This window comes from Lucilia cuprina, chromosome 5 (assembly GCF_022045245.1).
Source record: "Lucilia cuprina isolate Lc7/37 chromosome 5, ASM2204524v1, whole genome shotgun sequence".
Taxonomy (NCBI): domain Eukaryota; kingdom Metazoa; phylum Arthropoda; class Insecta; order Diptera; family Calliphoridae; genus Lucilia; species Lucilia cuprina.
In genome coordinates, this window is record NC_060953.1 from 12,008,886 (window position 1) to 12,080,974 (window position 72,089).

Here is a 72,089-nt window from a genome sequence, read left to right on the forward strand (position 1 = left end):
TCAACTTTTCTATAGAAATGTGGATCAGATTGTGATCAACTTTTTTATAGAAATGTGGATCACAATGTGATAAACTTATCTGTAGGAATGTAGATCACATTATGATCAACTTTTCTATAGAAATGTGGATCACATTGTGATCAACTTTTCTTTAGAAATGTGGATCACATTGAGATCAAGTTTTCTTACAAATGTGGATCACATTACGATCAACTTTTCTTACAAATGAGGATCACATTATGATCAACTTTTCTTTGGAAATGTGAATCACATTGTGATCAACTTCTCATAGAAATGTGGATCACATTGTGATCAACTTTTCATAGAAATGTGAATCACATTGTGATCATTTTCATTTAAAATTTTTCAAAAGAAAATATTTCGTTTTTATTTTAGAATCTTGAAATATGTTTATATTACTTAAGAATGTAAACATAGTTTTAAATCTTTGGATACTTTAACAAGTTGACGATGTTAAATTTTAAAGCTTTAAAAAAAGCTTTTTTTTCTCACAAAAATCTTAACAATTTTATAATAATTCTAAACACAAAGAACATTTTAAGTTAAAAATCTTTGACAAAATGTTTTAAACAGTTTTTTTAAGAAACCCCCTAATAAGTTAATTATAAGCTTAAAATTTTCTTTAGTTTAAAGAAATTTTTATAAAATTGTTAAGATTTTTTAAGGTTTAATAAACCTTTTAAAAGGTTTAGTGTTTTTGGTGGTGTAGGGAGGGGGGGGGGGTGTTTTAGTTTGGGTTGAAATAACACCAAATGATTAGAGAATTTTTTTATGAAATTAAAAACTACATATAAAATTCATTGTACTTTTGTTGTTTTGTGGCTTAAAAGGAAGACATTTTTTTTTTGTTTTGGGAGGAGGGAGTGTGAGTGAATTAAGATGTTATAAAATTAAGAAAAAAAAGTATTTTTTAACAAAAATTCTCTAATCATTTGATTTTTTTTTTTGAAATCAAACAAAAGCATTAAGTTTTTGTTTTTTTTTTTTTTGAAAATATTGATCTGATTTTTTAAGGAAAATGTTTATCATCAACTGATCAATTGTTTTAAAGAAAATATTAATCACTATTTGATAAAATTTTCTAAAATAAATACAAATTTAATTAAAAGATTAAGTTTCAGTTAAAATTATAATGAATTTAGTTTTTTCTTTTAATGATTTATTTTTTTAAAAAGTTTTGAAATTTTTTTTAGATTTACTTTATTTTGAAAACTGATCAATTGTTTATCATCAACTGATCAATTGTTTTAAAGAAAATATTAATCACTATTTGATAAAATTTTCTAAAATAAATACAAATTTAATTAAAAGATTAAGTTTCAGTTAAAATTATAATGAATTTAGTTTTTTCTTTTAATGATTTATTTTTTTAAAAAGTTTTGAAATTTTTTTTAGATTTACTTTATTTTGAAAACGATTTTAAAGAAAATACAATCTGCTTTTAATTTCTTGTTATTTTTAAAGTAAATTTCAACTAAAATTAAAAAAAAAATGTTTAAATCTCTCCAAGAAATAAAAAATTTGAACAAAAAGTTTTAAATTAGAATATTTTTAAAAAATAGAAAGATTTTTTTTACAATTTTGATAAAAATCCAAAAACTTTTTATAAAAACTATAAAACAAAAGATTTTTCTTTAAAAACTAATTCCAAAACAAAGAAAATTATAATTTTATTTAAAATTTATTGTCACCGATCTAGATGTTGCCCAAGAACTGTAATAAAATTCCTTTAAAATCGTTTTATCTTTCGTAATTTTCTGTTATTGTCTTTTTCTTTAATACTTTTCTTTTAACTTGTTCTTAATCTCAAAATTAACTTTGTTTTTAAATGAAACTAATTGCTTTTGTTTGGCTTTTTTCACTTAATATTCTTAAACTTTCTTAAAAGATTTCTTTTAAAAAAAGTAGTTCCTTTAAAAAAGTTTAAAGTTTGTATACAAAAATTAAACATTTTCAATAAAGAGTTTTTCTGGTTAAAAAAAAAGAAGAGAAATTTGTTCACATTTTGATCAACTTTTCTATGGAAAAAGATCACTTTGTGGTGAACTTTTCTATGGAAATTTTGTTCAGAATGTTATCAGCTTTTCAATTTTTATTTAGAAAAATTTATCACAATATGATGAACTTTTCTATAACATTTCGTTTAACTTCTCTATAGAAACATTAATCACATTTTGATCAGCTTTTCTTTCGAAAAGATCACTTTGTGATGAACTTTTCTATGAAAAAGATCACTTTGTGATCATTTTTTCTTTAGAGATATTGATAACATTGTGTTCAACTTTCTTTAAAAATATCGATCACATTGTGATCAACAAGTTCTTAGAAATATTGATCGCATTGTTATCAACTTTTCCTAGAACAATTGATCACATTTCGATCAACTTCTCTATAGAAATATTAATCACATTTTGTTAAACATTTCTATAGAAACTTGATCACGTTTCGATCACTTTGTGACGAACTTTTTATGAAAATATTGTTCGCAAAGTGATCAACTTTTCTTTAGTAATATCGATCACATTGTGATCAACATTTTTTGAGAAATATTAGTCCCAGTGTGATCAATTTTTCTATAGAAACATTGATCACATTTCATTAAACTTCTCTATAGAAACATTGATCACATTTCGATCAACTTTTCTATAGAAAAGATCACATTGTGATCATATTTTCTTTAGAAGTATTGATCACATTATGATCATCTTTTCTTTAGAAACATTGATCACATTTTGTTAATCTTTTCTGTAGAAACTTTGATCACGTTTCGATCGCTTTCTTTAAATCGCTTTCTTTAAAAATATCAATCACTTTGTGATTAACTTTTCGTTAGAAATATCGATCACATTGTGATCAACTTTCCTTTAGAAACACTGATCACATTCCGATCAGCTTCTCTATAGAAACATTGAAACATTTCTATAGAAAAGATCACATTATGATCATCTTTTCTTTAGAAATATTGATCACATTCTTTAGAAATATTGATCTCATTTTCGTTAAACTTTTCTATAGAAACTTGATCACGTTTCGATCACTTTGTGATGAACTTTTTCTAAAGAAATATTGATCAGATTGTGATCAACATTCGTTAGAAATATTGATCACAATGTGATCAACTTTTCCTAGAACCATTGATCACATTTCAATCAACTTTTCTATAGAAACAATGATCACATTGAGATAATATTTTCTTTAGAAATATTGATCACATTGTAATCATCTTTTCTTTAGAAATATTGATCACATTGTGATCATCTTTTCTTTAGAAATATTGATCCCATTTTCTATAGAAACTTGATTACGTTTCGATCACTTTGTGATGAATTTTTCTATGAAAATATTGTTCTTAAGGTGATCAAATATTGATCACATTGTGATCAACTTTTCTATAAAACATTAGTGACATTTCGTTAATCTTTTCTATAGAAACTTTGAGCATGTTTTATTGTTCGTAAGATGATTAACTTTTCTGTGGAAATATCGATCACATTTTGATCAACTTTTCTGTAGAAATATCGATTACATTGTGATCAACTTTTCTATAGAGTGACGATCACCTTTCTGTAGAAATGACGATCACATTGTGATTAACTTTTTTGTAGAAATGACGATTACATTGAGATCAACTTTTCTTTAGAAATGACAATGACTTTGAGATCAACTTTTCTTTAGAAATGACGATCATTTTGAGATCAACTTTTCTTTAGAAATATAGATGACATTGTGATGAACTTTTTTTTAGAAAATTTTAAGGTTTTAGTTTGAAAAATTTATGTTCTTTTTAAAAGCTTTTAAATTTTCTCTCTTTTTTTTAAGTAAAATTTCTAAAAATAAAATGTTTAATTTGTTACTTTTTTATACAAAAATATGTATAAAGTTTAAATTAAAAAGAAAATTAAAAAAAATTTTAAAATTAAATCACAACAAAAAAAGAAATAAAATAATAAAATTATAATTAAAATAAAATAAAAACAACTCCAAAATTATAAATTTAAAAAAAATTAGACTGAAAGGATTAAAAAAAAACAATAAAATTTAAAATAAAAAAACACTTAAAAAATTCTTTAACTTCTTGGATAAGTAAGTTTCTTTTGTTTTTCTTTATAAGCAAATAGTTTTGTATTTGTTGTTTTGAGCAAAATTTCATTAATAAATAAGAAATTAAAATTAAAAAAAATCCATGATTATGTTAAAAGGAAATAAACAAAATTTTGACAAAAAATTAAGTAAAAAAACAAAAAAAAAGATAAAATCAAAAGGAATGAAAAGGAAAAGACAAGGAAAGTTATAGATAAAATTTAAAGAAAGAAAGAGAAAGAAAGAGATGAAAAGGCAAAGATGTTTAAAGCTTAAAAAAATAGATTTATATTGAAATAAAAAGAGTTGAGGAAGAGTGAGTGGTTTGCTTTAGCTTAAGAAAGTGAAATTTTAAAAATATAAACAAAAAAACAAGAATTCAAAATATTCTTTTAAGAAAATGAAAAAAAAAAATAATAAATTTATAAAAAGAAGAAGAGTCTACCACTCACGGCTTAAAATAAAAAAAAAATATTTAATATTTATAGAAGAAAATAAAAATAATAATTCACCTCATTATTTATATACAAATATAAATAAAACAATTTATTCTCAACAAACCCCGAACGAAAAAAAAACAAGTATTTTGTTGTTTGAGCAAACAACAAACACCAAACGCATTCAACATTTTTGCTGTATAGAGGGGGGAGGGGACGGGGTCGGTTTGTTGTTGTAGATGTTGTCCTTCTTCTGTTTAACAAAAAACATTTGCTATAAAATTTTTGGTAAATGTAAAATTAGTCCATGAATTAAAACTGGGTGTAAATTGTAAAGCTGAGGCTTGTCTTTGTGGTGGCTGTGGATGCTGTTGTTGCTGCTGCTGCTGATGCTGTTGTGTTGGTTGATGAGATGTTGATCTCTTTAAAATACGTAAATTTGTACCCGAAGCCATACGTTGTAGTTGTGGCAATTGCATTTGACCATTGGCCATTAAATCTGTGCTTTCTCTTTTAATGGTAGCGGAAGTTGAGGTGGAAGAGACCTCGGGAAAATGCAATGATACTGATGAGGGTCTGGGTTTAAGTTGTAATTGTTGCGGTTGCTTTTGTTGTTGATGTTGCTGTTTACCTGCTTGGCAAAGTTTTTGTTTAGTTTTAGTTTGAGGTGTTAATGTAGTCACTGCTACATTTGCTGCTGCTACAGTTGCTGTTGTTGTTGTTGTATTGGCTGCAGCTGCTGCCAAAGCTAATAAATCATTGCCACTTAGTGGTGGAGGTGTGGGAGTTTTATATCCTCCGGTTGTCATATTATTATTGTTATTATTATTACAGTTAAAACTATTATTTACATTCATTTTTGTATTATTATTGTTGTGGTTTTTGTTGCTGTTGTTGTTGCTATTATTATGATGGTTGTTGTTGTTGCTGTTATTATTCATATTATAATTTTGCATATTTGTATTGGTAACAATTAATGATTGTTGTTTTTGTATACGTTGTTGCTGTTTATTATTATTGTTGCCATTGGTTTTTTGCTGCTGCTGCTGTTGTTGTTGCTGCTGCATACACATTTTATCACTTTGGGATTTAGCCCTTTGACGTCCATTATTATTGGCATTTTGTTGTTGTTTTTGAGCCTTAGCTAGAGCAGCTTTCATTTGCTGTTTCTCTTTGCGTATTAAGTCAAATGAACTTACAATCTGTTAAAGATAACAACAAAAAAAGTAATACATTTTTATGCTAAAAAGTGTTTCCTTAAACTGGAAAATTATGAACTATAATTCCCCTGGAGTTTATTCCCTTTTGCATGCTTAATGCATATGAGAGGGAACAAAATCCTCGGGAACTTATTTTTCAGAATAAACCTAAAAGCTTTCTTTATTTAAATTTATTGGTGTAAAATTGTAATTTTTTAAAAGAAATAAAATTGTAAGCAAAATTTTCAAGTGAAAAAAGCTTTTTTGTCAAAAATCCTTTTATGAAAAGCTTTTTAGTCAAAAATCCTTTTATGAAAAGCTTTTCATTTAAAAAAGTTTTTTTAGTGAAAAAGCTTTTACTGAAAAAAGCTTTTCACTGAAAAAAGCTTTTTACTGATAAAAGCTCTTTTCATTTTCAGTGTAAGAGCTTATTAGTGTAAAAAGCTTTCTTAGTGTAAAAAGCTTTTTTAGTGTAAAAAGCTTTTTAGTGTAAAAAGCTTTTTTAGTGTAAAAAGCTTTTTAGTGTAAGAGCTTTTAAGTGTAAAAAAACTTTTTGATTTAAAAAACGCTTCTTATTCTAAAAGGCTTTTTAGTGTTAAAAGCTATTTAGTGAAAAAAGCTTTATAAAGTGAAAAACTTTTAAGTAAAAAAAAGAATAGTGAAAAAATCTATTTAGTGAAAAAAGCTTTTTTAATGTAAAGAGCTTTTTAGTGTAAAAGCTTTTTTGGTTAAAAAAGACTTCTTAGTCTAAAAAAAGGCTTTTTAGTGTAAAACGATATACAGTGGAAAAGGCTTTTTAATGTGAAAAACTTTTAAGTAAAAACAGCTTTTAAGTGTAAAAAGCTTTTTAGTAAAAAAGCTAAGGTTTTTCAAAAAAAGTTAAAAGTTTAAATTAAGCTTTTACTGAAAATGGTTTTGAAACGCTTTTTTGAAAAACTTTTTAATAATAATGCTTTAATTAAAAAAACTTTAATGGAAAAATTTTTAATAATAATGTTTTTTGAAAGCTCTTAATAAAAAGTTCTTTTTCGGTGAAAATAAAAGTGTAATAAGGTTTTGAGAATAATTTGTTTCTTAAATTAAAAAAAGCTTTTATTAGAAAATTTATTCTTTTCAAAATAAAGCTTTTATTTTAAAATAAGATTTACATTCTTTTTATGAAAAAAAGCTTTTTTGAGGAAAGCTTTAAAAAAAGTTTTTTTTCAAATAAAGCTTTTAATGAAAAGTTTTTTTCTTCAAAGTAATGGTTTAGTTTTAGGGGTAAAAACATGTTTTAAATAAAGAGACAAATAAAGCTTTTAATTAAAAATTATTTTTAAAATAAAGCTTTTACTTTAAATTAAGAAAATAAAGCTTTTACTTTAAATTTAGATTTAAAATTAAAAAAAATAATAATAAAAAAACTTTTTTTGAGAAAAGCTTTTAATAAAAAAGAGTTTTTTTCGAATAAAGCTTTTAATGAATAGTTTTTTTTCAAAATAATAGTTTAGTTTTAGGGATAAAAAGATATTTTAAATAAAAAAGACAAATAAAGCTTTTAATGAAAAATTATTTTCAAAATAAAGCTTTTTCTTTAAAATAAGATTTAAATTAATTTTGTATAAATTTTATTCTAATGGAAAAAAGCTTTTTTCTTCAAAGTAAAAGTTGGGGAGTAAAAACATATTTTAAATAAAGGTACAAAAAAACTAGTTTTTCGTGAGCTTTTCAAAAGCTTTTGTTCATTTTTAGAAAGTTTTCTTAATTAAAAATTTTAAATATTTGTTAAAAAAACACACACCTTTTCTCCATTTTGCTGTAAATTATTTGTTTGACTTTGGCTATGGAACAATTGACGTTTTGATGATGATGATGACGATGTATTGTTACCACAATTAATGCTGTTGTTGTTATTGTTATTGCAATTATTATTTGTATTGTTGTTGGAAACATTGCTGCCAGCAGCAACAATTTTTGAATGACGTTTTTGATTATTTGTATTATTATTACCACCACTATTTGCAGTGGTCGTTGTAGTTGTTGATGATGATAATGTTGTTGAACCACAATTATTGTTATTATTGTTGTTGTTATTATTATTTGTCGTCTTAGAATTACTTTGATTATTAGTATTATTAAAATTATTTAATTTAATACCATCCAAATCACCCATTGATTTATGGCGTTGTCTTTTAGAACGATTTGAATTCGAATTTGAACAATTTGCATTTGTATTATTAACACAGGAAGATGCAGATAATGCTACTGCTGCTGTTGCTGTTGTCACAGTTGTTGCTGTTGTTGTTGTTGTTGTTGTTGCATTAACACCATTATTAGCAGTATTATTTAAGGCATTTAAATCATCATTAAAATTATTTGAATTATTACGTTTTTGTTGCTGTTGTTGTTTCTTACAACTGGATTTCAATTGACCAGCACCAGTACCAACATTCATCATATTACCGGTGGTCAAGGGTGATGTGGATGTTGGTGAACCACCACCTGAGTATTTACGTCGTGTCTCGACACCATTACGTTTATCGTTGACCCACTTTTTGAGACGTTTAACGAATGGCATGATCATGAAAAAGGAATTGGCATTTATGCCCAATTTAGGTTTTGATATGGCATCATTTTTATTGACAGGCAACGAATCAATGGGAAACCAATCACAGCATTTTATCTCATTACGAGTGCGTGGTGAGAATTTCGTTTCTAACGAAACATCACGTACAATATATAAACGAGTGTATTGATAATTGATAACAGCCTCAATATAATCATTTGGTACAATTAATTCAGTGATATCATAACCGGTTTCTTCATAAACCTTTAAAAGGAAAATAGAGAAGTAGAGAAGTTTAATAAGAAATTTATAAGTTTAATGTATTGCTTTACCTCTCTTGTGGCACAATGTACCGGATCTTCGTTTTCATTGACTTTTCCTTTGGGAAAACCCCATGAACTTTTGGCAAAATATGATTGCACTAGAAGGCAATAATTGAGATCCTCAGATATTAAAATGGCTCCATAGGTGGGCACGGATAATTTGTAATTTTTCCAATCTTCCAAAATTTTATCTATAGATGATAAATGGTGGCGTAGGAATGGGATGTGCTAAACAAATTTTAAAGAAAAACAAATTAGAAATATAAAAAAACTCTTATGTTTACTAAACAAAATCATTGCCAAGTCTATAGTCTAATTTGTAGTCTAATCTAGTTTATAGTCGTGGATAAAGTCCAGTTGTTGTTGTAACAGCTAAAACTATACAATAATATAGTTGGGGGGTTCTACATCAATGTCCAAGTCTAAAAATTGGGATACTTCAACTAGATGCCTCCATAAATCCATTGGACAGAGTGAAGTAGGGTTGGCTGAGCAGTTGAATATGTGGTGGGTATCATGACGACCCTGACCACATGCAGGACATTCGTTGGGGACGGCACGGTCTATACATGACCAGTAGGTCATCCCGATCTTAGTTGTGCCAGAACTACTCTTGTTTTCTTCCGTGTCTGCTATAGGCGGTGGACGACCTTTAAGTAAGACATTCATGCGGTATCCTGCGACCGCGGAATTTATAGCGTCTCTATGAATGTCGTTCAAAGCTGCCGAATACGAGGACTGATCCCGCACATATCTGCATATGTGCTCCTCGTATATATGAAGATCCTGACATGCCTCGGGTATATGGAATAACTTCTCCGATGACATACCAGGAGGAACTGTTTATTCAACATGACATTGTGTTACTTGACTGGAAGAACCTTCGTTTCCTAGAGCAGGTGATGTTCCGAGGTAATTTGCAAGCAGCCCGTTACAGTCCTTATGGCGGCATTTTGGCAGCTTTGAATGTTTCTCCACTGGGCATCACTTAGCGAAGGTTACCACACTGGAGCATCATAGTTAACCACTGACCGACTAATCACTACCGGCTAGCGCTTTAATATCGTTTTATATGAAGCCAACAGTGTTTCTTTATCCATATCCCAAGTTCTTCCGGCTAGCGCTTTGAGGAACTTGTTTCTACTTCGCAATTTGTGCGTGATTGCAGTAGCGTGAGCTGAGGAAGTACAGAGGCTATCAAATGTGACCCACAATATTTTTGGATGGTGCATGGTCGGAATATGGACTCCATCGACCATGATGCCAAAGTTTAGGTTTACCTTCTTCGTCCAGGTGGTAAAAAGTGTTGTTGTCGTGGAGATAACCATTCACCAGAACGCATAATTCATCAATGTTGTGGTCCGTCGCTATGATTGTACAGTCATCCGCATATGAAATCACTTCCACGCAATGTGGAGGTGCGGAGCTTAGAGAGGTAGAAGTTAAACAAAAGTGGCGATAGTACTCCACCTTGAGGTACGCCTTTTTTAACTCTTCGGCGTTTAGAGCGTCTGTCTCTAAACTCCACGAACGACTGACGGCCACTCAGATAATTTACGATTCATTCCTTCGTGTTGTTGGGCATTGTGGATTGCAGGATATCGTCGAAGAGTGTGGCGTGACTGACAGTGTCTAAGGCCTTCGATAGGTCAAGAGCCACTAGGACCGTCCTTTCACAGGGCCTCTGCTGATTTAAACCTGGTGAGATCTGAGTGGCAATGCCGGTTAATGCTGTGGTGGTGCTGTGCATATCGCGACTGGTGATAGGAGGGAAATCGGTCGGTATGATCAATCTATCCAATCTATTGTCTAGTCTGTAATCTAGTCTATTATCAACATTTTAGTTTAGTCTTGTCAATAGTCTGGTAATTAAGTCTACAGTTTAATCTAGTATATAGTCTATATTCTTGCCTTTAGTCTGTTGTTGTCAGACTATAGTCTGATCTATACTTAATTTTAAAGTCTAGTCTAATATGTATGTAGTCAATAAACTAGTTTATAGTCTAGTCTAGTGCATTCTATAGTTTATACCGTATATAGTGCATATTCCAGTCCATAGTATTGTATATAGTTCAGTCAACAGTCTAGTTAATAGTACGGAAAATAGTATAGTCTTATCTGTAGCCTAGTCAATAGTCTAGTGTATAGTATAATCTATAGTCTAGTCTATAACCTAGTCTATAATGTAGTCTAAAGTCTAGTATATAGTCTAGTCTATACTATAGTTCAGTCTAGTCTATAGTATAGTCTAGCATATAATCTATTTCTAGTCTACAGTCTAGTCTATAGTCTAATCTATAGTCTAGTCTGTAGTCTAGTCTATAGCCAATCTATAGTCTAGTTTATAGTCTAGTTTATAGTCTAGTCTTTAGTTTAGTCTCTAGTCTACAGTATAGTCTAAAGTCTAGCCTACAACCTAGTCTATGGCCTAGTCTACAGTCTAGTTTATAGTCTACACTATAGTCTAGCATATAATCTAGGCAATAGCCTAGCCTATAGTCTCTTTTATAGTATTGTCTAAATTCTAGTCTACAGTCTACTCTTTTTGAAAACAATACCCCCTGCATTACATTTTATTTTCTTTTTATTTCATTTTACTCGTCCAATTTAATGGACTTAATGATAAACTAAAGGAAAATTAAAAAAAGAAAAAAAACATATAAATAAAATACAAAAAACATAAACTCACCTCAAATAATTGTAGAGCAAATTGTTTAATACCACATGGTTGTAATTTTTTCTCCTCTTCCGATGCGCAAAAGAAATCCAAATAGAACCAATGAGCTAGCTCAATTTGAAAGCATATACGTATTAGATTACTTAGTTCCATATCGGGAACATTAATTATAAAACGACTGGCCAGATCATCAAGTATATCGGACGGAATTCGAAAATTATTTTTATTGCTGTTGCCATTACCACCATTGTTATTGTTGTTATTATTAGTGTTTATATTTGCATTGTTATTGCCACCGTTACCTACAGACGTATGTTGTTGTTGTTGTGCTGCTGTTGTTGTTGCTGTACTAGCTGATATTTGCTGTTGCTGTGTTGAAACATTTTGTTGTTTCTTATTTGTTTTTATAGATAAGGCTTCTAATAAAGCTACAGTAGGATCTTTTGCACTAGAGGTGTTGTTGTTGTTGTTTGTCTGATGATGATTCGTTGATAAAGAATTATTATGTTGATTGGTATTATTGTGTTTGTTATGAGAGGATACTGTTGCAACAGTTGCTAGTGCTGTTGTTGTTGTTTGTTGCTGTAATGTTTGATTGACAGCAGTTGCTCCAAACTCTGTATTAATTGTTGATATAGTTGTAGCTGTTAAAGCTTGTAGACCGGCTGCTGTAAATGTAAATACATTTTTATGTTCTTGTATTTGTTGTAAATGTGGTGTTTGTATTGTTGTTATTGTTGTTGAAGTATTTGAATTTGACAACGACGTTGTTGATGATAATGATGATGATGACGATGCAATTGCTGATGTTGAAATAAAACCATGTTGTGGCTGTTGTTGTGGTGTTTTATGATGTTTATTATTGATATTGTTTTTATTATTATTATTATTGTGATTCAAAGTTAAATGATTATTATTTTTATTGATATTGATATTATTTTTACTAGTATTATTATTATTGTTGTTGTTGTTATTATTATTGATATTTAGTGCATTTTTAAGCGTAATTGATGCTAGGAGCGCTAATCCATTTTGTGAGGCTATAGCTGTAAAATAGAAAATTTGAAATAAGTTGTGAATTTTGATTTGAATTGGTATATTTTCATTTCGTTAAAATATATAGTAAATGTATATTTTTTAGCTAGATCTCTAACAAAGAAATATTTTCTTTTTTATCTTTGTTTGTCAGCTATAATAGAAATCGGTTTTGATGAATCATCTGAAGGTTGTATGACTAATAAACATATAGTTTTCAGAAAAGATTACAATTTTGAATGAAATTACCTTTAGCTTTTGGTTATGATTCATTTTAGGCATCTAAATACTTTTATAGAATTATCTATTAAAATATTTCGTAGCATAATATTGGGATTTTATATTATTTTCATGATTTGTGGTTTTCGAGATATGAAGGAAAAATTGATAAAATAGCGCCAAAATTAGTTATTAGTTTATTGCTTTTCATGAAACCATAAATATTGCTAAATGAGCTCTCTTAAGAAGAATCTTTGAAGTAACATTAAGCATAGAAAATCGACCATCAAAATGGTCTGAATAAAATAATAGCCTAGACACGAATAACGTAGGAACTAAAGTAGAACTTAACTATGTACATAGATCTGAACAAGGGCTGAACTAGAACTGGACTAGAACCAAACTAGAACGGAACAGAACAGATATAAACTAGAACTGAACTAGAACTAGAACTAAAGTAGCACTGAACTAGAACTGAACTAGAACAAAACTAAAACAGGACTAGAACAGAACTAGAACTGAATTAGAACTGAACTAGAACTGAACTAGAACTGAACTAGAACTGAACTAGAACAGAACTAGAACTGAACTAGAACTGAACTAGAACTGAACTAGAACTGAACTAGAACTGAACTAGAACTGAACTAGAACTGAACTAGAACTGAACTAGAACTGAACTAGAACTGAACAAGAACTGTACTAGAACTGAACTAGAACTGAACAAGAACTGTACTAGAACTGAACTAGTACCGAACTAGAACTGAACTAGAACTGAACTAGAACTGAACTAGAACTGAACTAGAACTGAACTAGAACTGAACTAGAATTGAACTAGAACTGAACTAGAACTGAACTAGAACTGAACTAGAACTGAACTAGTACCGAACTAGAACTGAACTAGAACTGAACTAGAACTGAACTAGAACTGAACTAGAATTGAACTAGAATTGAACTAGAATTGAAGTAGAACTGAACTAGAACTGAACTAGAATTGAACTAGAATTGAACTAGAACTGAACTAAAACTGAACTAGAACTGAACTAGAACTGAACTAGAACTGAACTAGAACTGAACTAGAACTGAACTAGAACTGAACTAGAACTGAACTAGAACTGAACTAGAACTGAACTAGAACTGAACTAGAACTGAACTAGAACTGAACTAGAACTGAACTAGAACTGAACTAGAACTGAACTAGAACTGAACTAGAACTGAACTAGAACTGAACTAGAACTGAACTAGAACTGAACTAGAACTGAACTAGAACTGAACTAGAACTGAACTAGAACTAAGTTAGAACTGAACTAGAACTAAACTAAAACTGAACTAGAACTGATCTAGAACTGAACTAGAACTGAACTAGAATTGAACTAGAACTGAACAAGAACTGACCTGGAAATGAACTAGAACTGAAGTAGGACTCAACTAGAACTAAACTAGAACTGACCTCAAACTGAACTAGAAATGAACCAGAACTGAACTAGAAATAAACTAAACTAGAAATGATCTAAAACTGAACTAGAACTAAACTAGAACTGAACTAGAACTGAAATAGAACTCAACTAGAACTGATCTAGAAGTGAAGTAGACTAGACTAGAACTAGAATTGAACTAAAAATAATCTAATAGGTATTTAACTTGAGATATGACAGAACTAGAACTGAAATAGAACTGAACTGAACCGGAACTAGAGGGGAACAGGAACTAAAGTGTAACAAAACTAGAACTGAAATAATTACAAAAGATTTTAACTAGAAGTATTGTAACATATGATTTCATTAAAGATGGACTAGGGAAATAAATATACCCCCTAGTAAGCGTGAACACACAATATTCTTAGGTAGAAAGTCTTTCAGAGAAAAATCTGTTTAGTACCTATACAATTACATACCTACATATGTATATAAGTATTAAAAACCCTTCACAAGACAACAATAATACGGTGGTAAATGTTTTACAGTTTATAAAGCGTTTTGCAATTTAGAAATCTTTAATAAAATCAATGTAACTTTATAAAATAAGTATTTACCATTTTCATGTTTGAAACCTCCTGGTGTGTCTGAATTTAAGGCAATTTCCATTTTTGTTAACTTCTCCAGTCAATTTTCTCCTTCTTTGATAATGATTTTTTTACGTTATTATACACTATTCGTTTTTTTGTTATAATTATCACAATTTTACAAAAAAAAATTAAAAGTTTTATTGATTTCTTCAACACAAATTGTTTTTCTGTTTTGTCTGTTTCAAGTTTTAAAATTTAGTGAATTTTTTCTTATTGATTTCATTTAAAAATTTGCAATTTTAAAGGATAATAATAACTTTTCTTTAACATGAAGTTAAAACTGCGTTTTAATTTTAAAATTTCTTTTAATATACAAATTCGTTAGGGTTTTTCATTTATATTTTATTATTTGCTTCCTTTTTTTCTCTGGGAAACTTCTTCTCTGTTGGTATTGTATATGAATGAAATGTAATAATAAAAAAAAAGTTGGAGAATTTCTCAAAATAAAAGAAAGCCAACAGCAGTCTTGTTATTGTAGTGGTGAGTTTAATAAAATTTTTAGTAGATGGAGAGCACGAAAACAAAAAACGCAATAAAACATAAGCAAAAAATAAAACTGGAAAAAAACAACACAAAATCTTTGATATATGCACACACGCACGCACTAGTTGTTTTTGTTGTTGTTATTATTATTATTATTATTACTGTGCTGTGGTGGGATTTATTGCTATGTTATCGTTATTATAGCTGTGTTTGTTGTCACTGTTTTACTTGTTGTTTTTGTTGTTATTCTGCTAGTTCTTGTTGCTTTAACTGCTTTTGTCTTGCTGTTGTTGTTTAGTGGAAAAATTAAAGATGGCTGCTTGAAAACAAGATTTTGTTTTTTACTCAATTGTTTTTCTATAAAACTAAACCGATTTTTTAAACTATTTCTAACAAATTTTTTATTTGTTTTTCTAATTGTTTGTAGTTTTTGTTGTTTATTACAAAGAGCAGCCATTCACAAACAAAATAATTGTTTGTGTTTATTCTTTAAACAAAAGCAAAAAATGTTAAGTTATAAAAAGTACTAAATATTTTTTTAGCACTTTTTGTTATTATTTTTTGTGTTATTTACCACTACACTTTATATTAAAGTCTGTGTGTGTGTGTTTTTTTAGTCCATCGCATACACAAGCAATTTTTTATTTTGCTTTGTATGAACTTTCTAAAAAAATTTTCCGTAGTTTTTTCTTTAGTTGTTTTCGAGTTTAAAATCACAAATTTTCAAGTTTATTTTTGTTGTATTATATTATTTACACTGTATTTTATTAAAATTCACTAATTTTCTTGTAAAATTCTTGCTTTTTCCTTGGGAAATTGCTTATTTTCACACTCCTTTATAAATTCATTGATCTTAATTGCTGCGTTGTCGATAATAGACTGAAGTTGGTCGCAGTTGATGGGGTTGTCGAGTTGTTGTACTTGTGAAAAATTGCAACACTTTTTACAGGGTTGATGAAGAAGTATGGTGAAATTTGGAAATTTAATAAATGTTAAGTAAGAAACTATATATTAAAGTAAGAAACTATATATTTTCAAATCAGTAATTAAATTTGCAATAACTAGCTAACTAACTAACTGACTAAATAACTAACTAAGTAACTAACTAACTAACTAACTAACTACCTACCTACCTAACTAACTAACTAACTAACTAACTAACTAACTAACTAACTAACTAACTAACTAACTAAATAACTAACTAACTAACTGATTAACTGACTAACTAACTAAAATACTAACTAAGTTACTGACTAAGTTACTAACTAAGTAACTAACTAACTAACTACCTAACTAACTAACTAACTAACTAACTAACTAACTAACTAACTAACTAACTAACTAACTAACTAACTACCTATCTAACTAGCTAACTAACTAACTAACTAACGACAATTTTCAGTTTTCACATTTCTTACATAGAAAAAATAATTTTCAAAATTTTCTCTTTCTAAAGAACACATTTGAAGATTTAACTTAAATTTTTAAAAAAAAGTGTGTACATATTAGATTATATTACTTTTATTGAAAATTTAATTTTTTTTTAATTTTCACTTTTTATAAAAGAATTGAAAATTCTTGAAATTATAAATAAAAATGGTTATTAAATTTTTTACACAAATTTTACAAGATTAATAAAAATTTTTTAATATTTTATAATCGTTGTTGTACGTTTGTATCGTAGTATATCGTAACCTGTTTTTTTTATTATTAATGTGTTTTTGTTTCAAAAAAGTTTATTTGAAAAATGTTTATGAAATACAACACTACAACGATATGGCATTGATTGTGAACTAAACAATTATATTTTAATATAAAATTTTCAAAATTTTATCTTTTTACAGAAAATAATTTAAATATTTTATTTTTATAGAAAATATTCTATACATTTTCTTACGATAGAATATTTTAAAAATTTTTCATTTTTTAAAAATTATATATTTATCGCAAATATGTTTCAACAAATTTTATTTAAAAATGTTTTTGACACAACAACGATATGGCATCGATTGTGAACTGAACAAGTATCTTTTAATAGAACATTTTCAAAATTTTATCTTTTTACAGAAAATAATTGAAATACTTTATTTTTTTATTCGATACATTTTCTTTCGATAGAATATTTTCAAAAATTTTTAAGGATATATATTAATAGAAAATATGTTTCAAAAAAATTTTTAATTAAAAAATGTTTATGACATAACAACGATACGAAATTGATTCTGAACTGAAAAATTATCTTTTATTAGAAAATTTTCGAAATTTGATCTTTTTAACGTAAATATTTGAAATTTTATATTTAAATAAAAAATAATCGATATATTTACTTTTGATAGAATATATTCGTTATATTTTCTTTCTATTTTTAATTTTTTTATATTTATACAAATCTAGTAGATTTCATTTAAAATCTTTTCAGGAAGATTTCATTTTTCGAACATTTCTTGAAATTGAGCTTGATGTGAAAAATAAGAAGGAAAAATTGGATGTTTATTAACATTTTATTTATAATAAAAAATTAGATATTTAAATATAATATTACCTTCTATTTTAAAGAAACTTTTCATTCATGTTTTTCAATTTATAAAATTTTGTTGACAAATAATTTTTTTTGTTTTTTGTTTTTCTCTTTTAGTATAATTTCGGAAAAACAGAGTTGCATCGCTAAAAACTATTAGATTTTGAGTAGTTTTTAACGAAATCTAGTTACGAAGTAAATTTTATTTTGTATGGGAAATCTAGTAAAAATCAACTAGATTTGGCTCGAAATCTCATAAGTACTAGATTTCGTGGATGTGTAAATGGGGTATTAGACTGTTATTTTGAGTTCACAGCTACTACTTTATATTTTCAAAGAAAAATACGTTATTTTTTCGAATGCCACAAAGGATAATATCCTGTGATATCCATCGAAAACACTTTTTCTATTTATCATCAAAAATTATCGATATACGTCAAAATAAAGTGTGTGGTAAAGTCAAATCCATAAAAAGTCAAGCGGTTTAGATTTGTGCGTGAAAGGTTTAAAGAATATATTCAGACTTTTACTTTTAATATATTATTCTATAAAATTTAACATTTTTACATAAAGTTCTCTTAGAATTTTCAAAAAAAGTGTTGTTCTTCATAAAAAATATAAGAATTTTGTTTGTTGTAATATATATATTTTTTATATCATTTTCTGTTTTTTGAAAGAAAATTTACAAAATTTTCCTTTTTACAGAATGTTTTTTAAGAAAAATATTAAATTTAAAAAAAATCTATTAATATTTGTTGATAACTGAATAGTTTCTTAAACACACCTCTACATTTAATACTATTTCCATAGAAATAATTTCTTAATACTTTTTTAAGCAACACTGTAACATCGTTTGTTTACTTTCCCCTCCATCTGTTATTATATCAAAGAAATAGAAACAAAAGCAGCAGATGATAAAATTAGTACAACATCATACATAGACAAAAAATTTATACACAAATTTGCATAAAAAATATTTTGTAATAATAAATAAATTAAAGCAACAACAATAATTTAACGTTTTTTTAACAAAAAAAAAAAGAGCAACGATTTGAAATGAATGAAAAAAAATATTAAAAACAAAATTATGTTTAAAGAAAAAAGAGAAAAATGAAATTTTTACATAAGAAAAATGGCAAAAAATGCAAAAAGATTTTAAGTGAAAAAGTTTAAATGAATTGAAATAGAAATAAAGTGAAAATTTTAAATATAATTAAAGGAAAATAATAAAAGAAATGTTTAAATTAATAATATATTAATAAATTTTTAAACAATGTAATTAAGTTAAAGTAATACCAGTTCCTTGTTTTCTATTACAAAAAAAAAGCAAAAAAAAAAAATAATTAATTAGCTAAGCAAAAAAATACAAACGTAATAATAATAATATGTGGTAATCTTATATTAATTATACATATTGTAACAACTTATACTATTTATGGTGTTAAATTTTATCCAGCTGCTGGTCAAGAGGTCTAGACCTCTTTCCCTCTACTGTTGCGTTTTGTATTTACAAATTTGTCCAAAAAAAGGTAATTGTCCATAAAATCTAGATATTAAGGCGTTAATTGTTGTCATAATTACCCTAGTATTGTAATTTATTTATAGTTATCGAGTTGTTAAACTAATTTTATTTAATTTGTCTGTTATTTATGAATATTTTATGTCAGATTGTTGTTGCTATTAAAATCGATAAATTTTGTACAATAATTTGTTGTTGTCCGTCAATTTGTTTGTTTATTTTTATAGAAACTTTTTAAACGCTACACTTTAAGGAAGAAGAATAGCAAAGTTCTCAGATTTAGTTTCCACTAAATCATTTCCTTCCATTCAGCTTTCATCCAGAAGTCTGTCTATATAAACTTTAATAATAATGATTTTTTTAAATAATTTCTATACGTATTACACTATCTCAGGGATTAGCACCTCATATTGGTCGATTTTGGTATAACTTATCATTTAGTTAAAAATTGCTTTAATATTTTCTTTATTATTACTTTTCCCAATTTTTTATCAATATTCCAAAATATCACCCCTTGTTTCGTAAGCATTGACACCTTCATTGAGAAATGTCATAAATTTTACTATACATTTAACGGTGTACCATCAAAAATTGTGACGTTATTACTTTTCTTGTTGTTTTTCGTTACACCCACACACTTAGGTAAATGTTTATCTTCATGCAGGTGGTCGATGTGGTGTTTGTCTTTACTAAAATTTATTATTAGTTCATGGGAAAAAAATAAGGCGGAAGAAATATTTTTCGGATTTATTTTAATTGCACATAATATAATATGTATGATCATTATAGAAATTTCATTGACCATCTAAATCTTGTACAGTTCTAGTTTAGATCTAGTTCAGTTTTTGTTCAGTTCTATTTCTGTTTTAATTTAGTTCTAGTTCAGTTCTAGTTCAGCTCTAGTTCAGTTCTAATTCAGTTCAAGTTCAGTTGTAGTTCCGTTCTAGTTCCGTTCTAGTTCAGTTCTAGTTCAGTTCTAGTTCAGTTCTAGTTCCTTTCTAGTTGAGTTCTAGTTGAGTTCTAGTTCAGTTCTAGTTCAGTTCTAGTTCAGTTCAAGATCAGTTCTAGTTCAGTTCTAGTTCAGTTCTAGTTCAGTTCTAGTTCAGTTCTAGTTCAGTTCTAGTTCAGTTCTAGTTCAGTTCTAGTTCAGTTCTAGTTCAGTTCTAGTTCAGTTCAGATCTAGTTCAGTTCAGGTTCAGTTTAAGTTCAGTTCTATTTTAGTTCTAGTTCAGTTCTAGTTGAGTTCTAGTTGAGTTCTAGTTGAGTTCTAGTTCAGTTCTAGTTCAGTTCTAGTTCAGTTCTAGTTCAGTTCTAGTTCAGTTCTAGTTCAGTTCTAGTTCAGTTCCAGTTCAGTTCTAGTTCAGTTCTAGTTCAGTTCTAGTTTAGTTATATATCAGTTCTAGTTCAGTTCTAGTTCTAGTTCTAATTCATTTCTAGTTCAGTTCTAGTGCAGCTCCAATTCATTTCTAGTTCAGTTCTAGTTCAGTTCTAGTGCAGCTCCAATTCAGTTCTAGTTCAGTTCTGGTTCAGTTCTAGTTTAGTTCTAGTTTGGTTTTTGTTTAGTTTTAATTTAGATCTTGTACATTTCTAGTTCAGTTTTAGTTCAGTTCTATTTCAGTTCTATTTTAGTTCTATTTCAGTTTTAGTTCAGTTCTAGTTCAGTCCTAATTCTGGTATAGAGCGTCTAAAGTCAAACGATTTAAGTAAAATTATTGTCATAACCAAAATTGGACTTTTAAAGTTATAGTCAAGCAGATCTTCAGTTAAACTTTATAATTACGTTTATTTTTTTTACCTAAGGAACACCCCTAATCTTTGTTCACATTTATTCGATATGTCAGAAGTTACTTGTATTTGTAATACAGTTTGTGTTCGAGTACAGTGTGTCCTTTTATTATTAAGATACATATTACTTGCTGCACTTTCTTGTTGCTGTCGTTTTAGTTTATTTTATTCCTTTCCATTCCATTATTCGCTATTGCTCGTCTGTATGCATGTGTAGACATGCTTTTGGCTTGCCCTAAAGTTTTAGCAGTCAGTCGGTTGTTGTATACTCAGTTATACGTCAGTCGTTATCCTTGTAACGGTATTATTTGCTTGTTGTTTATTCGGTATTTTAATTTATAGTTTAAACATTTTTGTTGTCGTTCTTGTTGGTTGATAGAAATGCGTGGCAGTTGTTATTAAAAAATTCATTCATTTTTGAATGATTAATAGAGTGTGAGAACTTTAAGAAAACGAATCACAAAAACAGTTTCATTATAATGTAAAAGAAACTTTTATGAAAAAAAAAAAACTTAAATAAAAAGTTTAAAAGTTCAAGCCTAAAACATGAATCCGTAGAGAGTTTAGCTAAAGGTGTGCAAGTTTCAAATGTATAATAAGTATAAATGAAATTCAAAAAAAGTTTTATTTGTTTTGTGTGATATCATAATGAAATTAAATGTTTCTCTTGTTGTTGTAAAAAAAAGTTTTAGCAAAATTGTGTAGGAGCGTTGAAATAAATATTTATTTTATAAATTGATATGTTTAGAATATTTGTGTTAAGTTTAATTTGAAGGGTTTAGAAAAAGATATAAAAGAAATTATTTCAATATGAATTGTATTGATTGTATGTTATAAAAATAACACATTAAAAATGTTTATTTTAAGAATAATTTATTTGTCATTAAAAATGTCAAACAATAAAATTGAAAGTGTCCTTAGACAAAACTTTAAGAATTATAGTTAAATTACTGTAATTTTCCAAAACTCGTTAGACATTAGTAATTGATAGTTTCATCTACTGAAACTTTTCTTTCATTTAGGTTTTAGTTTAGTTCCAGTTCAGTTCTAGTTCAGTTCTAGTTCAGTTCTAGTTCAGTTCTAGTTCAGTTCTAGTTCAGTTCTAGTTCAGTTCTAGTTCAGTTCTAGTTCAGTTCTAGTTCAGTTCTAGTTCAGTTCTAGTTCAGTTCTAGTTCAGTTCTAGTTCAGTTCTAGTTCAGTTCTAGTTCAGTTCTAGTTCAGTTCTAGTTCAGTTCTAGTTCAGTTCTAGTTCAGTTCTAGTTCAGTTCTAGTTCAGTTCTAGTTCAGTTCTAGTTCAGTTCTAGTTCAGTTCTAGTTCAGTTCTAGTTTAGTTCTAGTTCTGTTCTAGTTCTGTTCTAGATCTGTTCAAGTTGTAGTTCAGTCGAAGTTCAGTTCAAGTTCAGTTTAAGTTCAGTTCTAATTCTAGTTCAGTTCTAGTTCATTCATAGTTCAGTTCAAGTTCAGTTTAAGTTCAGTTCAAGCTCAGTTCTAGTTCAGTTTAAGTTCAGTTCTGGTTCAGTACTCGTTCAGTTCTAGTTCTGTTCTATTTCAGTTCTAGTTCTGTTCTTGTTCAGTTTTAGTTCAGTTCTAGTTCAGTTCTAGTTGCTTTTGGCTTGCCCTAAAGTTTTAGCAGTCAGTCGGTTGTTGTATACTCAGTTATACGTCAGTCGTTATCCTTGTAACGGTATTATTTGCTTGTTGTTTATTCGGTATTTTAATTTATAGTTTAAACATTTTTGTTGTCGTTCTTGTTGGTTGATAGAAATGCGTGGCAGTTGTTATTAAAAAATTCATTCATTTTTGAATGATTAATAGAGTGTGAGAACTTTAAGAAAACGAATCACAAAAACAGTTTCATTATAATGTAAAAGAAACTTTTATGAAAAAAAAAAAAACTTAAATAAAAAGTTTAAAAGTTCAAGCCTAAAACATGAATCCGTAGAGAGTTTAGCTAAAGGTGTGCAAGTTTCAAATGTATAATAAGTATAAATGAAATTCAAAAAAAGTTTTATTTGTTTTGTGTGATATCATAATGAAATTAAATGTTTCTCTTGTTGTTGTAAAAAAAGTTTTAGCAAAATTGTGTAGGAGCGTTGAAATAAATATTTATTTTATAAATTGATATGTTTAGAATATTTGTGTTAAGTTTAATTTGAAGGGTTTAGAAAAAGATATAAAGAAATTATTTCAATATGAATTGTATTGATTGTATGTTATAAAAATAACACATTAAAAATGTTTATTTTAAGAATAATTTTTTGTCATTAAAAATGTCAAACAATAAAATTGAAAGTGTCCTTAGACAAAACTTTAAGAATTATAGTTAAATTACTGTAATTTTCCAAAACTCGTTAGACATTAGTAATTGATAGTTTCATCTACTGAAACTTTTCTTTCATTTAGGTTTTAGTTTAGTTCCAGTTCAGTTCTAGTTCAGTTCTAGTTCAGTTCTAGTTCAGTTCTAGTTCAGTTCTAGTTCAGTTCTAGTTCAGTTCTAGTTCAGTTCTAGTTCAGTTCTAGTTCAGTTCTAGTTCAGTTCTAGTTCAGTTCTAGTTCAGTTCTAGTTCAGTTCTAGTTCAGTTCTAGTTCAGTTCTAGTTCAGTTCTAGTTCAGTTCTAGTTCAGTTCTAGTTCAGTTCTAGTTCAGTTCTAGTTCAGTTCTAGTTCAGTTCTAGTTCAGTTCTAGTTCAGTTCTAGTTCAGTTCTAGTTCAGTTCTAGTTCAGTTCTAGTTTAGTTCTAGTTCTGTTCTAGTTCTGTTCTAGATCTGTTCAAGTTGTAGTTCAGTCGAAGTTCAGTTCAAGTTCAGTTTAAGTTCAGTTCTAATTCTAGTTCAGTTCTAGTTCATTCATAGTTCAGTTCAAGTTCAGTTTAAGTTCAGTTCAAGCTCAGTTCTAGTTCAGTTTAAGTTCAGTTCTGGTTCAGTACTCGTTCAGTTCTAGTTCTGTTCTATTTCAGTTCTAGTTCTGTTCTTGTTCAGTTTTAGTTCAGTTCTAGTTCAGTTCTAGTTCAGTTCTAGTTCAGTTCAGTTCTAGTTCAGTCATAGTTCAGTTTAAGTTCAATTCTATTTCAGTTGTAGTTCAGGTCTAGTTCAGTTCTTGTTCAGTTCTAGTTCAGTCGTAGTTCAGTTCAAGTTCAGTTTAAGTTCAGTTCTAATTCTAGTTCAGTTCTGTTTCAGCTCTAGTTCAGTTCTAGTTCAGTTCTAGTTCAGTTCTAGTTCAGTTCTAGTTCAGTTCTAGTTCAGTTCTAGTTCAGTTCTAGTTCAGTTCTAGTTCAGTTCTAGTTCAGTTCTAGTTCAGTTCTAGTTCAGTTCTAGTTCAGTTCTAGTTCAGTTCTAGTTCAGTTCTAGTTCAGTTCTTGTTTAGTTCTAGTTCTAGTTCAGTTCTAGTTCAGTTCTAGTTCAGTTCTAGTTCAGTTCTAGTTCAGTTCTAGTTCAGTTCTAGTTCAGTTCTAGTTCAGTTCTAGTTCAGTTCTAGTTCAGTTCTAGTTCAGTTCTAGTTCAGTTCTAGTTCAGTTCTAGTTCAGTTCTAGTTCAGTTCTAGTTCAGTTCTAGTTTAAGTTCAGTTCTGGTTCAGTACTCGTTCAGTTCTAGTTCTGTTCTATTTCAGTTCTAGTTCTGTTCTTGTTCAGTTTTAGTTCAGTTCTAGTTCAGTTCTAGTTCAGTTCTAGTTCAGTTCTAGTTCAGTTCAGTTCTAGTTCAGTCATAGTTCAGTTTAAGTTCAATTCTATTTCAGTTGTAGTTCAGGTCTAGTTCAGTTCTTGTTCAGTTCTAGTTCAGTCGTAGTTCAGTTCAAGTTCAGTTTAAGTTCAGTTCTAATTCTAGTTCAGTTCTGTTTCAGCTCTAGTTCAGTTCTAGTTCAGTTCTAGTTCAGTTCTAGTTCAGTTCTAGTTCAGTTCTAGTTCAGTTCTAGTTCAGTTCTAGTTCAGTTCTAGTTCAGTTCTAGTTCAGTTCTAGTTCAGTTCTAGTTCAGTTCTAGTTCAGTTCTAGTTCAGTTCTAGTTCAGTTCTAGTTCAGTTCTAGTTCAGTTCTAGTTCAGTTCTAGTTCAGTTCTAGTTCAGTTCTTGTTTAGTTCTAGTTCTAGTTCAGTTCTAGTTCAGTTCTAGTTCAGTTCTAGTTCAGTTCTAGTTCAGTTCTAGTTCAGTTCTAGTTCAGTTCTAGTTCAGTTCTAGTTCAGTTCTAGTTCAGTTCTAGTTCAGTTCTAGTTCAGTTCTAGTTCAGTTCTAGTTCAGTTCTAGTTCAGTTCTAGTTCAGTTCTAGTTCAGTTCTAGTTCAGTTCTAGTTCAGTTCTAGTTCAGTTCTAGTTCAGTTCTAGTTCAGTTCTAGTTCAGTTCTAGTTCAGTACTAGTTCAGTTCTAGTTCAGTTCTAGTTCAGTTCTAGTTCAGTTCTAGTTCAGTTCTAGTTCAGTTCTAGTTCAGTTCTAGTTCAGTTCTAGTTCAGTTCTAGTTCAGTTCTAGTTCAGTTCTAGTTCAGTTCTAGTTCAGTTCTAGTTCAGTTCTAGTTCAGTTCTAGTTCAGTTCTAGTTCAGTTCTAGTTCAGTTCTAGTTCAGTTCTAGTGCAGTTCTAGTTCAGTTCTAGTTCAGTTCTAGTTCAGTTCTAGTTCAGTTCTAGTTCAGTTCTAGTTCAGTTCTAGTTCAGTTCTAGTTCAGTTCGAGTTCAGTTCTAGTTCAGTTCTAGTTCAGTTCTAGTTCAGTTCTAGTTCAGTTCTAGTTCAGTTCTAGTTCAGTTCTAGTTCAGTTCTAGTTCAGTTCTAGTTCAGTTCTAGTTCAGTTCTAGTTCAGTTCTAGTTCAGTTCTAGTTCAGTTCTAGTTCAGTTCTAGTTCTAGTTCAGTTCTAGTTCATTTCTAGTTCAGTTCTAGTTTAGTTCTAGTTCAGTTCTAGTTTAGTTTACGTTCAGTTTGAGATCAGTTCTAGTCTAGTTGTAGTTCAGTTGTAGTTCATTTCTAGTTCAGTACTAGTTCAGTTCCAGTTCAGTTCTAGTTCTAGTTCAGTTCTAGTTCATTTCTAGTTCAGTTCTAGTTCAGTTCTAGTTCAGTTCTAGTTCAGTTCTAGTTCAGTTCTAGTTCAGTTCTAGTTCAGTTCTAGTTCAGTTCTAGTTCAGTTCTAGTTCAGTTCTAGTTCAGTTCTAGTTCAGTTCTAGTTCAGTTCTAGTTCAGTTCTAGTTCAGTTCTAGTTCAGTTCTAGTTCAGTTCTAGTGCAGTTCTAGTTGAGTTCTAGTTTAGTTCTAGTTGAGTTCTAGTTCAGTTCTAGTTTAGTTCTAGTTCAGTTCTAGTTTAGTTTACGTTCAGTTTGAGATCAGTTCTAGTCTAGTTGTAGTTCAGTTGTAGTTCAGTTCTAGTTTAGTTCTAGTTCAGTTCTAGTTTAGTTCTTGTTAAGTTCTAGTTCAGTTCTAGTTCTAGTTCAGTTCTAGTTCAGTTCTAGTTCAGTTCTAGTTCAGTTCAAGTTCAGTTCTAGTTCAGTTCTAGTTCAGTTCTAGTTCAGTTCTAGTTCAGTTCTAGTTCAGTTCTAAATCAGTTCTAGTTCATTTCTAGTTCAGTTCTAGTTCAGTTCTACTTCAGTTCTTGTTCAGTTCTAGTTCAGTTCTAGTTCAGTTCTAGTTCAGTTCTAGTTCAGTTCTAGTTCAGTTCTAGTTCAGTTCTTGTTCATTTCTAGTTCATTTCTAGTTCAGTTCTAGTTCAGTACTAGTTCAGTTCTACTTCAGTTATAGTTCTGTTCTAGTTTAGATTTAGTTCTGGTTCAGTTCGACTTTTTAGAACACCTCTTAGTGCCTACTGATATTTTTTTAACAAATAATTAATTACAACTTTTGTATGGTTTAATTTATAACCTTACATTATAATCAATAACTTAATTTAGTCATTTGTAAGTTATACAATATGTCATAAAAATGATAACAATCACTCAATTAAAAAGTTTTTTTGTTAATATGTAAAAGATATTATGAATTCGAGAAAGGAAAGAAGAATTTTATTACAAGTGTTTTCTTATAAACCCGTCATATACAACATAGCGAAACAGTTAAGGAGAAGTATTTAGCACTAGTTTAACAATTACAAATAGTTTTTTATTAGTTTTCTACTTTGAAAAAAAATTACTTCTAGTTATTGTAGCAGCTAAGTGGGGATTAATGAAAAATAAGTTATTCTGTAATGGCAACTCATTATCAAATATTTACTAATTACTTGAACAATTCTGTTTGCTGTAATTTTCTTGACTTTAACAAAGAACTTATAAGAAAAAAAACCTTTTCTTAACTTATGACTATAATTGTACAAATTTATTTCTTTTTGCCGTTCTACATATTTAAATTGTAGTTCACATATTTTTTTTTTTTTTGCTACAAAATTTAATTGACACAACAATATTTCAAAGTTGCAAGTTGAAAATGACAGCAAACAAATAAAAACGTAGTAAACTAACAACTGCTGCTACAACTAATATATAAGTATCAACTATGATAACTATTCTATTGTATTGTATTCTAAGAAACATGATGATGATGATGATAGTTAGTGACAGTGTGTCCGTCTCTATGACAGTTTTTTAAATGTTTGTCATATTGTCAGTAACGCTTTGGAAGTCATCAGATCAACAGCAAAGTAGAAGGAAATGTCTATAACCTTCGCCCTTTCTGTTTTTTTTATGATTTCTTACTTTTTTTATTTGTTTCTCATGCTTTTTATATAAGGAATAAATATACAATAGTGAATAGAGGAGCAGTGAAGTGAAATAGATATAGTTTTTCTACAAATATACATATTTGTTGCTATTAAAAAAAACCCTGTTGCAAAAAGTATAAATTGTAATTTTTTATCGATTTTAATTTGTGAATATCAAAGTATAAACTTGTTATTTAAATATAAATTAATATATATAATAGATAGTTAGTTGCTTGACGTTACAATTTCTTTCAACGACAATCAATTTACCCAAAGTAAATAGTTAACGTAAGAAATAGACGACTAGGTTTGACTAGTCAAGGCGTTGGTATAACTACATGAGCATATTTAGCAATTAAAAAGAAATTCTACATATAAGAAACTTAAATTTAGTCATCCCTATAAAACAGTTTAAAATAATTTTAAAATATGTAAAACCACAAATTATTCCAACCAATAAGTAAAATTATTGTGAGTAGGGAATTTCAAATTCAACAAAATCTGTAAAATGCTAATAAATCTGGGGATTTTTTTAACAACTACTAGACGATGACATAAAAAATGGGATTTTATTAGAACGTCAAAATATTACTAGAAAATTACAATAACAAGATTTATTATAGATAGATAGATAGATAGATAGATAGATAGATAGATAGATAGATACATCGATAGATAGATAGATTGATAGATAGATAGATAGATAGATAGATAGATAGATAGATAGATAGATAGATAGATAGAGAGATAGATAGATAGATAGATAGATAGATAGATAGATAGATAGATATATAGATATATAGATATATAGATAGATAGATAGATAGATAGATAGATAGATAGATAGATAGATAGATAGATAGATAGATAGATAGATAGATAGATAAATAGATAGATAGATAGATAGATAAATAGATAGATAGATAGATAGATAGATAGATAGATAGATAGATAGATAGATAGGTAGATAGATATAAAGATAGATAGATAGATAGATAGATAGATAGATAGATAGATAGATAGATAGATAGATAGATAGATAGAAAGATACTTCAAATTCAAATTTTCCGACCCGTTCTAGTTCCCATGTTCAGATTTGGTTTAGTTCTAGTTCAATCCTAGTTCAGTTCTAGTTCAGTTCTGCTTCAATTCTAGTTCAGTCTCAGTTCTAGTTCAGTTCAAGTTCTGTTCTAGTCCAATTCTAGTTCAGTTCTACTTCTGTTCTAGTTCAGTTCTAGTTCAGTTCTAGTTCAGTTCTAGTTAAGTTCTAGTTCAGTTCTAGTTCAGTTCTAGTTCAGTTCTAGTTCAGTTCTAGATCAGTTATAGTTCAGTTCTAGTTCAGTTCTAGTTCAGTTCTAGTTCAGTTCTAGTTCAGTTCTAGTTCAGTTCTAGTTCAGTTCTAGTTCAGTTCTAGTTCAGTTCTAGTTCAGTTCTAGTTCAGTTCTAGTTCAGTTCTAGTTCAGTTCTAGTTCAGTTCTAGTTCAGTTCTAGTTCAGTTCTAGTTCTAGACCCAAGTATATTGGAAGTAATTTCATTCCAGACTAACACTAATTGGAAGTGTTTCTAAACATATCAGCTTAAACTAACCTACAATTTTATTACTGCAATTGTTGAAGGTAGACTCAGGGATGGAAGTTTGTATAAAATAAAAATATATAAAAAATTAAAATTTTTTAATTCAAAATAATTACTTTTTCAATATAGAATTTGCTAATATCTCTTCTTCAATCTCATTCTCTTTACAGCTATTCTATGGCCATTAAAATATAACCACACAAAAAAATCTACAATTTCCTAAAATTAAATACGATTAAATCTACTTGAAATTGTGTACAAGGAATTTTATTTTGTAAATTTCGAACAAAAATATACATATACTATACTACAATAAATTTTGAATTGTTTATAATGGAAAAGGAATTTTTGTCCACACGGAAAAGAAGGAAGATTTTATATACTTAAAACTAATACTAAATGGTTAAAAAGTTGCTGAATTTAAAGAAATAAGTTATAATATAAAAGTTTTATTTTTTTCTCGAAATTAATTACAAAAAAAAAAAAAACATTAAAGAATTTACAAACATCAAATATACGGCATTATCATCGAACATTAACAAAAAAGTTTTCAATTTGATTCTCGAAAATCCTTATAAAATAGCAAATAAAAACTTTTTCACTTAACTCGGCAAATATTTTGCATTGAAACTGCAGTTTATGGTTAAATCTTATGATTATTAAACTAAATAAATACTACAATAAAAAACATTCTCTCAGACTACAAGATTTATCAATGTACATTGTCTACCTAAAGTTTAATGCTCTCTCTCTAAACGAAAAAAAGAAACTCTTGATTATATATTTTTACTACAATAATTTACAACAAAACAACATCGAAAAAAATATTATTTTTGTAATCTCGTATAAGTTTACAACGTCTGCATTAAACAATACGCAAAATCTCTTGAACTACAAGAGATAAATTTCCCAAAACTTAACTTAAACCATCGAAATACATCTACACAAATTTTTAGAACAAACTCAATACGCTCTCTCTCTCTCTCTACAAGAATTTTATTTAAATAAACAAACTTAAATCTTCTAAAAGAAAATCTTGAAATTTGAAATTAACAGAAACTTGTTTCATGATAAAAATTCGTTAAATTTTGAAAAAGAAATCTGTAAAATCATGTTTAAAATACGTCAACGTAGTTGTCTTCTATTAACCTTAGTCATTATCTTGCTGCCATGTGCTATTGTTCTAATGATAATGGGTCCAGAATTATCCACCGAACAATCGTTATCACAACGTTTGGGTGAATGTCATATGCGTCTTCAGTATTTGGAGTCAATGTATCGTACACGTCAAGAAGATGTGGCCTTACTTTCGCAATATGTTGCACAATTGCAAAATATTTCAACAGCCGTAGTATCATCGACCTCTATGCCTGTTGGCGGCATTATTGATAAGAACATCTCAAGTCTATATAATACAGCATCTGCTTCATCGGCCTCTGCCTCTCTGTTGGATGGTCTGTCGGCAGAGGCTAGACAAATTCTACGCAATGCCTCACAATTGCACAATACCCAACAAATGCATTTAACCTCATCGGCTAATGTACGTCTGCCTACAGCCTATCATTTTCTACCTCATCTCTTAGATGATCCCAACTCTTTAAAACCGGCTCTCTTAAGATCTCATGGTCGTTCGGATGTCAGCATTGTTTTGGGCATACCAACAGTGGTGCGTGAAAAACAATCATATCTTTTGGGTACTCTACACAATCTCATTGAGAATATGAATGAAGAGGAACAAAATGAAACTTTGATTATTGTTTTTATTGGTGAAACCGATTTGGAAACTGTGCAATTGATAGCGAAAAAGGTGGAAACTACATTTGAGCCATATCTAGAAAATGGTTTAATAGAGATAATAGCACCAGCACCTTCATATTATCCGAATTTAGATAAATTACGTATAACTTTAAATGATTCATTAGAGCGTGTGAAATGGCGAAGTAAACAGAATTTGGATTTTGCCTATCTAATGGCCTATGCTCAGTCGAAAGGTAAGTGCAAAGTTAAGTTTGTTAATTTAGTAAATTAGAGCTACTTTCTCTTAACGGAAAGTCTTCTGCAGTATACTTTCTATGGAATATTGTCTGTCTATACAGGACGATCTTTTTTTGATCCTTTCCTTCTATAAATGTTTCGTTAGACTCTCATTTATAAAGGATTGTGTTCCTTTAAGTCTACTTATTAGAGAAGTGTGTTTTGTAGAGTCTCTTTCTCACCACGCGTAGCATAACTTGATTGAGAAATGGAAGACTTATTCAGTGCCCCAAACACATCTGAAGTCGTCAACATGTTTAGGAAAATCTTAAACTCGAGCCACTTTCTTTGGTGTCTTTTGAAAACATAGGCTTATCATAAACGACGTTTAAATATAACCTGCAACACGAACACCAGTTCAGCCAGAGTGTAGAGCTCCTCAAGTCCACACTGGCACAGCCAGAAACTCAGCTCTGATCGAGCCAGAAACAAAAGTTGATCAACTCTACTCTGGTCTAGCCCGCAACTAAAGTTGATAAACTCTACTTTGTTCCAGCAGGAGAATAGAGCTGATCAACTCTACTCTATTTTGCTCTGAGAATAGAAATCATTAACTCTACTCTGGTCTAGACACTCTGCTCTGACCATACTCTGCTTTAGCCAGAGATAAGAGTTTTTGAACTCTACTTGCTCTAACCAAAGACTGGAATTGCTTAGCTCTTCTCTGACCTCGGTAGAGCATACTAGAGTTCATCAACTTTACTCTGCTCTAGCCAGAGACTAAAGTTGATCAACTCTACTCTTCTCTATTTAAAGATATATGTTGTTGAATTCTACTTTGATCTAGATAGAAAATCTAGTTGATCATTTCCAATCTGGTCTAGCCAGAGGCTAGAGTTAATCAACTCTACTCTGCTTTAGCCAGAGACTAGACTTGATAATCTCTGCTCCACCGAGGGACTAGATATGATCAACATTACTCTGCTGACTAGAGTTGATTTTCTTTGCTCTGACCAGAGACTAAAGTTGATCAACTCTTCTCTATCCAGAGATTTGACTTCATAAACTCTACTCTGATCCTGTCAGAAACTAGATCATCTCTACTCTTGTCTTGCCCAAAACTTAAGTTAATGAATTCTACTCTGTTTCAGCACGAGAATAGAGCTGATCAATTCAACTCTAGTCTATAAAGAACTAGAGTTTTTCAACTCTAATCTGTTCAGAGAATAGAGGTCATCAACTCTACTCTGCTTTAGCCAGAGATAAGAGTTGATCAACTCTACTTGCTCTAGCCAGGGACTGGAATTGCTTAACTCTTCTCTGTTCTACCCAGATACTAGAGTTGATCAATTTTACTCCGCTCTGGCCAGAGACTAAAGTTGATCTACTCTATGAAGAGACTTGAGTTGATGAACTCTACTCTGATCTAGACTGAGAATAGAGCTGATCATTTCTAATCTGAACTAGCCAGAGACTAGAGTTTATCAACTCTGTTCTGCTTTAGCCGAAGACTAGAATTGATTAACTCTACTCTGCTCCACCGAAAGACTAGACAAAGACTAGAGTTGATCAACTCTGTTCTACTCTAGCCAGATACTATAGTTGTTCGATTTATTTCTGATCTCTAGTTTTATTTTCAAATATTTTAAGTTTCATATTTAAACAAAAATTTTATTCCTTTTTTTCTATCTCCTCTTTTGCAGGCACCTTCTATGTTCAACTCGAAGATGACATCCTAGCCAAACGACACTTTATAACGTCTATGAAAAAGTTTGCCATTACAAAAAGTGCTTTAACTAAACCGGATCAGGCGCCTTGGTTTCTCTTGGATTTCTGTCAACTAGGTTTCATAGGTAAAATGTTCAAATCGGCGGAACTGCCCTATCTAATAACATTCTTCCAAATGTTCTACAACGAAAAGCCAGTCGATTGGCTATTGGGCTATTTCATTGAGTCCAAAGTCTGTCGCACCGATCAAGATCAAAAACATTGTAATCAGGAGAGAGCTAAATACTGGCTGCACTATCGTCCCTCACTGTTTCAACACATCGGCACAAGTTCATCGCTTAAGGGCAAAGTACAAAAACTCAAAGATAAACAATTTGGTTCTAAAGTTCCCACCTTCTATGCTCATGCTCATAATCCACCAGCTGTAGTTAAATCAAATATAGCGGCCTATAAGAACTATCAACTGAAAAGAGCTTATAAGGGTGAGACCTATTTTTGGGGTCTTTTACCACAACCGGGTGATTTGGTGCAGTTTATATTCGATAAACCCACCACACTCAAACATTATCTCTTTCGCAGTGGTAATTCTGAACATCCTTCAGATCGTTTCTATAACACAACCATTGAGGTCTTACCCGCCGATACTTTAAGTGAAAGTTCACCGGTGTGGAGTTTTTATAATTCAACCACTGATGGTTATCTAATAGTGGGCAATTTTGATGCCATGGGCGTGGCAGAGGGTTCTTTAGATTCGAAAATTGGTGCTATTAAAGAAATGCGTTTACATGTTCATGGTGATAGTGAAAATTGGGCATTATTAAGTGAAATTGATTTACAGGTAGATACTAAAAGATGATGGAATTAGCTTGTACTGCTACACAGCTGGTAGAGTCAAAACTAACACTCCTTCTAAAGAAACAATTTTCAACTGTGTTTTCATAATATAGTTATCCATGACCTATTTTTATTAAGCGAAAGAACAAATTAAAAAATAGAAAAATATTAGAGCATACTTAGAGGAGAATTTATATATATATGTATGTGTGTGTGAGTGTGTTTTAATGGTTTTTCTAAGTGTTTTTTTATATAAATGTATTTCTATTACTTACAAAACCAAAAACAAAACTCCTTTCGTGTAAGTGTTTAAATTGTTGTGACATTTTCGTTTATTTTTTTAAGTGTATAAAGTTAAATAAACATTTAGTAAATGTGAAAGAAAGTAGAGCTAACAATTTTATAAGGATTTGAAATTTGATGCCATAATTGATAGGATTTTTTATTAATTTTTTATGATTTTATTTATTTATATTAGGTGAGAGAAAAGCTAGTTTCCGTTGAATATTAAAAATCTAATTTATTGGACAGTCTTTTTAAAGATAAGTACGGATTGAAAAGATTTGAGAAACTATACTCTTGTCTAGACGAAAACATGAGCTGATCATCTCTACTATAAACTAAACACAGACAAGAGCTGATCAATTCTAGTCTCTGTCTAGACTAGAGTAGAGTTGATCAACTCTAGTCTCTGTCTAGACAAGAATAGAGTTGATCAACTCTAGTCTCTGTCTAGACAAGAATAGAGTTGATCAACTCTAGTCTCTGTCTAGACAAGAATAGAGTTGATCAACTCTAGTCTCTGTCTATACTAGAATAGAGTTGATCAACTCTAGTCTCTGTCTAGACTAGAATAGAGTTGATCAACTCTAGTCTCTGTCTAGACTAGAATAGAGTTGATCAACTCTAGTCTCTGTCTAGACTAGAATAGAGTTGATCAACTCTAGTCTCTGTCTTGACTAGTATAAAGTTGATCAACTTTTGTTTCATTCTAGATTAGTTTAGAGTGAATCAACTCTAGTCTTTGTCTAGACTAGTAAAGAGTAGATCAACTTTAGTCTCTGTCTAAACTAGAATAGAATTGAACAACTCTAGTCTCTGTCTAGACTAGAATAGAGTTGATAAACTCTAGTCTCCGTCTTGACTAGAATAGAGTTGATCAACTCTAGTCTCTGTCTTGACTAGAATAGAGCTGATCAACTCTAGTCTCTGTCTAGACTAGAATAAAGGTGATCAACTCTAGTCTCTGCCTTGACTAGAATAGAGCTGGTCTACTCTAGTTTCTGTCTAGACTAGAATAGAGTTGATCAACTCTAGTCTCTGTTTAGACTAGAATAGAGTTGATCAACTCTAGTCTCTGTCTAGACTAGAATAGAGTTGATCAACTCTAGTCTCTGTCTAGACAAGAATAGAGTTAATCAACTCTAGTCTCTGTCTAGACAAGAATAGAGTTGATCAACTCTAGTCTCTGTCTAGACTAGAATAGAGTTGATCAACTCTAGTCGCTGTTCAGACTAGAATAGAGGTAATCAACTCTAGTAGCTGGCTGGACTGGAATAGAGTTGATCAACTCTAGTCGCTGGCTGGACTAGAATAGAGTTGATCAACTCTAGTTTCTGTCTTGACTAGAATAGAGTTAATCAACTCTAGTCTCTGTCTTGACTAGAATACAGTTGATCAACTCTAGTCTCTGTCTAGACTAGAATACAGTTGATCAACTCTAGTCTCTGTCTAGACTAGTAAAGAGTAGATCAACTCAAGTCCTTGTCTAGACTAATATAGAGTTGATCAACTCTAGTCTCTGCCTAGACTAGAATAGAGTTGATCAACTCTAGTCTCTGTCTAGACTAGAATAGAGTTGATCAACTCTAGTCTCTGTCTAGACTAGAATAGAGTTGATCAACTCTAGTCTCTGTCTAGACTAGAATAGAGTTGATCAACTCTAGTCTCTGTCTAGACTAGAATAGAGTTGATCAACTCTAGTCTCTGTCTAGACTAGAATAGAGTTGATCAACTCTAGTCTCTGTCTAGACTAGAATAGAGTTGATCAACTCTAGTCTCTGTCTAGACTAGAATAGAGTTGATCAACTCTAGTCTCTGTCTAGACTAGAATATAGTTGATCAACTCTAGTCTCTGCCTAGACTAGAATATAGTTGATCAACTCTAGTCTCTGTCTAGAGTAGAATAGAGTTGGTCAACTCTAGTCTCTGTCTAGAGTAGAATAGAGTAGATCAACTCTAGACTAGTATAGAGTTAATCAATTCAAATCTCTGACTACAGTTGATGGTGATGTTATGGTCTTCTCTAAATTTCAACCTTAAAAAAACATCTCTAACGAAAACTAGTTTTTCTCTTACCCAATACTTTTTATTAATTTTTCAAACAATGGCAGTTAAATCATTTATATTTTTTCTATTTAAATAAGTTATTAATTTTTTATCCAAAATGTTAAAATTGTTATATTTTATAGATTTTAAAAAATAACGAATTTTTTTGTTAATTATTTTTTTTACACCATATTTTTTTACATAATTACACTGTTATATTTATTTTTATAAAACTAAATTAATTTTAAAAACTCGAAATTAAGTTTAATAATAAAAAAAAAGAAAAAAAACTAAAACTAAAAAAAATTAATATTTTTTATATGCCCAAGCCTGTTTTGTATTTAATTTTTTTGTACCAAATATAAATATAAAAAAATCAAACAAAAGGCTTGTTTTTATTGCTAAATAAATGATGTATATTAATTATTAATTAATTATATTGTGTACTGTGATTTGTTATTAAATTAATTTAAGTAATAAAAAAAGAACAAAGAAAATACTATTTTTTATTTGCCCAAAAAAAAGGAACGAAATTTTGCAAAAATAAAAAATAAAACATTCAGTTACTAAACAAAATTCAAATAAAAAACTTAAAAAATAATAATAAAACCAACAATGTATAAAGTTAATAATAAATTGTAAAATGTAATTTTTTTTAAGCTTAAACCCGTTAAAAAGATAACGTATTAATCTTTTTTTTAAGAAGAAGGCCAAAAAATAACAAAATAAAAATAATTGTTTTCAATTAGACTGCTTTTTTATGTGTAAAAAAAGATGGCGATATGATGATAAACAAACAAATAACATTGGTGTGCTAATTAATTATTATTATTTTTCATAATTGTAAGATAACTTATTGAAGAATTAACAATAAATATTCGGCTAAGACGAATTTGAAATACCCCTCACCATAAAAGCCGGAGTTTAGTTAATATAAACTGAAGTGTGCTGAACCTTTATAATCGATGACAAAGGACTGAAGATCATCTCTACTGTAGAATTGACGGAGACCAAAGATGATCAACTTTACTAAAATCTAGACAGAGACTAGAGTTGATCAACTCTATTGTAGTCTAGACAGAGACTAGAGTTGATCAACTCTATTGTAGTCTAGACAGAGACTAGAGTTGATCAACTCTATTGTAGTCTAGACAGGGACTAGAGTTGATCAACTCTATTGTAGTCTAGACAGAGACTAGAGTTGATCAACTCTATTCTAGTCTAGACAGAGACTAGAGTTGATCAACTCTATTCTAGTCTAGACAGAGACTAGAGTTGATCAACTCTATTCTAGTCTAGACAGAGACTAGAGTTGATCAACTCTATTCTAGTCTAGACAGAGACTAGAGTTGATCAACTCTATTCTAGTCTAGACAGAGACAAGAGTTGATCAACTCTATTCTAGTCTAGACGGAGACTAGAGTTGATCAACTCTATTCTAGTCTAGACAGATACTAGAGTTGATCAACTCTATTCTAGTCTAGACAGAGACAAGAGCTGATCAACTCTATTCTAGTCTAGACAGAGACAAGAGCTGATCAACTCTATTCTAGTTTAGATAGAGACTAGAGTGGATAAATTCTATTCTAGTCTAGACAGAGACTAGAGTTGATCAACTATATTCTAGTCTAGACAGAGACAAGAGTTGATGAACTCTGTTCTATTCTAGACAGAGACTATAGTTGATCAACTCTATTTTAGTCTAGACAGAGACTAGAGTTGATCAACTCTATTCTATCCTAGACAGAGACTCTATTCTAGTCTAGACAGAGACTCTATTCTAGTCTAGACAGAGACTAGAGTTGATCAACTCTATTCTAGTCTAGACAGAGACTAGAGTTGATCAACAATAGTCCAGACAGATACTAGAGTTGATCAACTTTATTTTAGTCTAGACAGAGACTAGAGTTGATCAACAATAGTCTAGACAGATACTAGAGTTGATAAACTTTATTTTAGTCTAGACAGAGACTAGAGTTGATCAACTCTATTCTAGTCTAAACAAGGAGAGACTAGAGTTGATCAACTCTATTCTAGTCTAGACAGAGACTATTCTATTCTAGTCTAGACAGAGACTAGAGTTGATCAAGTCTATTTTAGTCTAGACAGAGACTAGAGTTGACCAACTTTATTCTATTCTAGACAGAGACTATAGTTGATCAACTCTATTCTATTCTAGACAGAGACTACAGTTGATCAACTCTATTCTAGTCAAGACAGAGACTAGAGTTGATCAACTCTATTCTAGTTTAGACAGAGACAAGAGTTGATCAACTCTATTCTATTCTAGATAGAGATTATAGTTGATCAACTCTATTCTAGTCTAGACAGAGAGTAGAGTTGATCAACAATAGTCTAGACGGATACTAGAGTTGATCAACTTTATTTTAGTCTAGACAGAGACTAGAGTTGATCAACAATAGTCTGGACATATACTAGAGTTGATCAATTTTATTTTAGTCTAGACAGAGACGATCAACTCTATTCTAGTGTAAACAAGGAGAGACTAGAGTTGATCAACTCTATTCTAGTCTAGACAGAGACTAGAGTTGATCAACTCTATTCTAGTCTAGACAGAGACTAGAGTTGATCAACTCTATTCTAGTCTAGACAGAGACTAGAGTTGATCACTTCTATTCTAGTCTAGACAGAGACTAGAGTTGATAATCTCTATTCTAATCTAGACAGAGACTATAAACTTAAATAAATGAATGCAATAATTGATCTTGACAAATTTTAGAAGACTCTGATTAATTTCAAGATCATTAATTATTATTAATTATGAAAAAAATTCTGAGTAAAACCACAAAAAATGTGCGTATTACTATGGTAAGGGGTAAAAAACAACAACTGAACAAAATGTTTGTTCGATATTTCAAACATTTAATCAAAATTTCAACAACAAAATGCGTTATAATTAAATTTATGAAGAAAATTTAAGAAAATCAAATAAATCATTTTTTTTTTTTTAAAGAAATTCTCTTTTATTTTGGATTTTGTTCACAAACGTAGAGTACGGAGGCAAAAAAAATATTAGACAAATTATTTCAAATAAAGACAACAACAAAACAAACCAACAAAATTTTTAAATAAAATGTTGAAAACAAAATTTTTTGTTTATTTAAAATTGTTTAGGTAATTTTAGCAACAAGTGGGGTAAAGTTGATAAAAAGCTATTAATCTTTTTTTGTCTGAAATATGCTTTAGAAATCTGTTAAGATTTGTAAATGCCAGAAGTCAAAGTCTGATATGGAAATACTACGCGGTAAAAGTTTTTTAAAGGTAATTAAAAATGTAATAAAAAAACGATAATAAAATGTTTAGCATTCCAAGTTAAATGAGACAAATAGATAGATCGATAGATATATAGGAGATTAATAGATAGATAGATGGATAGGTAGATAAACGGATAGATAGATATGTAGATGGATAGATAGATGTATAGATAGAGAGAGATAGATAAATATAGACAGATAGATAAATTGATAGATAGATAGAAATATAGATAGACAGATAGATAGGTAGATAGATAGATAGACAGATAGATAGATAGATAGATAGATAGATAGATAGATAGATAGATAGATAGGTAGATAGATAGATAGATAGATAGACAGATAGATAGATAGATAGATAGATATATATATATAGATAGATAGGTAAGTAGATAGATATGTAGATGGATAGATAGATAGATGATAGATATGTATATAGCTAGATAGACAGATAGATAGATAGATAGATAGAGAGAGATAGAGATATATAGATAGAGAGAGAGATATATAGATAGATAGATAAACGGATAGATAGATAAATAGATGGATAGATAGATAGACGGACGGATAGAAAGAAAAATAGATGGATGGATAGATAGATAGATATATAGATATATAGATAGATAAATAGATAGATAGATGGGTTGAGAGACAGACAGAATTATATAAGTTGATAGATAAATTGATTGAGCCCATTGTGCAATTGATATTTATTCTTATTTCTATAGCAAAATGTATGGAAAATTCCACACACATGATATATGTATATAATAAATTTTATTATTTTTTCTTTTTATTTATATTTACTCTGAACCATTTTTTCTTTTCATTTCCAATCACTTTTAAACAAAATTCACTTACTGAACTTTTTTTTTCAATATTTTCCATAATATTTTGTTTTATTTATGTATGTATATGCGTGTTATGTATGTATGTATGTGCTTGTCCAATAATAAATGTGTAGCAAGTATATTTAATTGTGTTTCATATTAAATATTATATATTTACTATAAATAATTTTAAACTTTCTTTCAAATATTCAATATTTGTATATGTTATTAATAATTTCTTTCGATTCGTCTTGTTTTTCTCTTGCCATATAAATAAATAGGATTTTGATCAAATATTATTTAGAATTTTGTTTTTGTTGTTGTTTTGTAATACTTTCTTTTATCCTTGTTAAACAAATTTGAAATTTAAACTTATGTTTAATATGAATACGATTATTAAATATTTTTAAATATATATAGAGATGATAGTATAACAATTGTATTAATTTGAGAGCAAAAAAGAAATGAAGGAAAAGAGCCTTTTTTAAAGGCGTTTTTGTTATTAAGGATTTTGTTTAGAAAATAAAAATTAGTCAAATTTTTTCTTTCAGTCCTCTCTATAGTATATAAATAGTGGAATATTTGTGTATATATAAGATAAAAAAGATCCATAATTTTGTCGTTCTATATATATATAGCTTATGGAGTTGGTATTATCATTTTAATTTCCATAAAGCATCCAATTCATTGAGAGGATCTTTAGTGGCTTGTTTCTCTTGGGCGGTTACTTGGGGAGCAATTTTCATTTGATACGAAGTCATTATGCCTCCTGTTTTAGTTTAACAATAAATCAGTTCTAACTACTTTCAAAAATAAAAATTGAAAAAATTTACTTACTTTTATTTAAAACATCATGAGCATGATTTAGAACAATTTGTAAAGATTGCTCCAAAGTTTCCACATCACGCAAGGCCTTTTGACGTTGACTACAAATGCGTAACCAAACATCTATGACATCTATACGAAAAGAAAAATGTTTATAATTATTTAAGTTGGAAAACTTGGAATGATTGATAGTGAACGAAGAGTTGATGTAGTTCTTTTGTTCTGTTTCTCTTTAATAAGGAGTTTAGCAGCTATATTGGCCAATAGGTCTATACGAATGTTTTTATCGCCTGGGCCATAAGATTTTCACAGATTTTGTCTCTCTCATGTCCTTTGTAGCCTCGCTAGTTGTATATAAAAGCATATGACAGTTTAGACATTTAGATATTAAACAGGTTCGGAGAAAAGAACTTCACCTTGGGAATGTTTTTACAGCTGAGTAATGTCTCAAATGTTTCTTCTGGCTGAGAGGAAACAACTCAAACAATTTTCCAGACCTTGAGTAATATTACGATTGATTTCGGCAAATTGAAGATTTTAGTAAGATACTCTACAACCGGCTCAACCAAAGATTTTAACATAAACATGGATATACTATCCAGGCCAACATCTTTCGATGATCTTACATCTCTCATGACCCTTGTAAACTTGTTCTTACCATATCGAGATATAGACGTTTAAGGCGAAATAACATCACATTGAGAAACTGCCTAAGACTGGGTAATGTCTAAAGTGTCTCAAGACAATTGGCGATAGATTTTGTAAGGGATTAATCCAGGTATTATAAAGATTAATATCGACAATTCATTCCAATACTTTAACATCAACATCGATGTAACGTCCAGGCCAATATCTTTCCTCAATTTCGCAACCCTGATGACCTTCTTAACATCCCACGTTGTTGTTTTAGCAGCTTTAACTATACAATTTTTAATCCGGAGGTCCAAGCCAAGAAATTGGCTTAGTCCATAAATCCATTGGTCTAAGTGAAGTAGGGTAGGCTGGACAGATGAATATCCACATGCTGGGCTTATATTGGGACAGCACGGTCTATGCAAGACCTGTCCAAGCCAAGAAATTGACCTGTTGGCGTTTAGCCTGTTGTTCCATCCCGATCTCAGTTGTGCCAAAGTAAGACTTGTTTTCCGCGGCAGGTTTTTCTCTATTACTACTATGAGCGGCGGGCGACAAACCAAGAAAGACATCTATGCAGTAACAGGAAACCGCGGTATTGATGGCTTCTCTATTAATGTCGTTCAAAGCTGCTGTATACGAATTCCAATATCCTGCACATACCTTCGCACGCTCTCCTCGTATACACGAAATCCCAGGAGGAATCGTTTAATTAGCATGACATTATGTTCCTTGACTGGGAGGACCTTCGTTTCCTCGTGTAGGTAAGGCTCTGAGGTTATATGCAGCCCGTAGGACAGCATTTTGGCAGCTTTGAATATTTTTCCAGCGAAGGAGATCACACTGGAGCAGCATAAATAACTAGGTTTCTTTGTCCATTTCCCAAGTGCTGACGTCTAGCGCTTTGAGGACCTTGTTTCAACTTCGTAATGTGCGTAATTGCAGTAGCATGAGCTGAGGAAGTAAACAGGCTGTCAAATGTGATTCCTAAAATCTTTGGGTGGTTTACAGTCGGTATTTGGTTTCCATCGACTACGAGGTGGTGAAAAGTGTAGCTGAAAACATCGCTGGTGATAGTTTTAAGTTACGTCCAGTAAAGAAGTTGTGTATTACTCCATTCACTCGATCGCTAAGTTCATCGAGGTTTTAGCCCGTCGCCATAATGTTACAGTCGTCTGCATAAGATATAACTTGTACACCTTGTGGAGGTGTTGGGAGTTTAGAGAGGTAAAAGTTAAACAATAGACGGGGATAGGATGACGCCCTGTGGTATACCTTGTTAACTTTAAGGGTTTTGAAACATTTGTCTCTAAACTGAACGAACGACTGACGGCCACTCAGATAATATATAATACATCTCTTCGCTGCTGCTGCGATGAACTTGCTCTCTGCTTAATGTACGTTGCTAGGAGCTCGAAGATCATTGAAGATGCGATCAGTGAATTTTCTGAAACCGAGCCTGTCTGCTTTCTTTTGGTTTATGTAGAGTTGGCGTTCAGAGACGATAAAGTTGTTTCGATGCAGACAAACGATTATGGGTAAGTGGTCTGAGGCGAGAGAAACTACTGCTCTCCAAGTTGCGTAGTTAATCACACCAGGCCTAGCTATTGTGATGTCTGGAAAGATGGCGAAATTTTCATTGAATTTGCATCTTTGCTAGAAATTCTTGTCACTGAAAATTTCTAAAGATTGCGTCAAGATCTATGTTTCTTCTTAGTTCACTATCTATCATTCCAAACATTATATAGCTGTAAAGAAAAAGAAAAACATACTGATTAAAACTGGTCGTTTATTTTGTGTAGCCAAAATGGCACTTATGCCAATGGCCACTATTTCCGATCTTTCAGAACCGGTTAAGCAGTTCAAAACCAGAGGAGAAGAAGGTGTATTAAAATCGAGACAACGTTGCTGATGAGCCTGTAAAGCATTGCGTGCTATACCCACGACTAAGGGAGGAGTGCTGTAAAAAGGATTAGAGGTTTAAACGGGGTGTTTAATATTAGACATATGTCTCCATACCTTTTAGTCCATGTTTTTATTTGCAATACTGATAATTCGATAATGGCATCAGCACCCAACATGGAAAGCTTCAATTGATATTCTACGCAATGCGATAGTTGTATTATTTTAATACATTTAACCGTGAAATCATCAAAATTGGATTCTTTGTCCAACGACTGAGGCCAAAAGGGATCAAGCATCTGGCAATAGAATAATTTAACAACAAGTTAATCTTATTTTGTTCTTAATAAAGTGTTAATATCAAGTTTCCTTACCTCATTTGGTGTATGTAGCGAGAGTATAGTTCGTGCTTTTTGTGACCAAATCATAGACCAAAAATCGTTAATCGTATTCTGTTGTGGCGTCTGGGCTATTATGAAATTTGGACAACCAGTACTTAGATTCTAAAAGTAAAACAATTGTATTCATAAACCTTATACATTTCTTAAGATTTCCTTTACCTTAACAAATGCTGCATTTATATAATCGTCCGTTTCTTTATCCAATTTAACTCGGGCATGATCATAGGGCAAACAATCTAAAGATCTATTTTTCTCGGGAAATAATTTTGCTATAGAAGTGGTTCTAGTGGGTGCTTCTTTGCCTAAAAGATCTTGTAATTCTTTCCATTTTGTCGATAAAGGTGTATGACCATTAAGCATTTTAACATTTAGCGACTCAATGAATTTTTCAAAACGCTCTACCTCCTTGTGGAAGTATTTGAGTGTTTTGTCATCATTAAAGGGATCTAAGGGTTTAAGTTGGAATGTAGAACCGGAATGTTTTTGATCATTATTCGCAGGCTTATCACTGCGCATGGAAACTGAATCCCAATCGAAATTATCTAAAGAGGAAATGTCAGAACAATTGGATAAATTATCAAAACTGGCTTTGCGTATTGCTGGCGAATCCACGGGAGAAGTTAGTTGTTGTAAAGGTGCGACCGGCAAAGTTTCGGTCAAAGGTGAGAGTTGGTCATCCACTGTAGAGTTTATGTAGTCCTAAAAATAAATTTCTTTTAGACAAATTCTCTAAAAGAAAGAAAAACCAAAAAATCTACCTCTACTTGTTTAGTTTTTTCATCTTTTTGTTGAGTTTCTTCTTTTTGTTCGCTTTTCTTGGGTGTAGTGGGTGCTGCCACCTGACTGGCCGGGGGGCTACTTACCACCTGAGGTTTTAACACTGGTTGTGGTAATATAGGTGGTGGTACTGCTGCTACACCCGAAAAATCTATATCACTTAACAAATCAATATTTGAAGATTTCTTCGTATTAATCACTGGCTTGGGGGCTGTAGGAGCTGTCGGTTTTATATCTGGAGCTTTTGCTGCTGGTGGCTGCTGTTGTTGCTGTAATGCTGGAGTCATTGGAGACTGTTGACTGCTGGTAGCATAAATATTACCACTTTTTGTAGTTTTTGTATTGGCTGTAGTTCCCGTACCACTTTGCATATAAATGTTAGTTTGTTGCTGCTGGTAAGTTGTTTGTTGGGGCGTGGCAGGTCGTGGTGTACCTGTAGCAATTTGGCCAGTTTGTATGGGTGCTATTGGTGGGGTGTTACCATTAGTTTGATAACCATAGGGAGCATTGTAATAATTCATGTTATCAGCTGGGTTAGTTGATGGTTTTGCTTCTGGTTTTAGTGTGGCAATTGGTGTGGGCTTGGTGTGAGAAACGATGGGAGACTGGAAGTGGGAAATTGATTAGAATCGTAATTAATGGAATTTTTATTTATAGAGAAATGTGTGATAGATATATAGATAGATAGATGAAAAGATAGATAGATAGATAGATAGATAGATAGATAGATAGATAGATAGATAGATAGATAGATATAGATAGATAGATAGATAGAGAGATAGATAGATAGATGGAAAGATAGATAGATAGATAGATAGATAGATAGATAGATAAATAGATAGATAGATAGATAGATAGATAGATAGATAGATAGATAGATAGATAGATAGATAGATAGATAGATAGAAAGATAGATAGATAGATATATAGATAGATAGATAGATAGATAGATAGATAGATAGATAGATAGATAGATAGATAGATAGATAGATAGATAGATAGATAATAGATAGATAATAGATAGATAGATAGATAGATAGATAGATAGATAGATAGATAGATAGATAGATAGATAGATAGATAGATAGATAAATAGGTAGATAGATAGATAGATAGATAGATAGATAGATAGATAGATAGATAGGTAGATAGATAGATAGATAGATAGATAGATAGATAGATAGATAGATAGATAGATAGATAGTTTCCTGATGCGATTTATGTCCTTTAACAGGAAAATTTATCTGTTTCCTTTTTAAAACTATCATTTTTTACGATATATACTTACATCGAATCCAGTGGCCACATTAATTTTTCCAGCACTCTGTGAATCCGTAGTACCAACTTGGGTATTGACAGCTGCCGCTCCAGTAGTATATTGACCATAAAACTGTTGATTAGCTGGATTTGTTTGCTGATAACCGCTATTATAGTTAAAATTGCCTGTTTGAGGATTAAAACTATAACCAGGATGCATAGTAGTGTGTGATGATGACAATGAACCAAATGGAGCGGTATTAGTTGTAGTAGAAGATGTAACAGCATTAGAAGTTAAAGCAGTAGAAGTTAAAGCAGTAGAAGTTGAAGAAGATTGGACTGGTACAGCAGCAGTCGGATACATTGTGGCACTAGAGCCTACCACTTGTAAAGGATTTTGAAGCTGAGGAGTCTGTTGCAAGTTTGTGGGGCCAGCAGTAGCTGTTGCTGTTTGTGTATTTGGTAGATGATTAACAACAAAGGGAGCCTGCATGCTGGGAGGTACCACATTTTGAACAGTTGATTGCAAAAGTGTAGTTGAAGAAGGTAAACCAGTTTGATTGGTGGCCACATATAAAGGTTGATTTGTAGGTACACTTGTGGGAGGAGTTTGATAGTTATTCTGTTGAGAACTCTGCTGATAAGTTGGATTTAAATTATTGCTTGCTGGTGTATTGGTACCATAGAAATAGGGCTGCGGTGTATAGGTGGTGGCAGCAGCTGTTGTAACAACCGGTGGTGATGGTGTATACATTTGTGAAGTATTTGAAACCGTTGACTGTGTAGCGTACAGAGAATTATTGGTGATATTGGATGTTGAAGGATTAGTAGTTGAATATGGCGAAGATGTAGTATTGTTGTTGTTGAGAGGATTTTGATTAAGGTACGTTTGCTGGTTGTTCGGGTATGTCGTTTGATTTGCTAGATAATTCTGATTGTTGCCTTGATAAACTAAAGGATTTTGAGGATTATTAGACAACGAATTGTAAGACATTTGAGGGTAATTCCCGGTATTGGTTACTCCTGTTAGGGGATTTGTAGTATTGTTAGAATTTTGCTGTGGCTGCTGTTGCAGATTCATATTGGCCATGTTGGCATTTAAAGCTGTGAATTGTGAGTTTGGAGAGGCTTGAGGCTTATAAGCCGGTGGCGCTATATTCTGTTGATACTGCAAAAACATGGGATTGGTATAGCCTGCTCCAGTGGTATCATAATATTGTGTATAAGGTGGTGGTGGTTCATTGGGTCCCACCGTTGGTGGTAAAGTGCCACTTGTTGGAGGATAATAAGAACTACCACCCGAGCAAACCGCCTGTGTAGGATTCTCAGAGCCCAAAGGATTGGGTCTTACAGGTGGTATGTATTGTTGAGGATTTGCTGCATTATAGTTTGGCGTATTTGCATTTGCCGGCATTGTGTTAAGATTTTTCTCTTTAGCTGCCTTTTTGGCATTCAAGTAATCACGTAATTTTGGTGTAGTGGAGGTGGTGGTGGTGGCTGCTGTGGATGGATTGGATAAGGGTGTGGTATTATTAAGCTGATAGGAATCAGTAGATAATGATGCTTGGGGTATAGGAGAAGCATATGGTTTGTGTGTAACACTTTTCAAACGTTGCTGACGTTCTTCGGATTGAACATCTCTTGCAGATTTGCAGCGTGATAAAAGTTTTTGTACATTGCCTGGAAAGAGATAAGATATTTTAAGAAAAACTAATTGAATGATTAAATTTTAATTTCTAAACTCACCTGATAATTTATTATAGAACTCCAAACCTTTGGCTGATTTGGCCAACAAATCTTCATACACATCATAGGAGGCTGCTAAAGAGGCAAAGAACCCCTCACGTTTGTTTTTAACATCTGCCAAGGTTTTCAAAACAGGTGCTGCCTTAGCATAAGATTCTGTTAAAGCTTTTAAAATATTCTCTTGAGCCAATAGATTTTGATCTATAAGTTGTGTCAAACGTTCATGTTTGGCCATTTCTCGATCGAATAAAGCCTGCAAATCTTCCTCACAATCGTGGGCTATAATTTTAGTGGTAATATCATCATCATTAACGGCTATACGTAAATCAGCATGAAATTGAGAACGTTGTGCCTTCATTTCATTAACTTTATTAACGATAAGTTTAACATCTTTAAAAACTTCAGCGGTATTGAGTTCAGAACTCAATTTGGGCACAGACTGTTGTATGTCTTGCAAAGGTTTGGCTAAGATTTTCAAATTATTAATATGCAATTCCATGGCTTTACGTAGAGTATCATTAGATTCGCCTGCTCTATTATGAGCCTCGGAGTATTTTTGAAATTCCCTTGTTAATTCGGTTATATGGGCATTGGGTGTTCTTTGCACACCGGTCAATTGCTGAAACTCTTTTTCCTCCTTTTCTTCTTGCTGTAAAATCATAGAGATTTCCTTAAGATTGGCCTCTACATCACCACATATCTCTGCCAAACGTGACATGGATTGTACCAGTTCTGGTATGGCGGTTTTATTTGCATTTAAGGCTGCACAACGATCCACTATACCTTGGGGTATTTTATTAGCCTTTTCCTCATTGATATTTAGATTATCCAATGTTAGTGAACTCATAAAACTAGCTAATTCACCATCTTTTTCCTCAATTTTATTGCCATATTTACGCAATAGTTTAGCTTTTTCCTCGCTATACATAGAGCTAGCCTCATGCGCCTTCATTGGCACTAGTCGGGCAAATATATCTTCTCCTGCTATCTCAGGATCAGTGGCAGAAAATCCTATGCCATTTACTAGATTAGCTCCTTGTACAGCACTTATGGTTGCCAATTCGGGTACGGATTCATGATAAATGAATTCATTTTCATTTTTAGCATTTTTACGTTTTGCCTCCACGACATCAGCGGTGAATATGAGAGATTCATTGATTTCTTTTATATCGGGTAGACCTTTGGATTCTTTACGTGCTTCTTCGAGTTTTTCCCAAGCGGCCTAGAGAATGTAAAGAAAATTATGTTGTAGTTATTTCCAATTGTATACGAATTGGTGGAGAAGCGAATAAGTCCAAAATAAGAACTTAGAACTGAGATACAATAGAATTAGAAATGTTTTAGAATTGAACAAAAACTGAACTGGAACTGAACTAGAACTGAACCGTAACTGTACTTAAACTAGAACTAAACTAGAACTAAAAAAGAACTGAACAACAACTAAACAAGAACTTAACACGTACTTAACTAGAACTTAACTCAAACTTAACTGGAACTGAACTGGGTCAGTTCCAGAACTGAACTAGAACTGAACTGACCTAGAACTGAACTAGAACTGAAATAGAACTGAACTAGAACTAAACTAGAAATGAACTAGAACTGAACTAGAACTGAACTAGGACTGAACTAGAACTGAACTAGAACTGAACTAGAACTGAACTAGAACTGAACTAGAACTGAACTAGAACTGAACTAGAACTGAACTAGAACTGAACTAGAACTGAACTAGAACTGAACTAGAACTGAACTAGAACTGAACTAGAACTGAACTAGAACTGAACTAGAATTGAACTAGAACTGAACTAGAACTGAACTAGAACTGAACTAGAACTGAACTAGAACTGAACTAGAACTGAACTAGAACTGAACTAGAACTGAATTATAGACCTGAAATAGAACTAAACTAGAAATGAACTAGATTTGAACTAGAACTGAACTAGAACTAAACTAGAAATGAACTAGAACTTAACAGGAACTAAACAAGAACTGAACTAGAACTTAACTCAAACTTAACTTAAACTTAACTAGAACCGACCTAGAACAGAACTAGATATGAAATAGAACTGAACTAGAACTGCACTAGAACTGAACTAGAACTGAACTTAGTTAAAACTGAACTGATCTAGAAATAAAACTAAAGTAAAACTGAAAAAGAAGTAGTTTAGAATAATGTAAATACTTAAAACCATTTCCATTTAAACAAAACATTCCTTTAAACTTACCTCATACAAAGTAACCCTCTCTCCCATTTTCCTTTGCTCCTCAGCGTGTTGTCCTTGATATAAATATAAAATGCAACTCAAATAGGAAATCTTAAAACGTACATATTTCTTCCATTGTTTATAAACGGCCGAATCGACTACATGAGCCACAGGGCCATCGTCGCCACCAGTAAGTAAAGCAGCCAAGGCCGCTCCATAATACACCACTATTTGTGCGGTAACTTTAGCCACAATATTTGGTTTACGATTATCTATTAAAGATTTCTCCAGTATACATTCCTGAGCCTGGGCAAAGGAAACCTGTTGCATAAACACCAACAATTCAGTGGTGAAACAATCACCAAATTCATCCATATTAATATAACGTTCACGTATCTCGCCAAAAGCCCAGGCAGCACATTGGAAATGGGTGCAAGCCAATTTCATGCCTTCTATATCGGTACGATTGACAGCCGCACCGGCTTGTGTATGTGCTGCTGCTACATTGTATAATACGGCGGCTTGTTCATAGCCGATGTCATTGTATTCTTGAACCTTGGAGTTGTATAGATCCTTCCAGGTAAATTGAAAAATAACCTTCTTGTCTCTTAACTTGGGGAAACGATTAAGCAACGATTCCAATTGGCAAAAATATCGCTTTAGTATAGCACAATTATCCTTAGGGGTATTTAAAGCTTGATTGCGTAAAGTTTCTAAAGCATAAAGTTCTTTGGAATAATTGTCCGGATTCTCTTGATAAAATTCGGCAATATACTGTGAAAAGTACAGATAAAATGAACAAAGCATTATTATTTAAATACATGTAGATGCAATACAACAAATTATAATAACAAACTTAAAAAATAATAAAAACAGATGAGTCAGTTTTTTCACAATCGCCGACACCCCTCCCTCTTGAACAGTGAAAAAAATTATCCAATTGCTTTCTTTTGTTCTCTTTAGCAGATAAGTTCGTTAATTTTTAATGATTAACAACTTACTTTCTTTAAACCAGCAAATGAGGTTCCCTCTGGACTGGATTTGTTGGGAAAAGACAACATATGAAGTCGTGGAACTGCCTCCATTGTGAGTAGACAAAAAAAATTTCACCAGTCAATCTATTGCAATCAAATTAGAAATTTTTTTGCTTAAACTATTTCTTTAGATTTTCTTATTTTTGTCATTGATTTGTTTAGTATTTATTATTTTTACAACTTTTACTTATGCGTTTTATTGTTATTTGCTTGTTTAATATAAATTAATTAATTTTTTATGCACAATATTACAAGAAAAAATTTAACACCAATTTTTGCAAACAAAAAAAATTCTGACTGAGCTGCAAAAACTAAATCTGCGCCAACCATATTGAATGATGACGGCGGCTAATAACAAGTTACACGGCGGCGTTTTATAGCCGTTCATATTTTAATGCGTTAAATATGAAAACACAATATACTACAGAGATGGCAAATGGAATTATCAATTGTATTTAAAAAGAAAAATCATATTTTTGGAAATTTATGGAAAGCATTTTTTTAGTAAGTAAACTTGTTGTTATATTTACAATAAAGATGTTCACTAGACAATGAACTAGACCATTGACTATGAAAACACAATATACTACAGAGATGGCAAATGGAATTATCAATTGTATTTAAAAAGAAAAATCATATTTTTGGAAATTTATGGAAAGCAATTTTTTAGTTAGTAAACTTGTTGTTATATTTACAATAAAGATGTTCACTAGACAATGAACTAGACCATTGACTATGCTATTCTATAAAATAGACGGCAAACTAAAATATAAGCTAGAACTAGAAATGAACTAGAACTGAACTAGAACTGAACTAGAACTGAACTAGAACTGAACAAGAACTGAACTAGAACTGAACTAGAACTGAACTAGAACTGAACTAGAACTGAACCAGAACTGAACTAGAACTGAACTAGAACTGAACTAGAACTGAACTAGAACTGAACTACAACTGAACTGGAACTGAACTGGAAATGATCTTAAATCGAATAATACTCATCAAAATTTCTTCCAAAATTTTGCTTAGATGTTCAAGTGATGGTCACGACATATGAAAATGATACGAAACCCATAAACCGTAAAATCATATATTTCCGTTACAAAGCAAAAAATTAAAGTAAAATATAAATAAACCGCATTTTCCAGCATTCTTTTGTGAGAATGACATTGACAAAATACGACATTTCTTTTGCTTTTCGAGCAAAAAAACAAATCCTATCAAAATAAGTAAAACGCAAAGGAAACACTATTTATTACAAGTTGTAGTCATGTCTGCACGAAATAATGTTAGTGTAAACATTTCCTAACAATTTAAAATAAAAAATTTTTGTTACAGTTTTTTTTTTAGAGTTTTTTAATGTTTAACACGAAAAAGCTTAAAAAAGCAAATGCCACCACCACAGGGTATTTTTGCATACATAGTTACATGATGTACACTGACTCTTCGTTCAAATATTCATATTTTCATACATTTCTATGCATATACACATAAAGAAAAGTATGTTTAAATTTATGTGCATGAATGTGACCAGAGTTTAAGTGAATGTTGTTTATATATTTTGTTAGATTTTTTTAATATTTTTTTTCTTTGTTTTTGGTGGACCAAAAATATGTGTTTAATATCTAAAAGAATAGTGTCGAGGGGTAAGCTGTGAAAAAAAAACAAACTGCAACAAACAGCCATAATTCTTTAAAGCAACAAAACTAAAAGAATTTTTGGGTTGAGGCTAAAAATTTTGTAACAACACATGCATCTAGACAACATATTTGGTTGCAATAAGCTATTTTATGTAGTAGTGCTGATGTATATATATATTTTTAGATTATTTTACACATAAAGCTATTTTAACGAATGTTTTGATTAACAAGACTTGCCATATAGCATTCGTAGACAATGACTAAGATATAGTTTAAGTCTACACTATAGACAAGACTATAGAATAAAGTATAGACTAGACTATAGACTAGACTCTAAATTAGATTATAGACTAGACTATTGACTAGACTATAGACTAGACTATAGACTAGACTATAGACTAGACTATAGACTAGACTATAGACTAGACTATAGACTAGACTATAGACAAGACTTGTTACAGTTTTTTTTTTAGAGTTTTTTAATGTTTAACACGAAAAAGCTTAAAAAAGCAAATGCCACCACCACAGGGTATTTTTGCATACATAGTTTACATGATGTACACTGACTCTTCGTTCAAATATTCATATTTTCATACATTTCTATGCATATACACATAAAGAAAAGTATGTTTAAATTTATGTGCATGAATGTGACCAGAGTTTAAGTGAATGTTGTTTATATATTTTTGTTAGATTTTTTAAATTTTTTTTTCTTTGTTTTTGGTGGACCAAAAATATGTGTTTAATATCTAAAAGAATAGTGTCGAGGGGTAAGCTGTGAAAAAAAAACAAACTGCAACAAACAGCCATAATTCTTTAAAGCAACAAAACTAAAAGAATTTTTGGGTTGAGGCTAAAAATTTTGTAACAACACATGCATCTAGACAACATATTTGGTTGCAATAAGCTATTTTATGTAGTAGTGCTGATGTATATATATATTTTTAGATTATTTTACACATAAAGCTATTTTAACGAATGTTTTGATTAACAAGACTTGCCATATAGCATTCGTAGACAATGACTAAGATATAGTTTAAGTCTACACTATAGACAAGACTATAGAATAAAGTATAGACTAGACTATAGACTAGACTCTAAATTAGATTATAGACTAGACTATTGACTAGACTATAGACTAGACTATAGACTAGACTATAGACTAGACTATAGACTAGACTATAGACTAGACTATAGACTAGACTATAGACAAGACTATAGACTAGACTATAGAATAGATTATAGACTAGACTATAGACTAAAGTATAGGCTAGACAATAGACTAGACTATAGACTAGACTATGGCCTATACTATAGACTAGACTATAGACTAGACTATAGACTAGACTATAGACTAGACTATAGACTAGACTATAGACTAGACTATAGACTAGACTATAGACTAGACTATAGACTAGACTATAGACTAGAATATAGACTAGACTATAGACTAGACTATAGACTAGACTATAGACAAGACTATAGATCTAGACTATAGACTAGACTATAGACTAGACTATAGACTAGACTATAGACTAGACTATAGACTAGACTATAGACTAGACTATAGACTAGAATATAGACTAGACTATAGACTAGACTATAGACTAGACTATAGACTAGACTATAGACTAGACAATAGACTGGACTATAGACTAGACTATAGACTAGACTATAGACTAGACTATAGACTAGACTATAGACTAGACTATAGACTAGACTATAGACTAGACTATAGACTAGACTATAGACTAGACTATAGACTAGACTATAGACTAGACTATAGACTAGACTATAGACTAGACTATAGACTAGACTATAGACTAGACTATAGACTAGACTATAGACTAGACTACTAGACTAGACTATAGACTAGACTATAGACTAGACTATAGACTAGACTATAGACTAGACTATAGACTAGACTATAGACTAGACTATAGACTAGACTATAGACTAGATTATAGACTAGACTATAGACTAGACTATAGACTAGACTATAGACTAGACTATAGACTAGACTATAGACTAGACTATAGACTAGACTATAGACTAGACTATAGACTAGACTATAGACTAGACTATAGACTAGACTATAGACTAGACTATAGACTAGACTATAGACTAGACTATAGACTAGACTATAGACTAGACTATAGACTAGACTATAGACTAGACTATAGACTAGACTATAGACTAGACTATAGACTAGACTATAGACTAGACTATAGACTAGACTATAGACTAGACTATAGACTAGACTATAGACTAGACTATAGACTAGACTATAGACTAGACTATAGACTAGACTATAGACTAGACTATAGACTAGACTATAGACTAGACTATAGACTAGACTATAGACTAGACTATAGACTAGACTATAGACTAGACTATAGACTAGACTATAGACTAGACTATAGACTAGACTATAGACTAGACTATAGACTAGACTATAGACTAGACTATAGACTAGACTATAGACTAGACTATAGACTAGATTATAGACTAGACTATAGACTAGACTATAGACTAGACTATAGACTAGACTATAGACTTGACTATAGACTTGACTATAGACTAGACTATAGACTAGACTATAGACTAGACTATAGACTAGACTATAGACTAGACTATAGACTAGACTATAGACTAGACTATAGACTAGACTATAGACTAGACTATAGACTAGACTATAGACTAGACTATAGACTAGACTATAGACTTGACTATAGACTTGACTATAGACTAGACTATAGACTAGATTATAGACTGTAGGCTGTAGACCATAGACTATACCATAGACTATACTATAGACTAGACTATTGACTAGACTATCAACTAGGCTATCGACTAGACTATCGACTAGACTATGGACTATATTTTAGACTAGACTAAATGTTTTCATATCATAATAATAATGTTTTCTCTATTACACAGCCGTCTTACAACTATCAAGTGTTTTGCTAATTTCAAAAGGATATTTTTTGCTTAGACTACGGCTATCTTAGTTTTATGTCTCTCATCCTTCTGTCATCTTTCACCCAGTTTGCATGTGTTTTTTGGTGCTGTCATGTGGAAATAAGCAACTATTTACTAACACCATAGCTGTGCATCATATGAATAGAAAGCAAATTGTATTTTGTTCTATATTTTTCAAAATTTCTATTTTTTTGTCAAAAATGTAAAAATTATTTTGTTGTTCCAGCCCAGCAAAAAATTCCAAGTGAATTGAAGTTTAAATCCTATGTTTAAATAAAAATTTTCTTTGTAAAAATATTTTTGAGTTTCAAGAAGTGTGTTGTCAATCATTCTTTAAGATTTAATGAAATAATTAAAATTACTTATAAAAGGATATTATTTCCACATGCTCAATTTTATGTTTACTGGTTAGCCTTGCATGTTTGTATTAAAGTGCAGCTGCGAAAAATTCTATAGTTTGTCAGAGTGTCGGAAGATCCTTATATTTTGTGGCATTTCACACTTTTGACTTGAAATTAAAACACTTTGCTTTTTTTCTTCTGTACATCTGACATTTCTCTGCCTCTGTGTGTTTTGGTTTGTATATTCTCATTGTCATCATGCATAAATTGCCTTCGAGTTATAAAAAGTGTTTTTTTTATAAAACAAAAATTACATAATATTTATATTACTTGGAGTACTACGTGTTAATTTATTTTAAGAGAATTTTGATAAAATAAATTCAAAATATAACAAATAATTGTACAGTTAGAAGTATAAAACTAGCACAATATATATTTATGTATGCATGTATAGCAATATATGCTAGACTTAATTCTAAACTATAGAGTATACTATAGAGTATACTATAGACTAGACTAAACCATAGGCTCGACTATATACTAGACTATACAACCGACTATAGACTAGACTAGGCTATAGCCTATACTATAGAATACTGCAGACTAAACTAGACTACTGACTAGATTATAGACCAGACTATAGACTAGACTATTAACTAGACTATAGAGAAGACTATACACTAGACTACAGATTAGACTACATACTAGATTATAGACTAGACTATAGACTAGACTATAGACTAGACTATAGACTAGACTATAGACTAGACTATAGACTAGACTATAGACTAGACTATAGACTAGACTATAGACTAGACTATAGACTAGACTATAGACTTGACTATAGACTTGACTATAGACTTGACTATAGACTAGACTATAGACTAGACTATAGACTAGACTATAGACTAGATTATAGACTGTAGGCTGTAGATCATAGACTATACCATAGACTATACTATAGACTAGACTATTGACTAGACTGAAGACTATACTATAGACTAAGCTATAAACTAGACTATAGACTAAGCTATAAACTGGACTATATACTTGACTATAGACTAGACTATTAACTAGATTTTTGAATATAGACTAGACTATAGACTAGACTATAGACTAGACTAGTCTATAGACAAGAAAGTATACTACACTACAGACTACATTATAGGCTAGACACTCGACGAAGGACTAGATATGCTACTATAATTTTACTCACAACTTCTGGTGGTATTTGTTTCAACTTTCAACTCAAATAAAAGAAGGTTGAATATGTTTATCTTCTTTCATTTTATTTTGCTTTGCAGTTTGCTATTTTTGAGTTGGCATGAAAAATGTCATTTTCTAGATTAGTCTATTAAGACTGTCTTACTTCCTTCCATATGCCCCCCGTTTTCACTTCCTTCAAAAATCATTCAAAACTGCCACCAACATGTTTAGCATTGTGTTACTCATGTACGAACATGATGCATGTAGCAGTGGCAACAGCGTTTTCATGATTTTAATTATGAACAAACAACAACAACATAAACAAAAAAACTGAAAGTTTAATTAGAAATAATTATAGAACATGTCATGTTTCTGTTGATTTTCCTGTACGAACAAACAAACAAACAAACAAACAGAATTACGTGGATAAGTTTTCTTTGGCATGTCAGTTAATTTAAAATAATGCATTACTACTGAAGCTTCTACATATTTATTCACATCATTTTTGTACTGTTTATTTTTTGGTTTCTCATTTCTTGCTGTTATTTCTTAATTTACTTGGATGAAACTTGTAAGAAGTGCATAAAAGAAGGAATAATAAATTACATTTTATTTGCAGAATGTTATTAAAATTTTTAAAAAATAGGGTCGACTGAAAAATTATATAAGTCCTGAGCAACTATGGACAAGGTAGTTGTTTAAGAAGTAGATATTACTGCGACTAAATTGTGGACTAAGCTATAGATCACAACATGGACTAACAAATAGACTAGACTATAGACTAGACTATAGACTAGACTACAGACTAGACTATAGACTAGACTATAGACTAGACTATAGACTAGACTATAGACTAGACTATAGACTAGATTAGCGTTTTCATGATTTTAATTTTTGAACAAACAACAACAACATAAACAAAAAAACTGAAAGTTTAATTAGAAATAATTATAGAACATGTCATGTTTCTGTTGATTTTCCTGTACGAACAAACAAACAAACAAACAAACAGAATTACGTGGATAAGTTTTCTTTGGCATGTCAGTTAATTTAAAATATGCATTACTACTGAAGCTTTTCATATTTATTTCACATCATTTTTGTACTGTATTTATTTTTTGGTTTCTCATTTCTTTGCTGTTATTTCTTAATTTACTTGGATGAAACTTGTAAGAAGTGCATAAAAGAAGGAATAATAAATTACATTTTATTTGCAGAATGTTATTAAAATTTTTAAAAAATAGGGTCGACTGAAAAATTATATAAGTCCTGAGCAACTATGGACAAGGTAGTTGTTTAAGAAGTAGATATTACTGCGACTAAATTGTGGACTAAGCTATAGATCACAACATGGACTAACAAATAGACTAGACTATAGACTAGACTATAGACTAGACTACAGACTAGACTATAGACTAGACTATAGACTAGACTATAGACTAGACTATAGACTAGACTATAGACAAATTATAGACTAGACTATAGACTAGACTATAGACTAGACTATAGACTAGACTATAGACTAGACTATAGACTAGACTATAGACTAGACTATAGACTAGACTATAGACTAGACTATAGACTAGACTATAGACTAGACTATAGACTAGACTATAGACTAGACTATAGACTAGACTATAGACTAGACTATAGACTAGACTATAGACTAGACTATAGACTAGACTATAGACTAGACTATAGACTATAGACAAGACTATAGACTAGACTATAGACTAGACTATAGACTAGACTATAGACTAGTCTATAGACTAGACTATAAACTAGACTAAAACTTGACTATAGACTAGACTTTAGATTAGACTATAGACTAGGACTATAGACTAGACTTTAGACTAGACTATAGACTAGATTTAGACTAGACTATGACTAGACTATAGACTAGACTATAGACTAGACTATAGACTAGACTTAGACTAGACTATAGACTAGACTATAGACTAGACTATAGACTAGACTAGACTAGACTAGACTAGACTAGACTAGACTATAGACTTGACTAGACTAGACTAGACTATAGACGACTAGACTAGACTATAGACTATAGACTATAGACTATAGACTATAGACTATAGACTATAGACTATAGACTATAGACTATAGACTATAGACTATATGACTATAGACTATAGATATAGACTATAGACTATAGACTATAGATATAGACTATAGACTATAGACTATAGACTATAGACTATAGACTATAGACTATAGACTATAGACTAGACTAGACTATAGACTAGACTATAGAGTAGACTATAGACTAGACTATAGACTAGACTATAGACTAGACTATAGACTAGACTATAGACTAGACTATAGACTAGACTATAGACTAGATTATAGACTAGACTATAGACTAGACTATAGACTAGACTATAGACTAGACTATAGACTAGACTATAGACTAGACTATAGACTAGACTATAGACTAGACTATAGACTAGACTATAGACTAGACTATAGACTAGACTATAGACTGGACTATAGACTAGACTATAGACTAGACTATAGACTATACTATAGACTAGATTATAGACTAGACTATAGACTAGGCTATAGATTAGTCTGGTCTATGGGCCAGACTATAGACTATGGACATGTCTATAGACTATGGATATGTCTATAGACTATGGATATGTCTATAGACTGGACTATTGATTGGAATATAGACTGTACTATAATTTAGACTATGTATTAGACTTTGAATTAGATTAAGGTTAAGATTTAAAAAAGTGTTCATTTAATTAAAATTTTTTTTAAACTAAACCCCAGCAAGTAGTTACACTGTGTCCGTATGATTGATAGGAACTATTTTTTGTATTTAAATATTACGCATACGTACCATAACCGGAATAACGTACCATCTATTGCATACATATGTGTGTTTTAAAAAACCTATTTAATTTAAAATTTATGAAAAATAAATAATTACTAACTACTCTATTTGTTGACATTTTAAACAAATAAAAAGTTTATAAACTCATACCCAAAAAAAACCTATACCCTTTTCCCCTACTACTACCATTCTTAGTTAACAATCATACATATTCCTTATTTGATTTTCTTGCTATTTTAAGCAACAGCAACAAAGCCAAGTTTGACGGACTTTTTTGTAGAAGTATGTTCACATATGTGTTTCTGTCGACAACTGTAAGTAAAGGGATAAAGTTTGTTGATGTTCTTTTGGTGTTGTTACATTGTCAATTAGTCTTTTACCTGTTCAAAAAAAAAAAAACTTTTTTCTGTTTCTGTATTTATTCAGCTCTTTTATGTCTTATTTCCGTTTTGTCATTGATGAGGATGATGACGATGCTTTAAAACTTTCAAAGGTATTTCCATTTTCTATAATTTCTTTGTTTCATTTTTTGTTTATTGTAGTGAAGGACATGGTTGGCAATGTGTTGTTAATAGTCAGTCAGACAATCATGTAATTGTCTAGAATTGAACTGAAAGCAAATTGTTGATTAAATAAAAAACCGGTATTGAAGAAATTCCCAGAAAAAAAGAAAATAGAAACAACAAGACTTTGGAAAAAGGCAAGCTCTTAGCAATTTTATGTAATTGATATGGAGCTATAACAAAGCTAAAAGCTGCTAAGAGGCTACTAGCTTAACTTTAAGTAAGTACGAAATTGTCGTAAACATTTTCAAACTATTCGCAATTAAGATATCTTTAATGACAGCGCGTCAATAGTCCTATAATAGTATTGATTAAGGGTGTGTTCTTTACTTTTTAACCGTTTAAAAGCATAAAATGACAGGTTAAGTTTTTGCTTAAAGATTTTCTGTTTAAATCATTTAGGGTGTAAAAGAAAATTGAAATAAAAACTAACAGAAAATAGATGTAATATAATTTTGTAAAACTTCACTCTTTACTTCTAATATTAAAATTTTTATAAGACTAGGCTATGACTAGAGTATGACTAGACTATAGACTATAGTCCATAGAATACAAATTAGACTAGACTAAAGACTAGACTATAGACTATAGACTAGACTATAGACTAGACTATAGACTAGACTATAGACTAGACTATAGACTATATTTTAGACTAGACTACAGACTATAGATACAGACTAGACTATAGACTAGACTATAGACTAGACTATAGACTAGGCTATAGACTAGACTATATACTAGACTATAGACTAGACTATAGACTAGACTATAGACTAGACTATAGACTAGACTATAGACAAGACTATATACTAGATTATAGACTAAACTATAGACTAGACTATAGACTAGACTATAGACTAGACTATAGACTAGACTATAGACTAGACTATAGACTAGACTATAGACTAGACTATAGACTAGACTTAGACTAGACTATAGACTAGACTATAGACTAGACTATAGACTAGACTATAGACTAGACTATAGACTAGACTATAGACTAGACTATAGACTAGACTATAGACTAGACTATAGACTAGACTATAGACTAGACTAGACTATAGACTAGACTAGACTATAGACTAGACTATAGACTAGACTATAGACTAGCCTATAGACTAGACTATAGACTAGACTATAGACTAGACTATAGACTAGACTATAGACTAGACTATAGACTAGACTATAGACTAGACTATAGACTGACTATAGACTAGACTATAGACTAGACTATAGACTAGGACTATAGACTAGGACTATAGACTAGACTATAGACTAGACTATAGACTAGACTATAGACTAGACTATAGACTAGACTATAGACTAGACTAATCGACTAGACTATAGACTAGACTATAGACTAGAACTATAGACTAGACTATAGACTAGACTATAGACTAGACTATAGACTAGACTATAGACTAGACTATAGACTAGACTATAGACTAGACTATAGACTAGACTATAGACTAGACTATAGACTAGACTATAGACTAGACTATAGACTAGACTATAGACTAGACTATAGATTAGACTATAGACTAGATATAGACTTGACTATAGACTTAGACTATAGACTAGAACTATAGACTAGACTATAGACTAGACTATAGACTAGACTTATAGACTAGACTATAGACTAGACTATAGACTAGTCTATAGACTAGACTATAGACTTGACTATAGACTAGACTATAGACTAGACTATTGACTAGACTATAGACTAGACTATAGACTAGACAATAGACTAGATATAGACTATAGACTAGACTATAGACTAGACTATAGATAGACTATAGACTAGATATAGACTAGACTATAGACTAGACTATAGACCTAGGACTATAGACTAGACTATAGACTAGACTTTAGACTAGACTATAGACTAGACTATAGACTAGACTATAGATAGACTATAGACTTGACTATAGACTAGACTATAGACTAGACTATAGACTAGACTATAGACTAGATATAGACTAGACTATAGATAGACTATAGACTAGACTATAGACTAGACTATGACTAGACTATAGACTAGACTATAGACTAGACTATAGGACTAGACTATAGAATAGACTATAGACTAGACTATAGACTAGACTATAGACTTTAGACTATAGACTAGACTATAGACTAGGACTATAGACTAGACTATAGACTAGACTATAGACTAGACTATAGACTAGACTATAGACTAGACTATAGACTAGTCTATAGACTAGACTATAGACTAGACTATAGACGAAGACTAGACTATAGACTAGACTATAGACTAGACTATAGACTAGACTATAGACTAGACTATAGACTAGACTATAGACTAGACTATAGACTAGACCTATAGACTAGGACTATAGACTAGACTATAGACTAGACTATTGGACTAGACTATAGACTAGACTATAGACTAGACTATAGACTAGACTATTGGAACTAGACTTATAGACTAGACTATAGACTAGACTATAGACTAGACTATAGACTAGACTATAGACTAGACTATATAGACTAGACTATAGACTAGACTATAGACTTAGACTATAGACTAGGACTATAGACTAGACTATAGACTAGACTATAGACTAGACTATAGACTAGACTATAGACTAGACTATAGACTAGACTATTGACTAGGACTATAGACTAGACTATAGGACTAGACCTATAGACTAGACTATAGACTAGACTATAGACTTGACTATAGACTAGACTATAGACTAGACTATAGACTAGACTATAGACTAGACTATAGACTAGACTATAGACTAGACTATAGACTAGACTATAGACTAGACTATAGACTAGACTATAGACTAGACTATAGACTAGACTATGACTAGACTATAGACTAGACTATAGACTAGACTATAGACTAGACTATAGACTAGAATATAGACTAAGACTATAGACTAGACTATAGACTAGACTATAGACTAGACTATAGACTAGACTATAGACTAGACTATAGACTAGAATATAGACTAGACTATAGACTAGACTATAGACTAGACTATAGACTAGACTATAGACTAGACTATAGACTAGACTATAGACTAGACTATAGACTAGACTATAGACTAGACTATAGACTTGACTATAGACTAGACTATAGACTAGACTATAGACTAGACTATAGACTAGACTATAGACTAGACTATAGACTAGACTATAGACTAGACTATAGACTAGACTATAGACTAGACTATAGACTAGACTATAGACTAGACTATAGACTAGACTATAGACTAGACTATAGACTAGACTATAGACTAGACTATAGACTAGACTATAGACTAGACTATAGACTAGACTATAGACCAGACTATAGACTAGACTATATACTAGACTATAGACTGGACTATAGACTAGATTATAGACTAGACTTATGACTAGACTAAAGACTCTACTATAGACTAGACTAAAGACTAGACTAAAGACTAGACTATAGACTGTTCCATAAAATAGACTATATAATAAACTATATATTAGACTGTATACTAGACTATAAACTATACTATATACTATACTATATACTATATAGACCAGATTATAAACCAATTCTAAATTTAACTTATCTCTGTCATTATGATTAGAAATTTACTTAATTAAGGTTAGGTTTATTTAACAAACGAAAAATAATAAAACTTTGTATTAAGTTAATATTTATTTGGCGTTGCTGTTTCCCAAAAAAGGGCAATAACATCTGATTGATGATGATGCTGTTGATTTGCATAAACTCAATTCGTTGATTTTCAAAATCTAATTAAAACTTTTTTCTGCATTTTTCTTCTCAGTGCAATTATTGATTATTGTAACGAACATAAACAGAAAATCATTATACAACATAGAACTTTGACACATAACACAAGTTATTATCGGAATATAATCACAAAATTTATGCACAGCCTACTACTGTATTGTAAAACTATGAAAGGAAACTAAATTGTGTGACAGGGTTGCACTAAAGCAAAAGTAATATAACTAGACTATGATATAAGTTGAATTGGAGTCGCAAAACTTTTTGCAGACATGGTAACCCCCGACAGTGGCAAGTGGAAATTTTAATAAATTTTCAATTTATACAAACTCACACGGTCCATAAAAAGAATTATTGCCATTGGTAACTGTCAACGTAAAACTTTTAGTAGATTTATAACAAACATTTATTTTTCACGATGATTTAAAACCGTATGACATTATGTTGTTGTTGCTGTTGTTGTTAGTTGTTAGATGGCCAAGTGCAAACAAAAAGTCAATAGGAAAAATTTTCTAATTTGATTTCCATTTACTAACACATAGACACACATACATAGATACACTTTATTCAACACACAGCCACTGCATAAAAACTATAATGAATTTACAAACTAAACTTGAGCAAAAATCTCCGGTTTGTTACAGAAAAACATTAAAGAACCTTTTATTATAGTTTTGTTTTAGCTTCTGCTGCTGCTGTTGTTGCTTTTGTTATTGTTGTAGCTACTGCTATTGTTTAAACTTTCCATTGAATTGTATAGAAGTATAACAAAGCTGAAAGTAACTAAAAAAGCAAGTGCTACAGTTGCCTGCAAATGTAAGTGAAATAGACAGGAACATCTGTTTAACTGTCGATATTGTCTTGCTATTGAACAATGCAACATTACGCTGCATTGACCAACATAATTAAAATTGTTCGTAAAAGTTTTCAGTTTAATTTTAAACGACAATCTGTAATATGTAAGTGAGATAGGAAGAAGAGAAAGAGATAGAGCGAAATATGCATAAATTGTTTGTAACTGGTGGGACGAATATTAAAGAGGAATATGAAGATTCATGCTTAGAACGCAATAACTTTAATTCAAATAATAGCAAAAGAATATAGGAGAATAGCCTGGTATTAATCTGAGCATAGTAAAGTCGCTGTCATAGATAAAGTCTAGTCTATAGTCTAGTCCTTAGTCTAGTCCTTAGTATAGTCCTTAGTCTAGTCCTTAGTCTAGTCCTTAGTCTAGTCCTTAGTCTAGTCCTTAGTCTAGTCCATAGTCTAGTCTATAGTCTAGTCTATAGTCTAGTCTAGTCTATAGTCTAGTCTATAGTCTAGTCTATAGTCTAGTCTAGTCTATAGTCTAGTCTAGTCTATAGTCTAGTCTAGTCTATAGTCTAGTCTATAGTCTAGTCTATAGTCTAGTCTATAGTCTAGTCTATAGTCTAGTCTATAGTCTAGTCTATAGTCTAGTCTATAGTCTAGTCTATAGTCTAGTCTATAGTCTAGTCTATAGTCTAGTCTATAGTCTAGTCTATAGTCTAGCCTATAGTCTAGTCAATAGTCTAGTCTATAGTCTAGTCTATAGTCTAGTCTGTAGTCTAGTCTATAGTCTAGTCTATAGTCTAGTCTATAGTCTAGTTTATAGTCTAGTCTATAGTCTAGTCTATAGTCTAGTCTATAGTCTAGTCTATAGTCTAGTCTATAGTCTAGTCTATAGTCTAGTCTATAGTATAGTCTATAGACTAGTCTATAGTCTATTCTATAGTCTAGTCTATAGTCTAGTTTATAGTCCAGTCTATAGTCTAGTCTATAGTCTAATCTGTAGTCTAGTCTATAGTCTAGTCTATAGTCTAGTTTATAGTCTAGTCTATAGTCTAGTCTATAGTCTAGTCTATAGTCTAGTCTACAGTCTAGTCTATAGTCTAGTCTATAGTCTAGTCTATAGTCTAGTCTATAGTCTAGTCTATAGTCTAGTCTATAGACTAGTCTATAGTCTAGTCTATAGTCTAGTCTATAGTCTACTCTATAGTCTAGGCTATAGTCTAGTCTATAGTCTAGTCTATAGTCTAGTCTATAGTCTAGTCTATAGTCTAGTCTATAGTCTAGTCTATAGTCTAGTCTATAGTCTAGTCTATAGTCCAGTCTATAGTCCAGTCTATAGTTTAGTCTATAGTCTACTCTATAGTCGAGTCTATAGTCTAGTCTATAGTCTAGTCCATAGTCTAGTCTATAGTCTCTATTCTATAGTCTAGTCTATAGTCTAGTCTATAATCTAGTCTATAGTCTATTCTATAGTCTAGTCTATAGTCTAGTCTATAGTCTAGTATATAGTCTAGTCTACAGTCTAGCCTATAGTCTGGTCTATAGTCTAGTCTTTAGTCTAGTCTATAGACTAGTCTATAGTCTAGTCTATAGTCTAGTCTATAGTCTATTCTATAGTCTAGTCTATAGTCTAGTCTATAGTCTAGTCTATAGTCTAGTCTATAGTCTAGTCTATAGTCTAGTCTATAGTCTAATCTAAAGTCAAGCATATAGTGCAGTCTGTAGACTAGTATATAGTGCATTCTGTTGTCTTGTTTATTGTCTATTCTATAGTCTGATATATAGTCTAGTCTTTACTAAAGTCTATAGGCTAGTCTATAGTCGAGTCGATAGTCTAGTCTATTGTCTATTTTATTTGCTAATCTTAGCAAGAGTTTAGTTAATAGTTTGGTCAATAGCCTAGTCAGTAGACTATTGAGCAGTATAATTAAGTATCTACCCAAGAGTTTATTATGAGATCACATACACACAATATCACAATACCCTAATGAAGCTCTGATTGAATTGCAATATGATGGCATAGTGTAAGGCTAACAACTTCATATAAATACAATGACTAAGAATAGTTGTATTGCTATATATTTGCTAATTATTTTTTCTTTAAATGGAAAAGTAATGGGAAGTTCAGTAGAATAAAAAAGACTAAATAATTTTTACAAATTTAATTAAATTTGTTTTAGTTGTGTCGGCCAATTGTAACAGTATTTGGAACTTCTATATTTAACGAGTTTCTGTATTATAAATATATACACTTTTAAATTATTTTTTAAACTTTTATTCTTTTATATAGTTTTGTTGTGTTTGCATTATAATTTCATTATTTTAAGTACCACCATAGTGTGTAAATTTACTTTATTTTTATTTACCTTTCCGTTCATTTATATATAGTTTTTTCTAATTTTTTTTACGAAAACATTTCAGTCAAACATAAAACAGCAAACCAAACAAAAAAAGCCCAACTCCGGCCAACAGGGGACTTGTGCTAGAAAAACCGAATAACAAAAACTAAACTTTACAATATTTCAAACAAATCTGAACAAAGCAGCAGCAGCACAACTAACATACAAAAATGCTGTTTCCTCTTGAATTTTTTTTAGCTGGTAATATTATAGTGCATTTGTGTTAGTAGAAAAATAAAGTAACACATCCTACATTATCCTCGTATTATGATGAGTTTTTATGACGATGCAGTTGCATAGAGCAAAAGGGGCATGAAAAAAATTAAAAAAAAAAACAAAATTTAAACATTTTTAATATGGCTTTAGTAAATATAACTACATTTTTTTCAAATAACCGCCATGCTTTATTCATGGAATAATAAATATTTTGTAACTGTTTAAAGTACAAAGTTAACGGTGATATTTCTTTAAAAAAACTTCACTGTAACGGCTATGTGAATCTGTAAGATTGTATTGGAGTGTTTGTTCCCTAAAGTAGTTGACACAACTTTGGAGCATTTTATCATTTGTTGTAAAAAACAGCAGAAACAATAACAATTTAAACATGCTCTTTGTGTAAACTATGACCAAAAGTGGATTAACAGTGGTTTGTGATTTGTTTTTAATTTACAATTTAAAAATTATAGTCTAGTTTATAGTACAGACTATAGTAGCAAGTAATAGTCAATAGCCTAGGCCATAATCTAGTATATAGTCTAGTGTATAGTCTACACTTTAGTCTAGTCTATAATTTAGTCTACAGTCTAGTCTATAGTATATAGTACAGTCTGAAATGAAGTCTAGTCTATAGTCTGATCTATAGTCTAGTCCATAGTCAAGTCCAGTTTAGTCTAGTCGAGTCTATTGTCTGGTCTATAGTCTAGCCTATGGTCTAGTTTATAATCTAGTCTATACTCTAGTCTATACTATAGTCTATACTCTAGTCTATAGTCTAGTCTATAGTCTAGTCTATAGTCTATAGTCTAGTCTATAGTCTAGTCTATAGTCTAGTCTATAGTCTAGTCTATAGTCTAGTCTATTGTCTAGTCTATTGTCTAGTCTATAGTCTAGTCTACAGTCTAGTCTATAGTCTAGTCTATAGTCTAGCCTATAGTCTAGTCTATAGTCTAGTCTATAGTCTAGTCTATAGTCTAGTCTATAGTCTAATCTATTGTCTAGTCTATAGTCTAGTCTATTGTCTAGTCTATAGTCTAATCTATTGTCTATTCTATTGCCTACTCTATTGTCCAGTCTACAGTCTAGTCATTTGTCAAGTCTATAGTCTGTTCCAAGTCTAGAGCGTATTTATAGACTTGTCTATTGGTTGTTTTTTAGTCTTGTGTATAGTCTAGTGTATGTTTTAAATATTTTTTGATAAAAATGAACATTTTTATCTTTTGAATACTTTTTTGTATCAAATATTTAAAAATTGTTTTTAATATTAGTCCCTACGATTCCATTTCATTTGCGCCTCATATACGTTTCCTTTGATTTCATTTAACTTTGCTCTTTTTTTTTGTAATTTGCAACTCTCCGGTGTTCACATGTTTTATTGTTATTATTTAACGTTTTATTTTTTATTATTTTTTAGGATTTATTTTTATGCTATATCATAGTTGTTTGTTTTTTTTTTTTAGAGCCACAATTATTTATTTCTATAGCGCTCAATTTAATACCAAATCGTTGGAAACTTTTAATTAAAAAATGCAAAAAAAAAACGGCAAGTACTTGCAATGTTTTGCTAAAAAAATAGCAGCAATAGCAGAGAGTTGGAAAAAAAGTTGAATATGAAGAAAGTTAGAAGAAAAAATTGGTGTTTTATTAAAGGCAGAGAGAGAGAGGAAAAAATAGTGAACTGAAACAAGTTTAAAGTCGTGTGTTAATAAAAAGGTAACAGGGTTGAACCAAAGGATCAGTGAGAAAAGCTTTTCGCATTAGAAGTTGCTTACTATTCAGCTATATATTGACGGATAAATATGAAAGGTTTTAGCTTTCCATTTGCACAGTAGAAATTTTTGTTGATTTTTTTAGTTAATTTTAATAACACTTTGTGTTTACATTCCCTAGTTGTACCTCTTCAACTTTTCATCATTTTTAAAATACATCTTTTCAAACATTCATACATGTCTACTAACTACTTCACAGATTCTCAATTACCACTTGAATGCATAGAGAAGAGAGTGAGAAAGCGAAAAAAAAAAATAACCAAGTTTGTTCCCAGTTATTTTGTTCGTTATACATCCATAATAGTATTACCATAGTTAGCAAAACTAAAGATTGTTAATTACAACAGCCACGCAGCGTTACAAAAGGAAATATGTGGAAATTTTTCTTTTTTATGGAAAATTTATAGTTCCTTTATAAAAAGTTTATTTTCAATTTTTTCCATTTTTATTTCATATTTTCTAGTTTAATATTAAATTTACTTTTCATTTTCTTTAAAAAGTTTTTTCTAAACTCTCTTCTAACAAATGCATTTATGTGTTTATTATTGTTGGCAGAGTTCACCTGAACGGATGCCATATTTTGTCATTATGTATTTATTTCCGTTTGTTTGTGTTTTTTTTTTTAAACATTGCATATTTTTGGGGGAGTTAAATCTCACTCCAAACCAAACATTTATTTATGTATGGGTAAAAATATTTATTTGTGTTCATTTTGCAAAGCAATAGAGTGTGAGTTAGAGTTGAAAGTTGCCACCTGCAAAAACCTCTCTATTTGTATAATTTTTTTCTGTTGTTGTATTTGTTTGTTTACCAACTAACATTTATTTTAAAGGTCTCACAATTTGTTGTTTGTTTTTGTTGTTTTTTGCTTTTCTTTTATTCCAACAATTTGTTCACTATGCGGTTGGTAACACTAACACTATTGTGTTAGAAATTTGTTGTTGTTGCAGTAAAAAAGGGAGAATTGCATAATTGTTTAAGTGTTACAATACAACACATTACAATACCCTTTAAGGGCTTATATTTTAAAGACATTTTTAACTTTTGGAATTTTCTATAAAAGCTTTTTTCAATGTTTTTCTTTAAAAAACGTTGAAAAGTTTACTATAAAATTGATTTTTAAGATATTCTTTAAAAAAGCTTTTGGATTTATCTATAAAAGCTTTTTTAAACTCTGTTTCATATAAAAAATTTTCCTTTAAAAAAAAACCATATAAAAGATGTTCTATATTAAAGCTTTTTGATAGATAATCTATCAAAACGACTTTTGAAAGCTTAAGAATAATTTTTTATTAAGTTTTTCTAAAAAAATCCTTTTTAAAGTCTTATTCTATATAAACAAATTTTTTTAGAAATTAATTAAGTTAATAAAAGCTTTTTAAAGTTCTTATATTGCTAAAAAGATTATATTGATAAAAAGATATAGCAAAAAGCTTTATTAGAGCTTTTCCATAAAAAGCCTTTCTAAAAAAATTTTGAAAGCTTTTCATAAAAAAGCATTCATAAAAAACTTTTCGAAAGCTTTTCAAAAGCTTTTCATAAAAAAACTTTTTTAAAGCTTTTCATAAAAAGAATTTTTTGAAAGCTTTTCTTAAAAAAACCTTTTTGAAAGCTTTTCTTAAAAATACTTTTTGAAAGATTTTTCTTTAAACACTTTTTGAAAGCTTTCATAAAAAAAAAAAATTAAAAACTTTTCACTAAAGCTTTTTATAGCTTTTCATAAAACACTTTTCTTAAAAAACTTTTTGAAAGATTTTTCTTAAAAAACTTTTTGAAATCTTTTCATAAAAAACTTTTTGAAAGCTTTCGTAAAAAAAACTTTTTAAAAAATATTCATAACAACTTTTTATAGCATTTCATAAAAAACTTTTTGAAAGCTTTTCTTAAAAAAAACTTTTTGAAAGCTTTTCTTAAAAAATTTGTTTGAAAGATTTTCCTTTTAAAACTTTTTAAAAGCTTTCCTTAAAAAAAAAGCTTTATGAAAGTTCTTCTATAAAAAAGCATTTAAAAAATCTCTAAATAAGGTTTTTGAAAGCTTTACAATTAAGAAAGCATTTTGAAAGCTTACCTTAAAAAAGTTTAAAATTTTTTTTTTACATTTTCTGTAAAAAAGCTTTTTGAGAGTTTTATTCCTATGGAGCTATGTAAAAAAAACCTTTAAAAGTTTTGAGAGCTTTATTCCTTAAGTGCTATATAAAAAAGCTTTTAAAAGTTTTTCTATGTATATTTCGGCTAAAAATAAAGCTTTGATTAAAGCTTAATAGTGAATATTGTTAAATCTTAATTTTGACAACTAACTGACATGTGATTAAGCCATAGTTTAAATTAAAATTAGACCTATGATCAAAACTTATTTTCACCTCAAAGTTTACCACATATTAAAGCTTTAATTTCCCCTAAAAGTACACCACACATTAAAGCTTTAATTCAACTATAAACAAAGCTGCTGTTAAAGCTGTATTTTGAGATTTTCTTTAAAAGCTTAAATACGACTACATATTAAAGCTTAATTTCAGCTACAAACATTATATCATATTAAAAGCTCCATTGATCACATGTGCTGCATAAAAGTACTGAACAAATTCATATTTTTCAACAAAAATTATATTTTGTTCATTTCTAGTTCTTTTTTTTTTTCAGTCTCTTTCATTTTAAAGCCAAACAAATATGA

General features: G+C 30.5%; 3 protein-coding genes across 3 annotated transcripts; 1 reads left to right on the forward strand and 2 right to left on the reverse strand.

Moving 5' to 3' along the window:
• Nucleotides 1–4,613: 4,613 nt before the first annotated feature.
• Nucleotides 4,614–15,965, reverse strand: LOC111680684 (putative uncharacterized protein DDB_G0286901). Its single transcript, XM_023442384.2, has 6 exons — nt 15,838–15,965; nt 14,566–14,774; nt 11,295–12,328; nt 8,615–8,833; nt 7,518–8,546; nt 4,614–5,740 (listed from the first exon to the last, which is right to left on the reverse strand). Exons 2-6 carry the CDS (start codon nt 14,615–14,617, stop codon nt 4,796–4,798), a joined length of 3,279 nt encoding a protein of 1,092 aa, XP_023298152.2. The 5' UTR covers nt 14,618–14,774; nt 15,838–15,965; the 3' UTR covers nt 4,614–4,795.
• Nucleotides 15,966–18,882: 2,917 nt separating this feature from the next.
• On the forward strand, nt 18,883–34,085 carry LOC111687668 (alpha-1,3-mannosyl-glycoprotein 4-beta-N-acetylglucosaminyltransferase A). The gene is made up of 3 exons (XM_046951198.1): nt 18,883–19,128; nt 29,304–31,124; nt 32,811–34,085. The coding sequence occupies exons 2-3, from the start codon at nt 30,245–30,247 to the stop codon at nt 33,689–33,691; spliced, it is 1,761 nt and encodes a 586-aa protein (XP_046807154.1). The 5' UTR covers nt 18,883–19,128; nt 29,304–30,244; the 3' UTR covers nt 33,692–34,085.
• A 6,463-nt stretch (nt 34,086–40,548) lies between these two features.
• LOC111687667 (tyrosine-protein phosphatase non-receptor type 23) lies at nt 40,549–51,098 on the reverse strand. The gene is made up of 11 exons (XM_023450125.2): nt 50,846–51,098; nt 49,866–50,618; nt 47,644–48,865; nt 45,929–47,577; nt 44,622–45,245; nt 44,023–44,562; nt 43,837–43,965; nt 43,580–43,761; nt 43,333–43,520; nt 40,940–41,059; nt 40,549–40,871 (listed from the first exon to the last, which is right to left on the reverse strand). The coding sequence occupies exons 1-11, from the start codon at nt 50,927–50,929 to the stop codon at nt 40,759–40,761; spliced, it is 5,604 nt and encodes a 1,867-aa protein (XP_023305893.2). The 5' UTR covers nt 50,930–51,098; the 3' UTR covers nt 40,549–40,758.
• Between the last annotated feature and the right edge of the window lie 20,991 nt (nt 51,099–72,089).

Excerpts from the sequence above, each read along its gene's own strand:
- LOC111680684 (XM_023442384.2), bottom strand. The coding sequence starts at position 14,617 with ATGGAAATTGCCTTAAATTCAGACACACCAGGAGGTTTCAAACATGAA. Across the intron at positions 12,329-14,565 it reads AGGTTTCAAACATGAAAATG|CTATAGCCTCACAAAATGGA; the intron begins GTAAATACTTAT and ends TCTATTTTACAG. Across the intron at positions 5,741-7,517 it reads TACAGCAAAATGGAGAAAAG|ATTGTAAGTTCATTTGACTT; the intron begins GTGTGTGTTTTT and ends TATCTTTAACAG.
- LOC111687668 (XM_046951198.1), top strand. The coding sequence starts at position 30,245 with ATGTTTAAAATACGTCAACGTAGTTGTCTTCTATTAACCTTAGTCATT. Across the intron at positions 31,125-32,810 it reads GGCCTATGCTCAGTCGAAAG|GCACCTTCTATGTTCAACTC; the intron begins GTAAGTGCAAAG and ends CCTCTTTTGCAG.
- LOC111687667 (XM_023450125.2), bottom strand. The coding sequence starts at position 50,929 with ATGGAGGCAGTTCCACGACTTCATATGTTGTCTTTTCCCAACAAATCC. Across the intron at positions 48,866-49,865 it reads AGAGGGTTACTTTGTATGAG|GCCGCTTGGGAAAAACTCGA; the intron begins GTAAGTTTAAAG and ends TACATTCTCTAG. Across the intron at positions 44,563-44,621 it reads AAAAAACTAAACAAGTAGAG|GACTACATAAACTCTACAGT; the intron begins GTAGATTTTTTG and ends ATTTATTTTTAG.